Below are 72,089 nucleotides of genomic sequence, written 5' to 3'. Positions count from 1 at the left end.
AGAAAGGTGATTTCTATTAAGAATATTTTTGTGGATTTCTGAGACTCAGCTAGTTTCAGGATCTAAATTTAAAACATAACCAGTCTCAAAATTAGTCAACTGTAGTATCCTTCCAGAGTATGTAGCTACTGGCACACAGTACAGTGCATTCAGCTTTTGATAGCACCTTTTTAAGATAAGAGCTAAGTTGCTGTAATCATTGAGTGTGAGTGGTCTTAAACTATATTATTAGCACATGTCGCAGTTAACCAGTTTTTTGAGCCCCCATTTTTGCCTGTGGCTGGGGCAAACTAGGTGAAAGCAGTCATGCATTCAGTTGGCTGACACAAATAACATGAAAATCACAGAACCATCAGGGTTGGAAGGGACCTCTGGAGATCATCCAGTCCAACCCCCTGCAATGGCAGGGTCGCCAAGGCCAGGATACACAGGAACATCCAGGCTGGTTTTGAATGTCTGCAGAGAGAGAGACACACAACCCCCGTGGGGAGCCTGTTCTAGTGCTCTGGCACCCTCAACATAAAGAAGTTTTCTCATGTTAAGGTGAAACTTCTTGTGTTTTAATATATGGCCACTGCTCCTCATCCTGTCACTGGGCACCACTGAAAGACTTTGGCACCAGCTTCCTATCACCAGCCTTTGAGATATTTGATACATGAATGATATCCCTTTTCAGTGTTATCATCTCTAGACAAGGCAGGCCCAGCTCCCACAGTCTTTCCTCATAAGACAGATGCTTCAAACCCCTGATCAACCCCTCCACTGGACCCTCTCCAGTAGCTCCTTGTCTTTCTTGCACTGAGGAGTCCAGAACTGGACACAGATGTTGCCACTGTACTTCAAAAAGGCTTAATTCAGTATTTGTACCTTTCATCAATTTCTCTACACTAAAGCATTATTCAGATTGATTCTTTCAGCTTATCTCCATCTCTAGTTTCTTCTTAATAATTCTCAGAAGAAGAGGAAAAAAACTATGTGATGAGAAGAAACCATTATTTTCTAAGAGGGAAGCACATTAAGTAAGAAATACATCAATTGCTACCCATAGCATAGTTATCTCTCCACTTGCACATACCTAAAGGGTTTAATGTTGCTGCAGGAGATGTGATCCCTGATTGTGATGCTCCACTCACAGACTGTACAGCAACACTTTGAAAGAAAGTCCTTCATCTTGTTATTCACTACTCTCATGCAACAGCACACTGTCACCTCCTTTGTAAGCTGTGAAAGACCACAGAAGGAGAACAAAACAGTGCCTTGAAAGAATCTCTTCTCACTTCTTTGTGTTTCAAAGGAAACACAGTTTGTCTTGGAAATGAAGAAATGTAACTGCTGCTGCTGACTGTAATACTTCTCTCCTGCTTCCCTCAGGAGAGGAAGAAGTAGCAACTAAAATTTTAGGTATTATTTTTACTGCAGTTTAAAACAGCTACAGTGTAATTAGTCCAAACTCTCACTGTGAGAAAGCACATACATTAGTCAAATAACGTCTGCCATGAAGTATCTAAACCTAAATATGCGGGCCACTGCCAGGAGCCCACACTTTCTCTTCGGGAGTGCTAGTGATCAAAGCAAGCAAACAGGGCGTGACACAGATGCAAGGCCATGGCGTGGCAGTTTGCATAGAAGTTCACATGGAAGGACATGCAGGAAGGGTGCTGAAACCCTCCCACCTCTGTCTGGAAGCAGTGGTATCCTCCCGGCAGAAAGGCATGGCCTCTTCAAGCTCTGCACCCATCAAGCAGCTCCCCAGACAGAGTTCCTGTGGGAATGTGCTGCAGGTTTAGTGGCGGACTTTGCAGCGCTAGGTTAACAGTTAGACTTGATCTTGGAGGTCTTTTCCAACTTAAATGATTCTATGATTCCATGATTCTATGATTCTATTCTGTGAGCTGTGCATCCAAAAGCTCTTCTGGCAATTTCAAAGTAGTGTATTATAACCAGCACAGAAATATATAGACAAAAGCAATAGCAGTGCTGATATTTCTATTCTGGTTACCTACAACCTGTAGACCATGTCCTGCATCTTTGACAATTAGACAACTTTTAGACAGAATAATGGTAAGGTTCATACCATGGCTTAATGTTACACCAGCTGGACATTACTTACCAGTTCAATTTTAATGCACACTAAGGGCATCATATGAAGATTGAAATTTTTGCTGGTTTTCAACTGATTTTGTGTTGCTAATTCACAGAATTATTAATCCTCAATGAATGGAAACAAATATCACTTAGCTACATGAAATTTCCAGTAACTTAAATACATTTCTTTGAAACAGAAAATCATTGAGATGGAGCTAAATAATTATTTTTATTCAGTCTGCATTATTTTCTACATTCCTTTAGAGCATTATAATCCAAGAATAATCAATGAGTGTTTCTCTATATATAAGTTTATGGGAGATATACCTTATGAAATAATCTAGCACCACAATTTTGAAAACCCTCAGTGGAATACAAAGTCTAGAAGATTATGGATCTCCATTGGCTGAAACAGGACCCTCAGAAAACATTTCACCTTAGATATCTGGAAACTGAGATGCCACACTTCTTAATTGTATTTTTAGATCTCATTCATCTACATACAGATAGCTGCCTGTACCATGTGAAGTATGTCACATCATGGTAGTCTAAAGCCACAGTGCAGTGTCTGAGCCCATGTGTACTCCAGCCTTGTTTCACAATACTGAGGCATGTTGAGGAGGGACCATCCCTTCCTTTATGCTTGCACAGCTCCTTGAATGGACCCTGAGTTACTATAGTAGCACAGTCTGTCAGATAGACTGTGACAAACATATTTCTTTCTTGCCCAGGAAATATTCCATGCTGATATCCTCGAAGTCATCAGAGAATGGAACCAGGAAAAATGTCTGTCCCTTCATGATTTTAGGCTCTTTCTGGGATGTCCTAGTGTAGCTGTAGGATGTTACAAATTTGAGATCACAGTTTTGTAGCACAACAAAAATAGCTGTCTAGCTTTTTTCTTGGTGGAATAAGGTGAAGAGGGAGAGGTATTGATTAGCTTACTTCCACTGTATTAATTTTTTTTAATTCCATGCTGAAACACTGCATCTGAAATGAATTGAAGAGCCTATGGAGACTATTCCCAGCACATCACAAATCTGAAATAATCTTTATAGTTTCTTTCATCTTTAAAGCGTGGATGGGTACAGTATTTTTCAGATTCTCTTGGTGGTCTAAGATACATTCTAAATGCATAAGTTTAGAGCAAATTTTGTCTCATATTGAATCCCCCGTTTCTGTCTCAGGTATTGATATAAGTTGGGATTTCTACACCTGTAGTCAGATCTACTGTTTAATGAATGACTAATATATTGTTATGACAACATAGAATTTACCTGATGTATGTTATGCTATTTGTCCACAAAGTTCACATTCCTGTTGCCAGAGGGGAGAGATGCAATGTAAAAGAAAGCACCTTTTATAAATATCTACTCCATGTTTATGTTCTTCATTTTTTTGTATTCTCCAGCTAGGAAGTTGTGAAATGCTTGGCATACTGTACCCTTTTTTTCCCTATAACTTGTGGAAGTGGCTTTACTGCAGAAGTGAGCTGATGCCAGTGCAATAAATTTGATTCGCAACTGCTAACATATTTGTAGCCTAACCCCAATAGCCTTTATTACTTCAGTCTTGGGTGTCTACTGAGTAGAGGCTGTTAATAACACTGAGCATGCAGAAGCTTTGATACATTTTTGGTGTGCATGACTGGAAAAAAAGCATATGGCCACCAAACTAATTTCCCTAGATAAACTTACAGACAGAAATGACAGGCAATTGCATCAAACTACGACTTCCTCTCTGCTGGTTACTATGAGTTCTTCACTGATACTTGTTTTCCCATATATTCTTTGTATATTTTTCTATTCATAATTTACCTGCTATCTCTGATAAATCCTAAAGTCGAATACAAAATAAATATGTCCGTTAAAATAAGTCTTTTGCAAAGTCACCTCAAATTTCCTACTAACCCTCCTCCAAGGGCCACCTGATCACTTCTGTAAGCCAGAAATACGACAGGAACAAAGTCTACAGTCAATCTTAAGGGTTCTTTGGCTTAAGGGTCCTCACAGAAAATTGAATGACTTAGGAGTGAACAAGCCTTTTTCAGCCTCGAGCAATGAGTTAAACAAATGGCTTTAATACCTTCGGAAGAGTTGTGGAAAAGAGTAACCCATCCTTCTGTGGAGCTGTTAGAGAGCAGAAGAGAGAGCTTCCACTTTTCCAAACCACCTCAGCAATAAGATAGTCCTCTTTCTCATGCTGTGAGTGGCTACCAGAGAGAGTTCACTATAGCCCTTTCTCTCTCAAAGGCTATGTTACTAAGGCTAAGCAAAGCAGTGCCAGAGGTGGCCTTCAATGAAATGGCATAGGCTGACTGTACTAATACTCCACAGTAGTTACCCTGAGTCTCCATATCGATGTCCCTGAAAGATACTCCTCTAGTCCACAGACACAAATGCTTCTTCTTGTATGCATGTATTTTGGATTTTTTTCAATTCAAAGTATCTGAAACAATGCTGGAGCCATATGCAGTCCATCAAACTGTTTTATGCTGTTTTTTTTTTCACAGCATGAAACTAGAGATATTTGGATTGCACTGGAGGACTGTGGAGGGACCCAAATCTGTTTTGTCTATACTGCATCAACAGTGGTCCTTGGCATACATTGGCCCTCAAGCTGGGCTCAGGGATTGCCTCAAAATGTGTGAGTTGCTTAGTCTAAGCTATGTCTTTGAGTGTTTGCCATGTCCATAGTATGGGTAACAAACAAGAGGAACTAGAGATGTGTGCACGTCTACGGAGGTATGATATTATAGGCATCGCATAAACATGGTGGGATGGCTCCTATGACTGGAGTGTTGGAATGGAAGGTTACAGACTCTTTAGAAAAGACAGGCCTGGCAGGTGGGAAGGGGGAGTGGCCCCTTATGTTAGGGATAGGCCAGAGAGTATCAAGCTCTGTCTGGGGATGGGTGAGCAGTTAGCAGAGAGTTTGTGGATCAGGGTTAAAGGAAAAACAGCAATGGGAGACATTACTGTGGGGATCTGTTATAGACCTCCTGATCAAGAAGAATCTGCAGATGAAGCACTCTATAGGCAGATAGGAAAAGCCTCACACTCACAGGCCCTCGTTCACATGGGTAACTTCAACCACCCTGACATCTGTTGGAATGACGGTACAGCCTGGCACAAGCAATCCAGGAGGTTCCCTGATTGTGTAGAAGACAACTTCCTTCTGCAAGTAATAGAGGAGCCAACAAGGAGAGGTGCCATACTTGATCTCATGCTCACCAAAAGGGAACAGCTGGCTGGAAATGTGGCACTGCAGGGCAGCCTTGGATGAAGAGATCACTAGATGGTTGACTTTGAGGTCCTTAGGACAGTGAGAAGAGCATGCAGCAAGCTCACTGCCCTAGACATCAAGAGAGCAGGTTTTGGCCTCTTCAGGAACCTGTTTAGTAAGGTTCCATGGCATGTAGCCCCAGAGGGCAGGGGGGCCCAAGACTCTTGCTTGGTCTTCAAGGATCACCTGCTACAAGCTCAGGAGTGTTGTATCCCAACTAGAAGGGAGTGCAGCAGGAGGGCCAGGAGACCTCCTTGGATGGATAAGGAGCTGCTAAGGAAAACTCAAATGAAAAAAGAGTCTTATAGAAAGTGCAATCAAGGACAGGCGGCCTGGGAAAAGTACAGGGATGTTGTCCGGGAAGCTAGGGACCAGGTTAGGAAAGCTAAGGCCCAGTTAGAATTAAACTTGGCTAGGGATATTAAGGATAACAGGAAGGGATTCTACAGGTACATAGCAAATAAAAAACAGACTGGGGAGAACGTAAGCACCCTCAGGAAGCTCTCGGAAGAACTAGCTACACAGGATTTAGAGAAGGCTGAGGTTCTGAATGACTTCTGTGCCTCGGTTTTCACTGGCAAAGGCTCTGACCGCACCACCCAAGTCTTGGAAGGCAGATGCAGGGACTATGAGAATGAAGACCTTGGGCCCACTGTAGGAGAGGATCTGGCTCGAGACCATCTTAAAAACTGCACAAGTCCATGGGTCCTGATGAACGTGCACAAGTCCATGGGTCCTGATGAAATCCATCCGTGGGTCCTGAAGGAGCTGGCAAATGAAGTTGCTAAGCTGCTGGACATCATATTTGAAAAATCATGGCAGTCAGGTGAAGTTCCCGACAACTGGAAAAAGGGAAATATAACCCCACTTTCAAGAAGGGGAAAATGGATGACCCAGGGAATTACAGACCAGTCAGTCTCACCTCTGTGCCTGGCAAAATCTTGGAGCAGATTCTCCTGGAAGGCATGCTAAGGCACATGAAAAACAACAAGGTGCTTGGTGACAGCCAGCATGGCTTCACTAAGGGGAAATCCTGACTGACCAATTTGGTGGCCTTCTATGATGGGGCCACAGAACTGAGGGACAGGAGTAGAGCAGTTGATGTCATCTACCTGGATTTCTGCAAAGCGTTTGACAGTGTCCCACACGACATCCTTGTCTCTAAATTGGAGAGACATCAATTTGATGGATGGACCACTCGGTGGATAAGGAACTGGCTGGAGGGCGCACACAAAGCGTTGTGGTCAATGGCTCAATGCTCGCCTGGAGACCAGTAATGAGTGGTGTCCCTCAGGGATCAGTGTTGGGACCGGTCTTGTTCAACATCTTCGTCGCTGACATGGACAGTGGGATTGAGTGCGCCCTCAGCAAGTTTGCCGATGACAGCAAGCTGTGTGGTTCGGTTGATATGCTGGAGGGAAGGAATGCCATCCAGAGGGACCTTGACACGCTTGTGAGGTGGGCTGATGCCAACCTCATGAAGTTTAACCATGACAAGTGCAAGGTCCTACACCTGGGTCGGGGCAATCCCAGGCACAGCTACAGGCTGGGCAGAGAAGACATTCAGAGCAGCCCTGCAGAGGACTTGGGGGTGTTGGTCAGTGAGAAAATGAACATGAACCGGCTTCAGTGTGCGCTTGAAGCCCAGAAAGCCAACCGTATCCTGGGCTGCAACAAAAGGAATGTGACCAGCAGGTCAAAGGAGGTGATCCTGCCCCTTTATTCTGCTCTTGTGAGACCTCACTTGGAGTATTGTGTGCAGTTCTAGTGTCCTAAACATAAAAAGGACATGGAACTCTTGGAAAAAGTCGAGAGGAGGGCCACAAGGATGATCAGGGGACTGGAGCACCTCCTGTATGAAGATAGGCTGAGAAAGTTGGGGCTGCTCAGCCTGGAGAAGAGAAGGCTGAGTGGAGACCTCATAGCAGCCTTTCAGTATCTGAAGAGGGCATATAGGGATGCTGGGGATGGACTCTTCATTAGGGACTGTAGTGATAGGACAATGGGTAATGGGTTAAAACTTAAACAGGGGAAGTTTAGATCGGATATAAGGAGCAAATTCTTTCCTGCTAGGGTCGTGAAGGAATGGAATGGGTTGCCCAGGGAGGTTGTGAATGCTCCATCCCTGGCAGTGTTTAAGGCCAGGTTGGAGTAGGCCTTGGGTGATATGGTTTAGAGCGAGGTGTCCCTGCCCATGGGAGGGGGGTTGGAACTTGATGATCTTAAGGTCCTTTCCAACCCTAACTATTCTATGATTCTATGAATGGTGTGCACTCAGTTAAGCACTAGGGATGATTAATGATGTGTTCAAGCTTCTTCCAAATCCTGCTTTATTTAGCTTCATAAATGTAGTCACAGAAGTCCAATTGCTGAGTTGTTGCCCCCTTAGTGCAGTCTGTTCCAGAGATATACACACCTATCTTAACATCACCAACATGAGTTTTTCTGCAGAGGTTATACTGAGGTCCCTATGCTAAACTGCTTATGTCTGTGGTTACCCAGTTCCTGCTGACAGTGTGTACCACTCTGTTTGCCATTTCTGATGTCCTGCAGCTGCTTTGGGTGGTTGTTAACTGAGTTTGGTGATACAAGCAGTCTACAGAAAACCCACATATAAAAAATGTATTAAAAAGGTATATTTGGCTATTGCGTTCTTCTCAAAAATCCTGTCTCCCCAGAGTAGGGTCATCCTAGCAAGGCATATTCAAACATTTGTTTAATGTCTAAACATCCCCTTCTTTGTCACAATTCAATCATAATTCTGTCTCTAAATATAGTGGCTAATAGAAATGTAACAGAATGTTATAAAACCTACATTCTCATGACTCTACCATGTCATAAACCCTTAGCTTGAGTCAGCTCCTGTGCTCTCCAGCAGATATGCATAGAGTTCTATTCACCCTCATTCTTCTTCATCTTTCTAAGAGGAGTTTGCTCTCTCTGCCCCTCTTCCTCTCTTGTCTGCATGCTTCTGATTTTTTATATCATACCAATTATTCTTAAAAAATTGCATACCTCACATTTCCTGTGAACACCAATTTGCTCTGAGCATAACACATTTTAGAGTAAGGCATACATTCAGCTGAAGGCTGTATAAATTCCTTTGCCTTTCAAAACTTTGATCAAGTTAAAGAAAAAGATTTACAACATTTTATGTTAATGAAGAGGTGACACATTCCTGATTCATACTTATTCAAAGAGTATTGTATTGTGATTGGGTCTCCTGGCTCCATGAGGATTGCTGGATACTCTTAACAGGTTCTGCTGACAAGTTTTCTTTTATGGCATCTGACTTCTGTGGGAGTGCTTGTGAAATCTGTATTACTCAAACATAAGCATTTGCAAGATCTGCACCCTTAGAATGCCTCTCTGAGTTAGCATGACATCCAAAAACTAAGCGCACCCCAGCTTCTGTTATTCACATTTTCATTTTGTAATAATTATCAAGATTTTTATCCTTGGATCTCAAAGAAAAGAGAGAGGGAAACAGAGGGAATTCCCCCCTCTGAGAACACATCAGTTTCAAGATACCAGCAGAGGCTTGGCATTTTCATGCTCACTGTGTCTTTCACTGATTTTAAAATTTTGAATGGCTCCATGCAGTGCAAAAATTACACCGTGGTCTTGCTCCTATGTTCCAAATTTCAATGAAAACCATGTATGTAGAGCTCATACCACCCTGTCATCAAAGCTGAAAAGGCAAACTCTTCATCACACATGATTTAAAAGACTATTAGAATCTAATTTTGATTGATTTAGAGCAACTTTGTAAATTACTGGTTGAGGTTTAAGAACAGGTTTTCTATTAAATCTGGATTTGTGCAAAATTAAGATCAAAAAGAATGTGATAAAATACCTTATAATTTCACATAATTTAGGAATATTTTAACAGGGTCTCTACTGAACTCTTGTTCTGTATTTTAGGCTCAGAGAGTACTTTGAATTTATTCACAACTAAAATAATTATTTATCATTAAATGTTCATGTTCTAAGTATTATATCTTTGCTTATGTTCTTGTTAGTTGCTGCAGTTTCTTGCTCCTTTTGGCAGGAGTTTTGTTTTATGTTAGGTTAATTGTGTTCATTACTTTTTCAAGGTGAGCTTCTAAAATAAGTCTGCTGTATAACTCTATTGATAAGTGCATTAATTAGGCAAATATATAGTCACCACCTAATGGAGAAATTAGTAAGAATTGTCCTTGTCTTAAACAACTGAAAATGTTAGTGAATCAGGAAGATTTTAAAGGATGAAGGTAGCCTGATAGGAGGTTTACTTTCAGTAAACAAGAGGCAAATAGTTTTTCATTTTTAGTGGGCATCTTTCTTCTTATTTTCATGGTAAAGACAATGTAAAGCCAGTAAAAAGAGATCTGAGAACTGGGAAAGCTAGGATTTTTGATTTTTAGGGATTTTTGGTCAGAGGCTTGAGGATAAGCAAAATCAAGTGCAGCCTTTATTGTACAGATTGTAATTAGGTTAGCATGAGTGCATAAAGAGATATGCCTTCTCCCTGTACCTGTCTGAAAGATGGTCACTGTCTCTTTCCCAACACCCCTAGAGCAAAAGTAGGAAAGAGATCATGGTCAGCAATGCTGCTTGTGCTAATAGATGAAGGCTAGGCTACCACTGCCTTAATTAAGACCAGCTGTTGGATTCAAGCTGTCATCTATTCATCATCCAAAGTATGTAGAAGTTGCCTCTTTCACTTCAACTTTCTGAGTGAGTCAGAGCATACCTGACATACCCCATTGATGGTCAGAGCCTGCGTTATGGCAGACTGTGTGTTGAAGTCCCAGTAAAATCCCATGTAAGTCTTTCACCAGCCACAGCGTCATAGCTTACGTAACACACTTTTAATAAGGATTTTTATTTTCAGACTTATATTAATGCCCACTGAACAAGGTCAACAAAAATCATTGCTCTTCTAGAAAGAGCACTGCTCATTACCACATATTGTAAAAATGAATCATCTGCAAGCTGACTGCACTTACAGCTGTCTTGCTTAACTTATTGGATGGTGCATTGCCTGCTCATGTGTTGTTTAGACGTAGTATAGGGAATAGGTGTCAGAAAAGATGATTTTACCAGGGTAATTTAAATAGAACAACAACTGTTATCTTGTTAGCAATAATTTCCCTTTTCGTGATTGAACAAGAAAGCATTATTCCCCTATGAAGCTTTCCAACCTGCTGGCACCTGCTCCTTGTTTCGGCATCATGGAGTTTAGTTAGTCAGACTCCTGGACTGCTGTTTCTGAGCTGGGGCCCATTCTTGCCAGGGATACCAGAACATCAATAACATGTTTTCATCTTATTCAAAGTGTAATTCTTGCTTTGATATCAAAGACTAGGAAAGTACAGAAGAGGAAATGTATCCTAGCCAGCATTATTTTTTCCTCCTCTGTTTCTTGCTGGAGCTAATCCTCCCAAAAGTACTTCATCTTTTCAGCTGGACAAACTGTTCTGAACTTCTCTTATTAAATCTCCTGGGTCTTTTGTAAGAGCCTCTGGAATGAGATTGCTGAAAAAAGTCTGTGCTTACCTATTTCCTCTGTTTTTAAGCACTGTGAATTGTTATGAGGGATGCACCAAGTGTCTCCTCCCAAAAGGGTCAAAGAATTGCAGGAATGTGACATTAATTATCCCTTCCTGCCCATTTTTATTTTTCTTTTTCAACTAAGTCAGAACTGTAAACATGAAAATAAACAATTCTTGCTCAGCTTCTCATCATAGTGTAACACAGCCCAAAGCACTTCTCAACTCCCACTCAACATTCAGAAAACAGAGCATCTTACACAGAGCACCTGCCATCTTGCAGGGTAGTGCCATATGTGATTATCTAGAAAATGTATGTAGAGATATAACAGCAAATTTAAGACAGAGAAGAATGATTCCTCTTAGTGAGGCCTCTGGCTAACCACCGAACAGAAATTGTGCAAGTATCTCCACGTTCCCCTCCTTGTGTTGCCTGTTTTTTTTAATCATGGAAAAAGAATAAGTAAGATCTGTCAGAAAAAGTAAAACTGTAATAAGGATGAAAATACTTAAGCAGGGATATAGAATGTTGCATATCCATGTTGCATATTTCATGTTTTTCATGAAAACAAACTGATGCTGTTTGTTTTCATCTTCAAAATTCAATCATATGTCTTGCAAATGTAATTTATTTAGGCATTTTAAGCATGTTCTAGTTGCAAATTCAAAATGTGGATTTTTATTTTCTATATCTCAGAAAACATGCTAAAGGATTTTGGCAAATTAGTTTCCATTTCAATTAGTAAATTTGTCCATAAATACTCAGGCATCCCAGTTTATGATCAAAGCTCACCTAACAGAGTAATGCAAACTTTTAAGGAAGATCCAGAGAGAGAGCAGTGTGTATTTGTTTTGTAAAATGCAGGAGTAAATATTGTAAACCATGTTCATTTTAAGAGCCGACTGTGCTCTACGACAGCTCTAGAATCTGTAGAAAGTGTCTCTACAAAATGCAGGAAAATTCATGACTTTTGTTCTTGTAAATCATTGGATTCCTTGTCTTTAAGTTGGGGGGGGGGGGGGGGATACAATTTTTGAGCAGCTGCTGCCACCAAAACTGACTTCTAAGGAGAATTCATTTAAGTTTTTCCTCACATTTATTTTAAAGAAAGTTCAAGAAATAATGATTCTATACTTAGTGGGGATAATAAGAATGAATAGTATAATTCATAATAATATCTATCACGCATTAACATATGGACAATAGACAGCTAATATTTTCAGCTGCTTCCTTTATTCTCTCTCCTTTTTGTGCATGCGATGTGTCATGTTTTGATTTTTTTATATCTCAACCGACTATGATGACTAGCTGAATACTGGTATAAATAATGTGAATTATTTTAGCAGCTCTTGAGGTCAAATGTACCATCTAAGTGGATGGAGCATTCCTTGGAGTGTGGTTGTATAACCTGTAGAAGACTAATTAATTCAAATAATTTAAATAGAAAAGATAGGTACAGCCTTTTCTGTAGTCCCAAAGCTGCAGTAATTTATCAACTGGAACTAGTGTTAACAGAGATCTGAGCTAATTGATTGAAATGAGTAAGACTTGATGTGCATCTTGAAATTTTGGAATAATTCTCTAGTGCTATTCATCTTGGTGACAGAGAAGGACTTCCCTGATAAGTGTGGATGTTAATAAATACTACTTAGCTCAACTAAAGTTATTGTTGATAGAATGTTCAATTTCTGAATTCAAGCAGCTTAAGCGAATGTCCCAAGCAAGAAAGAAGACCTGTTCAAATATATCATGAGAAGTCACAGATGTGCATATGCATGGATTCCATAGAAGGAAGAAAACAGAACAAAAGGGTCCTTGAGAGAATGGAAAAGTAATATGGCTCCTCACTTGCAAACAGAACACTTTTGTTTTTGATGACCATTTTAAGGTCACTACTTTCACTCTATTTTAACAACCCATAAGGGACAAGAGCTCAGGGCTTGTGAAAAAAATAAAATTAACAAAATGGAAATCTATAAACTACATCAGTGCTAAATTGCACTGGTAGGTGGCAACAGGAATCTAGTTTTACGTATTACAGAGGAGGTGAGAAAGGCAGCACACGTTTTTCAATCTCGCGTTTTCTCTTCCTGCTCGCAGGAAGCTCCCAAGTGGCTTTCTCACAAAAAGACATCCAACCCTTACCAACTGGTTTCTATTTTTTTCTCATGAATAAGGCAAGTAGGAGGAAAAAATACAGTGTCATCCTGCGTGGATTGTAATTTTTTCAGCAAAACTGTTTCATCTCTTAAAATGTAGTTTCTTCAAGTCTAAAACCTTTCGTGGAAACGCACCAGTTTTGAGCAAGAGGTGCTCCAGAATCTGCAGTAAGAAAATCCATTTTCAGAGGTCAATTTAGAGATGAATAATCACCCAAAGAGACCAGGAGCAAGTTCGAAAGGGAAATTTATATGTTGCAAAGCTCAGTGCTACAGCTGATGATGGCTGGGTTCCAGCCCTAGGTGTAAAGCAGCTTCAAGAGTGGCATTTACACTTCTGGCTCAAGCACCCATGTTTTCCATGTACTTAACACCAGGAGCTAGGGGTGCCAAAGAGGTGCTTAAGTCACTAAAGATGCTGAGGGAGACACACTTCTGAAGGCATGCAATTTTTCAGGACACAGGTAGCTATCTGGAGTGTCCCATCTTTCTTTCTTTAATGTTAAAGTGTTCAAAATGCTATTTTTCTTAAGCAATTGCACCTCCATGAGGATTCAAGAAGAGTGGAAACACCCACCTTGCCTGTGTTAGACTTCATATAACATACGATTCCAAAGAGCTGATCTGCAGCAATACAAAACTACATCTATGTGTTGACCTTGGCTGGCAGCTATGCATGCATCAAGCCACTCACTCTGTCACTCCCCTTCCTCAGCAGGACAGGGAGGGAAAATATGACAAGAAACTCTGGGTTGAGCCACATGAGGCATATAAACCAAATACAGCCTGCCATGGCAAAACTGGGAAATGAGAGGGGCAGGTGAAAAAAAAAAGCTTTGCATCAAATCTGAGGAAAACAAGAAGCGTTCATTTGATTGTCTGCTCTGGCTGGTGGAAGGCTGAGGGCCTGGAGAGGATGACCAGCTGAAGTTCCTATATGCCAACATAAATCCTTTTGTGTTCCTTCAATCCACTCCACCAGGCTGCAATATTCTTTCTGCTGGCATAGCTGAGGCAAGGAAAGGAGTGAGTCAGCAGTGATGTGCATAGAAAGCGTGCAGTGAAGAGTGGCTATGCTGCAGAATAAATACATCTCCTAGTGCTTCCCACAGACCTACGGACCACAAGACCAGGGCTTGCCTGGGCTTCCTTCCTTAGACGGCTCAGGGAATGTCCTATATCACGTGGTGTTTTGCATTTAGGTGTTGGCTGAGGGCACATTCCTGGGTACCTGGATAGTAGGACACAGGGCATGACCTAACCACTTACCAGACACAACTACTGATGACGTCTGAGAGGGGAAGTGAATGTGGGTAAGGAATTTGTGGTCTCCTGTATGCAGCTTCTACATCAGCAACTTGGCATTAAAAATCCAGTGGTTTAATTGGTGAGTAGCCTGGCAGTGACATTTAAAAAATGCACTGCAGGCACTTTCAGATTCTTGCATTCTTGAAACACTTGTGATTCTTTTCATGTATCTTTTAGCCCATCTCTCTCTTCTTGAATAAAAGAAGTGGGAGGATGAAAAAGAGAACAGCAAGGGTTGGAGAATCTTGTTATAAATACACAGAACATCATCTGTAGGCGGTGATATAAAAATCACAAGAAATGTTCCTCTGTGTTACTGTATATAGATATGCCTGGTTGGTCAAAGTCTGCCACTACCAACGCCAGGAATATAACCACATTGCTGAACGTCATTATCTTGCTTGCTCCAATAGTCTCATTAGTAAGTCTGACTTTGAGTTCTTCTAGCCTTTCTGATTCTTTTTGCCTGCCTCAAGCATTAATTTATCAATCGCTAGTTTTTGCAATCACTTGCTCATGCCAGCTAAAATTGCATTGGAAATTTGTTGCCTGAGTTATTTTATCTGTACTTTCCCATTTCTCTCTGCATGTAAGTCGTATGTCAGTTTGAATTGCAAGCTGTTGTTTGTTTCAAATGCAGCCACCTGGATGGTTTTCGTCTTGTTCTTCTCCCTGGTTTTTCAGACCACTGTGAAATTTCCACATCCTGTTTCTCATTCTCAGGAATTATTATCCTGCTTCTTTCTCTTTTGCCTCACCAGCTTGGAGACCCTTCAGTGACACCCTATTTTCAGGAATAAGTTAGTCAGAAGTACAAACTCAATCCTCCAAGCAGCGTTTTACTAGTACCTCAGGTAAGTATCAGAACAACTCTATTAAAGCATGTTACCAGTCTTGAAATAATAATCTCTCAGTTCAAATGAAAGAAGTTCTTAACCTTTTTCTGTTACTTTCAGAATATCCAAGAGAATATAGGATTGTCTGGAAAGACATTTTGCAATGAGGTATTGATTTTGAGGAAGTTTTTGCAATAGAAAGTTTTATGAAATCCAGGGTACTCCAGTCACTTCTGATGCCAGACAGGAATAGAGATCTGAAATGAGAACCTAATATTATTGATCTTAAAAAGATGGTTTTGATAGCCTGCCATTTTTGAAATAATAAAAAATACGGGTGTTGTTCCAGCGTGAAATACAAAGCAATTTCAAAACCTTCAGAGCTCATAAAATTGCCAGATTGTCTGTTGCTAATGAGCTACATGTCAATAGGGACCCATGTGGCTATGAAGATTAGACTGTTTTTTGCTCATTTTTCACAACAGAATATGCTCTCTGAAGAAGGGAATCCCTGAATGGCAAGAAGGAGTGGTGTCATCTCTGTTACAGTGTTTACATAAAGGAGACAGTGATGCATCATCCTTGTTCTCAGGGCAATGGCACCTTGAAGGCAATGGAAGATTAGTCCATCTACTAAAAGCATTCTAAAGTCTGAGGCTGACTCCAAGCCCAGGCAAAACACACAGCTCCCCAAGAGAACAGGCTCTTGGGGTGGCAGCTTAGCAGAGGCACTGCTGCCTACTTCGCTCATTTCTGAACCCTGGAAAACCAGGCTGGCTTCTATCATAGCCCCTGCAAACATGTGGGTGAGAGTGTGTGCAAAATACATTATCCTTCGAGGATGGTGGGAACAGAGGATGGAAGCACACTCTTCCAGCAGCAGCAGCAACTGCTATGCCTACCTCCCTGCAGCTGTCTGGAAAGAACGGGAGCAGCGAGCTGGATTTCTCCGAGATGTCCCATTCCCTCTGGCTCCCCAGTTTTTCCTGTGTCAGGAGGAGGAGCATCACAGCTCTGTGTTTTAGGGCAAATGAGTTCAACCTTCTGTGCTCTCCTGAGAAGCCATAGGAATCTCCGATAAAGACCTAGTACTTTCGTTAGAGACAAAAATAGTGGCTGAGTTTACCCCGGCTGCTGCTAGGCCTCCAACCAGTTGCTCCCTCAATCCCCCACAGTCGGATAGGGAAGGGAATCATAGGGCTGAAGTGAGAAAAAGCTCATGGATTGAGATAAAACAGTTTGTTAAGTGAAGGAAAGGGGGGGGGGGGGAGGAGGAGGAAAGTGATGCAAAAGCTCACCAGCTCGCACCAGCAGAACAGACCAAGTGCCCGCCAGTCTTGGAGCACTAGCTACTTCTCCCAGGCTCTTATTGCTGACTACAACGTTATCTGGGATGGAAAATCTCTTTGGTCAGTTCAGGTTAGTGTGTCCCCTCTGGACCACTTGTGCACCCCCAGGCTACAATAGCTAAAACACTGATGTGTTATCAGCGCAGCTTTGGTCGCGGATCTAAACCTCAGCACTGTATGGACTGCTACAAAGAAAATTATCTCCATCCCAGCCAGACCCAGCACATGTAGGAACAATGCTGGGAATTTTCAGGGATATATTTATCAAGGCTAGTAAGTAGAAAAAAAAAAAAAGAAAGAAAAAAAAAATGCTGTTTGGGACAAAAGGTAAAAATGGGGTTAATATATAGTTGAAACACTATTTCACACATGGTCTTAGCTTCATGTTTCAATGTGATTTATGTTCTGTATGGCAATCCAGAATGCTTGTTATGGTTCAGAGTATCAAAAAGCATTTTCTTAAAGTTTGTTTCTTTGTAAAGTTTGAATGAACTGAAATGCACTTCTGTTGACAGCTGGGAAATTATGACTAAGAAGGACTAAAATTTATGACCTTAATTTTGTATTCAAAACATTTATGTTTCTATGTTCGCAAACATTCATTTTATTTCCTTTATTGACATAGCAGATTTTATAACCTTTATGTCCTGTTTGTGGTAAAAATGAAAATATTCTCACTGATGGAAGATATATTTGTTCTGATTTTTGCATGTGGTTACTTCCAATATTTCTTTATGCAGTTGAGATCAATATGATAAATCATTTGAGAATTTTTTTTGTCTCACTTCTGGGACTTTTTGATGTATGTTTTTTCTTGGGATCTACATCTTTCTCCAAAAGACTGTAAAATGTAGTCTGGACATGTATCAAATAAATTAACAAATTATTTGCACCAGGCACTTAACATCACAACTCACTTGTCCCTTGACATTCACCTGTAGCATCAGTGACATTGATATTTCACATTTCCCTTTTCCAGAAATTGTCTAAGAAGGGTTTTGAAAAAGTTATGACTTTTCTTACATGAAGGAAAAGTGTTTAAAAAATTCCTGAGCCCTGAAGAGCCATTAGCCCCTTTATTTCAAGCCTGTGTAGGTGGCACTGCTCTCAAAGTAAGGCTTTTATTCTTCAAAAAGTGTTTTAACAGGAGCTGTCTTTGGGGACCATTTTAAGGCAATGAAACCAAGATTTGACAGGGTCTTTGCTAAGTATGGATGGGCACATCCCAGGGACGAGAGCAATTTTTCTGTTCAGCCTATCTTTTGAGGCTCTCCTTCTAATCTTCTGGCAATACGTTATCTGTCTCCTTTGAGTAAAACTTGCAAAGATCATTTCACATAACAGAAATAAAGCCTCATGTTCCTGAGGAGTGGAGAAATGGTATGCAGGTAGGCACCTGGCAGAAGATGGTGTTCTCCTATATTGTGCTGCGCCTCAGTTGAGGGGTGCTGCATGCTCAGGGACTGCCAGTACAACTTCTCCTAGGAGCTTTAAATTGCTTAAGATCTTTTAAAATGCAGTTGCCAAGGCTATTTGTCTTCTGTTTGAGTGTGCAAGCAGAAACAAGCTCAGCTGAAGACAAAGCTAAACTGACTCTTGCCTTCACATTGCAGCAATACTGTGTTGCAGATTTAGTTGAACGGAAATACCACTGGAGATTTTGTAAACATTATATCCTCTTGAAAACTATTGATCTTTCCAAAGAATTCCATAACATAAAGCTTTGCCCCACTAGCCCTCTGCTTTCTCTAGGCCCTGAAATCTCATCCCTTGTAATTTTGTGTCTTACCAGGACATAGCTTTGTAGAAATCCCTTGGGGAAAATCAATCCTACTATCAAGTCTGTAAGGGCCCCTAGAAGATTTCCCTGTTAATTTGATTTTTTTAATTTGCTTCAGCAGAGAAGGTATTTTGCCCCTCTTATATGCAATAAATAACTGTTCTGAAGATTATTAAAGTACTTTGCAAATGAAGTTTCAGCTGCCTTACTTTGATAAGTATTGATAACATTTGTGTTGCTACTTAAAATCTAAGAAATATTTTAATTTTTGCCACAGAGTATTATAAAGTTATTTTTTGTCATTAGAAACGACTTAGCTATGAAAAGAATGTATATTTTTAAAAGTCTGAAGGTATATTATCATAGAAACAAATTGTAACATTTGAAAGCACACTAAGGACATTGTAATGACAGATAACTTTTTTATGCTATAAAACAAAGCCAAGATACTATCCTAACATCTACATTATGGAGCAAAGCATGTTTATTTATTATTTAAATTCTTCAAATTTAAGGTACTTCTTCAAATTGGCTGTTATGGACATCAGAGGAAGGAGATAAGCAAACAGGATCACATTTTTTGTCACCACACTGGAAGAAGACGTGAGAGTTAAAGGCTAATGTTTCAATTTGGAGACATGCCTAAGATGCCCGAATGGTAAAGGAAATAACATATTTGTGAAGGCAGCAATGTTATCTTTGTCCTAATTATTTCTGTGAACATTGGAACATCTAAGAACTGACATACTGGGTTAATTCATCCACCCCCATGTCCAGCCACTAAGCAAAGTTTAGTGAAGGGCATAGGAACAAATCTGTGAACCACCCCTTTCCTGGTTTTGGCCGTCACTGTTTTAACAGTTATGAGACCTAAAAGATTGTCTCCTTTCTATATGTGAAGTAAAGGGCTTCAGAATTACTAGATTCTCTGTAAGTGTTGTTTTTCATATGAAGACAGACAGTTCACTGGAATCACAAGTCTGGTGCTAAAGGATTGCTAAATTAGTTAAAAAAAGAATAAAAAGTTAACTTTCATTTTCTGAGAATGGGCTTTATCAGTGAAGCACTAATAATTATTGTTATGTTCATCATCATACAATGAATTTCTGAACAATTAGCTCCTTTCTTCCTTTTTCTTCTATTTTGTTCACCCTCACCCCCCACTCCCTGTAAATGCTTTCCAGAACTTTCCTAACTAGGGAAGCTGAGAATTTCAAATGTCACTGTGAGCACAGATCTTTCTATATAACATCTAATACAGGCTTGTTTTCTTTCCATTTTTATTCTGATTCTTGTGTTACAATTCTGTTCATGCAGCACATGATGTTATGAAGTACCAAGTGAGACCTGCAACATCAATGAAATGGAATAAACAAAAAAAGTTCTGTTCCTATAGAGAATAACTTTTGACAACAAAGCATCAGATCCCTGAAGACTGTATGAATATACGTGAGCTAGTTTGGGATGGTAGTTGTGCATATTCAGTACAATTACCACATCCACTTGTCATGTTTCTTCCATTGCTACTAGGTTTCACCATTCAGATTGTGGCAGTGCTTAGTTTGCAGAGGCATTCTGCAAAAAGCAAGCAGAGTAAAACCTTCAAAACTTTTTAAAACATGAGGGAGAAACAAGCAGTTGTCTTCTAAATAGACTGACACATAGCAAATGTAATCTGGAACAACACTAATTTAGTTGAAAAACAAAGCAACAATCCATGTCTGAAACATGAATTTCACCCCAGCTATTCCAGTTTCCACTTGGTATGACTTGAGAGCAACTTGGTATTCAAATGAATATTTTATCATGTTATTATCCATATACCTGTAGGACCTGCTTAGCATATCTTCTTTAAAATATTACTTGCTGTGTCTTCTTTTATAGGTCTCTGGTTGGTTTGTCAGTTTACTCAACCATTAGTGCTCTTGATGCTGTAAGAATAGCTGTGTCTCCCACTTCTGCAAAGCAGACTTGGGAGTGTGACCATAGGCATTTAGGCATATCTAGCCAGCAGCCTTATCAGCCTTCAGTCTGCAGGAATATGGGTGATGCTGGTGTTGCTTTCTAAAGTCACAATCTTCTTTACCTTATTCAAGTTAGCATCCTGAGCTGCACAGTGATTTTGCTTTAATTTCATAATTTACAGACAAACAAGCACTTTCATATTTCAAGCAACATTGTATTATCCCTTAGATTAATTTTTCCCCCATAACAACTAGATTTTATTTCCCTAAATTCTTCTCCAAATCTTCATATCATAATCGTGAAAATTACAGGCCCCTAACTACAGCATCACCACCAGACACTAGATACTGACTTACTGAAGCCTCACAAAGTGACTTTTTCTGAAGCTTTTACAATACACTAAAGTTTTAGTGGCTTGCAAAGAATTATCGGATCTGGAACTTGATTCATTTGTATTACAATAATGAAAGACTTAGAGAAGAAAAGAAAAGTTTATTGGGTAGAAGATTCAACATTGTGTGGGGTTTTTAAATTGTTTTGATTATGGAATGGGGAATAATATTTTTCAAGATCCCCATATTTATCTGAAGAATTACGTAAGTTTAACACCTATTAAGAATTTTAAAAATGTGATTTCTCTTCAGGTACAGCAAGATCTTTTCTATCTGATTTTCAGGTTTCTAGTTATTATCGTAATATTATTCACAGAATAAGCATATCATTAATGGAATAATATTTTTGGAAATATTACTTATGGGATAGGAACAACTGGTGTGCAACTGGTTTTGCTTATTCAAGGAAAAGTTCCTTTCTGATTGGATCCTGAACCACATCACTTGTCTTTGCATCAAGATGCATTACGTGGCCACATTAGAGACTTGCTGAAAGCATCCAGAAGGCAGTGTCTTATTTGCTCTAATATTTGGCTTAGTGGCAGGCTTACCATTTTAAGACTAAGCCAAAGATACGCATGCAAATATTCTTTGATTCTCAACTCACTTGCCAAACAATCCTTTCCCCATCTTGCTCTAAGTCTGCTAAAGTTGTGTAGAAAAAAGCTAAGGATCCTTCTTTGTAACAAGCTGACTATATGCCAGGAATGCGCCCTTGCAGCAAGGAAGGTCAACAGCATCCTGGGCTTCATGAAGAGGGATGCATTGCCAGCAGGTTAATGGAGGTGATCCTTTCTCTCCACTCAGCACCGGTGAGACACATCTGGTGTGCTGGGTCTGGGTCTGGCCTCTCCAGTAAAGAGACATACTCAACATACAGGAGTAAGTCCAGAGAAGGACCACTAAAATGATGAAGGGTTTGGAGCTGGAGGAAGCTGAGAGGGCTGGAAGTGTTCAACTTCTGTGACACTGTGACTCTCTCAGTTTATAGAGAATGGACCTGTTTGGGTGCAATAGGGAACTGTGCCCTTACACTGACGCTTCATTTCACACACCTCCCCTCCTTTCTTTTCATCCTTCTGATCTGCCTACAAATAGGGTCATATTCAGTGAAGCAACAAAAATTAATGAGTGTGGGTGAAGAAATATTTTAATAGAGATGTTCCATCTCCTTTCTTGAGTATTGTATCCAAAAAACACATGATCTCCCATTCACTTCTCTGGGATTAGAAGCTGTCTTCTTCCATCATGAAAATGCTTTTTTGCATAGAATATCACCTTCATTGTGTCTCTGTCCCGATATCTTTTCCATCTTTTAGAGATTTATTTATATAAGTTATTGTATAGCACTCCTTTTGAATTCTGCTTGATGAACACACTGTCAATGGTCTCTAGCCCTAATGCCAAGTTATAGGCTAGATGTGTCACATTTGTCTCCAGGACTCTTCTTGGGCCCTTCCAGATCTATGATGTAAGATCTGACCTTCCCAGGTGTGAAAAGAGTTATTTGGTTTACTTTGTTTTAATCTCACAGTCACAGAAATGATGTTAGAATTCTGTTGCAGACATTTGGAATAAAGTTGGGTATTGTATTTCCCCAGGCCATGGCTGAAGTGCACATGGATATTTGGTACTGCTGGAGGACTGTGTATGGTGGAAGAAGCCAAACCCAGTGCAGTTTCTGGTGCATACTGGAAACAATTTCTGATCCTTTGTGGCCCCCAAACTATTCCCAGTATTGCCCAGAGATTGTTTTTTGGCCTGGACTAAAACTGCCACCATGCAGGAGAGCAAGCTTTCTGGAAAATCAGAAATGTGGAGTCTAAACTCACTCTCTCACCTTATTTTTACTGTCAGCATAAAAGCGATCTCAAAAAATAGAGCTTGTATCACAGTATTAGGAAAGGAAATTTTTTTAAAAGCAGTTCTTCAATGGTCTCCTTTATTAAAAGGGACTAGAGACTTTTCTTGCTGCTTCTTAAAGACCCTTCAGATTTGGGAATGACATGTAAATCTTATGAACTTCAGATTAATTTCCTATTCAAGCTGGAAACTTAAACAGTCTTAGGCTGCGCTCAAGGGGTCCAGGTAGATCATGATGTTGGCTACTGTTGCAATTATTTTTTTTTGTTATAATTTATCAGCACATGTTTTATAGCAGTATACATATCAACATAAAGAAATCACAGAAAAGTAATTACGTCTGAATAAAAGTATTAAAACAAAAAAAACCCTAAAAAATCAGAATGCCAAAATTAGTAGTTCAAGCTATTTCTAATTTAAAGGGTACTGACCGTACTCTGTATTTTAGCTGAATTTTATTTTCCTCTTTAAATTGCTCTGCTGAGTTTATAGATTAACTTTAGACCAAAACCTGAAACCATGTCCACACATCTTACTTTAATAGATTTTCCTTTCAACTTGTTGTCTCTGGGCAGATTCAGTTCTTGATTGTTTGATGGACAAGCTTTGCTTCTAATTTTTTGCAAGCTATTTTCGTTTCCTTTATAACATTTGAAATGTCATCTGATGTATTTACTTCGATGAAAAAGAAAAAATTAGTTGTCAACCAAGACTGATTTAAATAAAAAGGAAAAGAAAAATAAGCATTTAGCTAGCACACCTAGCTAAGCTAAATTGCTTCATCATGATGATTAGCTTATTTGAAATTCACAGAGGAAAGTACTGAAGAAATTTCATGGTTTATGTTTACAATGACAGCTTCATTTTGAAACACAAAGGATCAAATTTGTATCTCTTTTATTCATGTCTTCAAAATGAGTGGACTGCCTTTTTAGTAAAATAGTTATGGTTATATTCTGACACTCCTGGGCAAAAAGCTCTGCTCTTGGAATTCTACGTCAGACTATACCTTCCTACAAATAAATCAATCCTTGCACTGGAAATAGGGTAATTATAACTGTGATCACCTCATTACTGTGTGTAAATGTTAGGTTCTTTTCTTGCAAAGAGATGTATCTGCTCACCCTGCAGTTTCAGTAATAGTTGAGTGGAAAGCTCGGACTGCTGAGTCTCAGCAGCACTGTCCAAATACTGAACTTGGCAGATGTTCCTCCTCTGCTTAGAGTTCTGGCAAGCAGTCAAATCACCTACAGTAAAATCACATCCCAGACTTCTGTTGTTGCATAAGGGGGTGAGTTCAGATAAGAGTAAGGGAATAGGAGATAAGAAAAAAAGGATAAGAATGCTACAGGTTTTAATTTCCTTTCAACTTTTTTTTCTTGTCTAAGCTGTTGCTAAATTTAATATTCATTAAAAGCCAACCTAGGCAAGAGACTGGTAGATTTTCCTACATCATACTGCTTGAGTCTTTAAAAGTGATCTGGACCAATCACTCTAGTAAAGAAGTATAGTTTACATTGCTAGAGGGATGATTAAGGATACGTGTCCTGAAGAAAGGCCAAATCCTTAGCAGCTCTCATGTAAAAACAAAAAATGAAAACAAAAAAAAAAAAGAAAGAGTGCTAGATTGATATTTACTTTAGAAGCAGACAAGTGAAGTAGGGGAGAAATTTTAGGCTCAGTCTTTGTGACTGTGTTTAAGTTGCTGTGTTATAGCCAGACTGACAGATAATACCTAACTTGTCAAAATCTGTTCACCTCCACTTGCCAGTGTTCAGGAAAGCTGAATTCAGACCAAGACAGATACAGAGACAGGTTATTATGATGATTGGGTAAATAAGGTGTCTAAGGGAGAAGAGTAGAAGCGCTTGGATTATACACTCAAGGAAAAGAAAGACTGAAAGCATATGCTTGCTGACCATAAACACACTGAGGGAAATAGATACCAGGAAAGGAAAACAGTTACTTAAGGATACTTAAGGATAGCTTTGGCACAGGTACAAACATATATATGTTTAAATGAGCCATGACTAATTTTCAGTAGGAAGTTCAATTGGCATTCCTAATTATCAGAGTATTGCAATGCAGGAACAACCTTTCACTTGGAGAAGCTGGGCAAAAAGCCTAACCAGTTTTAGAGTAAAGTTCGATCAGTTTATAAAAGGGATTATGCAATGAGGTTGCCTGCAGAGCTGGCTTTATGCACTGACAACAGTAAGCAGTTAGTTAGCTTACCAGAATTATTGACAGGGGATAGGAAGAAAATTTGCCTCCAGACCTTATGTGGTACTAAACCCTTTATGTGTCTTGTCTTTTTTGGCTTTTCATGGCCTTAAACACTATAAGCTTCCTGACAAGCAGAAACAACAAACTAGTGCCTTAAATACTTATCACCAGTTTTCATCTGGATGTCTGACAAAGCTACCAGGGTGGAGCAATGTCATATAACAGCATCTACAACCTATGTCCCAGCCTCATCTTCTCTCACTGCCATGATTTCAACATGCAATTCAAAAGTGTACACAGTCTTTCTTCTACAGCCCTTAGAAGAGACTACTGTGATCAGTGACTATCTGAGGGTGTATAAAAAAACCCTTTCTGCATATGTGCCTGTACCTTTCCTTGGGGTTCTCTCTGTGTCATGTCAAGTGTAAAGGCATCCTACTTGAGGAGTGATAGCTCTTCATTTCAGCAAAACAGGGCTATCAGCCTGTGCAACACAATCATGGGATCCAGTGAGGGCCAACTTGAGCTGTAGCTGCTAGTGTGAATGCCCACACAGAGATATTGTGAAACAAGATCCGATTAATTTAGCAAATTAGGAGACTGCTGGCAAAGACTGAAGATATTCCTGTCCCCATCCCAGATCATATGTATTTTCCATTACTCCAACCCAGTACCATGCTGGGTAGCATCTCAGGCATCACCTCAAGGATATGGCTATCATCACAACTTGATAACATGTTTTTAACTTTTTTTTTCCTGACCTTGATTTTTAAATAGTTAAGAAAAAACTTTATTCCCTGTGAGTTTCTCTTCAAAACCTTGGTTCTTGATCGCTAACATTTTTTCACATCCTGCTTCTGTTTACACTGGTCTTGTCTTTGGGAGGCTGCACAGTGAGTCAAACAGAGGGCTGAGCAGGGTTTGAAAGAACATGACAAAATGTAATTGTGTGTGCTGAGCTGTTTCACTCTGTGGCTGCACAAAATCTGGAGTAGAAATAAGTGAAGGAAGGGGACGGAAAAATAGCTGCCTAAATGAGACTGCTGCTGGAACAAATACTTATTAAGCTACAACTCGAGGTGTAATTGAACTGTTTGGAAGGAAAATTAGCCAGGGGCTGAGGGAGCAGTAGAGCAGGACAGTCTGCAGAAAAATCTTTATGGGGAAAAGGGTGTAATAGAGGTTAGTTAAGACCTAGTTTGGCAGCAAATGAAACAAAATGTCGCTCTACAGAGTGAGTAAAGGAGATGCTAATGAAATATTATATCATTGCCAGAAAATAGGATACATCAATGTACACAATATTTATGACACAGATAAATTATATGTCCATCTAGAAAATAGAATGAAAAAGTAGCAGTTGAAAGAGATGTCTTGAGGATTCCGGATACAGATAGTATCAGCAGAAATTGGATAGTTTCTTGTGTATGGATTATTAGCATCAGTGCATTTCACACAGAAGTACATTTTCTGTTAATCATATAATGAATGTCTCTGGCATTCAATTTTAGCTATTTCTTCATTTGCTTAAGAATTATTTACAAAGTACAGGCTTGTATTTCATCCAGAGGCTAAAGATGACACGAATTTTAGTAGTGGACTCAGTATGAACAAGGCACAAGATCTTTTTAAAACACCTATTCAAAGAGCCAGGAAACCATTATCAGATTCACTGTCCCTAGGAAAGAAGAATTTTGTGAATAATGCTTAAAATAATCCTTTATAAAACAGACACTTCTTTTGTGTAAACAGGTCTGTGAGCCTAACTGTGTTCACTTAACCAGTAGATACAATTAAAACCATACATCCCACAATCACTTTCTAAGAAAGAAATAAAATCATATTAGAAATGAAGTGCAATTACAGCATCTTAAAGCCCCTTTCTGAAATTATGACCCTCTGGTCTGTACATTACAGGAGTTTAACAGTCCAGGATATAACTTTTTGAAAAATTATTTCTAAGTGTCTGCTTTATATAAATTACACCCCCTTCTGGGCTGAGTTGCTTTGACACATTTTGTCACCCTGAGTAGGTTGGAGTTTGTTAGTTTTCTTTGCTTAAACTAGAGGATGGAGGTTTTGACGAGTACTGCAATAGTACATTAGGCTTTTTTTTTTTTCTGCTCATTTTAAAATTACTCTTCATAGCAAACACAGAAGTAAGGTAGGTCTCTTGTAACTGTGCAAGGACTCCTCAGGACTAGTAAATATTGTCAAATAGCTTCTGACAATCTGGTACATTCTCAATAATAAAGAAGCAGCAAGCACCAGCACCCTACATTTGGGCCTAATAGTTCAGAGTATTTAGAGGCATTAACTAGTTTGGTGCTATGAGGCTCAATTCATGCCACCCGTTTTGGCAATGAGCAGTGAGGAGTACTTTAAATGTATACATCCTAAGGCAATCAGCACTTGAGACAGTGAAAACCTTAAGCTAGGTAGCCAGGTACGTCCCTTTTTCTGAAGTGCTAAGCTTGTGGGTTATTTCTTTGAAAGTGATTTGTAGCTCGCTGGTAATAGGGAGAGCCTTGAAAAGCACAAATTAGGAGTTAACAAGGAGAAGTTAACCCTTACGAATTGTGTCGTTTTCTAAGACCTTCTTAACCAGTCTTCCCAGAGAGATGTTTTGGAGCTCTACTCCACTAGACATTGAAGAGCTAGACTCCTAGTAAAGATGTAATAGGGAGAAAGATGTCATGTCCTGTATATTACAATAAAGTCTGTGGAAAGACCAGTCTATAAATGGAATCCCGAAATCTTTACTCCAACTAACACTTAGAGTGTTTAGTGGTGGTGAGTCAGAGATGACCAGCTCATATGATGTTCCTCAAGAATTTGACCTGTCTCTGTAATAAATTATGCATATTCCACACAGAATTCTTGAGAGAAAACCTAAGAAACGTTAAACAGTTTATTTTTACAGTAGCCAATGTTAACTTGTATTTACAGTCCTACAGATCTTACTGAACTTCATTATAACATTGTTACAGGGACAGAGTTCAAAACCAGACATTCTGTGAAAGCCAAAAGCCCTCTGCTGTCACACTATAACAAATGAATCTATAATGCTGAAAAAGATTATTGTATTTAGAAAAGAGAGACCGGATCATTTGAAGAGTTTATGTGTTTATCTATGTCTTCATATATTTAAATTTTGCTGCTGATCAAAATTAAGTCTCAGAGTAGCATGAGTTTCTGTAACAGACCAAATCTTGAACTCAGTGAGGTGGGTGCTCATGCATTATGTTAGAATGAAATCCAGACTGATACATTTGACTACCCAAAGAAAAGCTGTATCTGGAAGATGGCCATTCAGACTTCTCTGCAGTGTGCCCCAGAGATAAATTTCCTTTCGTTGCTTTCACTGAATTACTGCCTTATTAGACAAGTTCAGATGCCTTCTGGTGATGAATACCTTAATGGCTTTAATTTACGTATACTAAGAATGGAGATAATTAATGAATATCATATAGCTTTCAAAAAGGAGACTGTTCTGGTATCTGCATAAATTCTATATGTGATTGACAGATAAAAATACATCTTCCAGTACATTCATCTCCTTATGAACATGTGTTACAAGTTGTTTATCGAACAAAGGTTTTTGTATTGCTATGCTTCAGCTATTTAGGAGGACAACACTTCTGAAATTGACATAGCATCTGTGGGGTTGTGCAAAACCCTACATACTTTTATTTCTGTCACAGAGCTGCCTGCAAAATGTTGATCTTATTTGCATATAAAAACATGAGTATTGTTTCATGAAGTGGTGGTGTTTTTGATGTTGGTTTGTATTGTTCTGCCTGTGTGCATTTTTTTTTTTTGTGTGTGAACAAGTTACTGAAGACATGCTAAATTAAAAGATACATATACTAAAACTATATACCTAAAAATCATAAAAACATAACAGCTGTGGCCAGGTCTGATAGGACAAAGCACTCTTCTGTTTTGACTAAGATGGAAGCTGGCATATTTTTTGGTACCTTTGCTATAGAAGCATCCAGCAACAATGCATTCCGAGGCATCCAAACAGTGAGGTCACTTTAACAAGCTGAGAGCAAATTTCTGTGAGACATGTCAGCAGCACGTATCTTTGGTATGTTTGCTCTGCTCGCTAGCTGTCCAACACAAGTAAGAGAGTTCAAAGAAAGTGATGCATTGGAAATAATAAATTGCAGCAAGCAGCCATAACACACTCTGAATCTTGGCTTCACAGGGAGCCTCTTACAACTAATCAGGTACTTCAAATGTCTTGAGTGTGGAAAGATATAATTTAATTCTAGAACATTTGATTTCTTTCTGCTTACTATATTTTTAATGTAATTGCTAGTATCAAGGTGCATAAAATGTTCACTGAATCTTCTGAGACTATTTTAGCAATATTTATATTTCAAATTTATCTCCAAAGAAAATAATTCAATCCAGTATGCTAGATTTTGGGTTTTTTTTCTGATAGTTTGGAAAGATACATTAAGATTTGTGAGCAGCAGTTTCAAGCTATGAAAAATCACTGGTTTAGAGAAGACTATATTTAAATTTTGCCAGACATAAGTATTGAAATATTATCAACATTACGTAATCACATTTATTTGTAATGTATTATTTTAAAATCAGTGTTGTCAAAGAATACAGAACAGTTATTTGCTTTCCAAAACACTAAAGTTTAAAAAACTGTGCCTGGAAGGCTTTTTTCTGTACTTACCTTTATTTCTTTAGGAATTAAAAGAATTCCCAAATTTACATTTCAGAGAAAGTGATTGGTAGCAGTTTATCATGCACAATATTGAAAATAATGCTACTTCTAAAAAAGTATGTAAAATCCAACAAACATGTAATATTTGGAAGCAGCTATAACACGTATTTCTTCTGGTACACAGATTGGTGATATTCCAGTATTCCAAAATGGAAGGTGATTCCCTTCTCAGCTTTTGGAGACTGAGCTTTGCAGAGTGGTTCCTCTCCAAAGATACTTGAAGGGAAATGAAATCTCTCAGTCTCCCTGAGTCACTGGCTGTTTGTCAAGTCAATAACCTCCCTTTCCATCAGTGCTAAGGATCATCATGTGACATTAAGTGCTCTAACTGTGATACTGATCTGCAAGTCTGATTTGCACAGTCTAGATCTGATTTCAGTCTCAGTGTGATTTTGTGCTGTTGGATCTCTTCACTCTTGATGTTACTGGAATGAGTCCCAGATTACTCCTGATTATGCCAGTAAGTGAAATCAAATGCTTGGTCATCTTCTGTTCACCGTGATAGTGTTGTGAATCTAGGATTTATCTAGTATAACCCTCTTTTGATTTACAAGTGTTCTGGTCATTAATGTGTCTGTTTCATACATGTACATAGGAGAGACATTTAACAGTGTTGTAGTTGATTTTCTATCCTGCTTATTTTCCGTTATTATTCTTTCACCAGTTGAAGATTGCTGACCTGTAGGTATTGTTGTCAATTCGTTAATCGCCTTTGTACAACATTAATACTCTTTGAATCTTTGAGATTTATCTGGTACTCTTCGATTTATTATAAATTCACATCAGAGACCTTTTCAGGTTACCAGATGGTCCAACACTTTCAAGGATTTGGGGCTGGTTTTATAAAGTTTACATCCAGAAGATGTTTCACATTGCTCTTGCTAGAAAATATTCCATCAGTCTCAGCGTGAAGAAGAATTTAATGCATGTCACCGCTGAAAACCTGAACAACGGGTGTCAAAATTTGGCATGAGAATTGAATATGTTTGTGAAGCTGGTTGTAAGGAGTTCTGTTCAGGTGCTGCATATTGGCTGCAGACAGGCTGGGTTCTGCTTAGGTTGAATGGGTGAAGACTGTCCAGGAACCTGAATGGTGGTTTTTTTCCACATATGTTAAGTACAACTGAGTTCTACCAGATATTCTTGCTTTCCTGTGTGTCTTTTAGAACTACATGTTTGCTATTCCTGAGAAGTCTCAGTCTGTCTTTCTGTAATCAGGCTTATTTTTCTGTTTCTGGGATGTCTGAATATAAGTCGCATGGGGAACAAGCAAGTAAAAGTAGCAGCAGAAACGCATTTCAAAGTTACTACTTAACAGACCTAATGAAGACCTGATGGGATGATTTATCTACCAGGGACATTACTATAAGCAGTATAACTCGTTAAGGACATGTAGACACAGGAAAGTATGCAGGTGTTACCATATGTGTTACCTTACGTGCAGGCATCACTTGCTACCAGAGGGACATAGGCTGCTTCCTAGTTCCTGAGTAATTTTTAAATAATAAAAAGTGCTGATAGGAGTCAATAGTGGTCCATTGATCAAAAAAAAAATCATATGATGAGTGTTTTGTAAGGAGAATTATTCAAAACCCAGTATTCAGTGACAGCAACATACTTGCTTACAAAAATTTCCATGCTGGGAAAGGAATAAAGATGTCCTCAGGCAATCTGGCTTATTTCTGAAAAGTCATAGTGGAAATTTTGTATAGAAATTGGAGAAAGCAAAGAAAGATGACATTTTCCAGATTTGATCCTCATAATTTTGTAGAGCCTAGAGGAAAAAGTAACAGTTAAAAACAACTTGCACTTCATGAGTGATCATGAAGCAGCAGAATTCCTGAGAAACAGGAAGAGCTGCAATTTGCTTCAGCAGAGCAGGTTATAGAAATTCGAAGAACTAGTAAGTGATATCCCGTGGGAGACAATTTTGAGAGAGTTAAGCAGAGTAGACAGTTCTTTAAGGGAACTATGTTAAATGCAAGTTTATGCAAACCTATGCAAAAGAAACTATGCAAAATTGCAAGTTATGACAGTGCGGAGGAAGGGTAGGAGCTGTAGATCACTCACCAAGGAAAAGACTTTTAAGAAAGATGAACAGATAGATGAACATTTGAGGCCAGAGAAAGTCAAAAGCAGAGAATGAAACCATGTGATGCATAGCTGACGTTTCCTTCCCAGCATGTTAGTGCACTGGCAGGTAGAGAAAGCTGAGGAAAAATGATCCATTTCTCTGCAGAGTGAAGGTTATTGGCAAACAATTCCTAGAAAGTTAGTAGACTGAGTTCCTTTTTCGTTTCACTCAAAAGTTCAGTTGTGAGCTGGTGGTATCTTGAAATGAAGACAAAAAGGGCAAGAACTTGAAAGGGGAAAGAAAACATTTGAAGTTTTGCGAGTAAATTAGTTATTTTATGATCAGCAAGCCCAAATTAACATTCTAAATATCTACAAAAGGGTAGGAAGGGTGCCCATCTTTAAAAGGAAATAAGAGAGAGAAGTTAAAATTATATGCCAGACAGTTCATTTCAATTTCTATAAAAACAGTGGGAAAATAATTTACATACCAGTTGAGAATACTTAGACAATAGTATATAAAGAGAAAATAGTGGTCAATAAAAATTATATTGAGCCAAAATAATTCCATTTTGTCATCGGATATCACTACATGTGGCTACAGAAAAACAGTTGATATCTTGATTTTAGTGAGTCTCTGGACACAGCCTCCCAGAACAATCTCCCAAGTAAGCTAGGAACATATGGTCTAGATTAAATGCTGCAAGGGAAAGGAATCACAAAGGGAAAGGAAGCCACAGTGATACGTTGAGTGGGGTTTTTTTTCCAGGAATATGTCCCTATTCCAGAATTAGTTGATATTTTCTTCAGTGACTTGACTAATGGAAAAATGATGATGCTTATATTTGCAAATCATACCTCTCTCAGAGAAAATGCAGGTAGAGGATTAAAAATACTCCTGAGAATTTAAATATCTGAGACAAACCAGGATGTAATTCAGTAAGAAAAAAAATGTGTGGCTCTGTAGTCAGACAGCAACCATCTACCCATGCACAGGCACAAGAGTGCCCACGTAGCTGTTTGTGTTGGGTATTTGGGAAGGTTTTTGTTTGTTTGCTTTTCAGAAAGGAGTAAGAACCTTATAGATCATGAGATGAATAGGCATTGGTAAGGCCATACAGCTGTGAAAAAGCATGTGCCATCCTGCATTATGATGATAAGCCTGGAGGAAAAGAAATCTGTTTCTACCTCCCTGGGCTCCCTGCCTGCCCTGGTATGACTCAACTTCCTGCTGTCCCGTGCAGCTTGGTACTGGGCACTGGTGAGCTCCTCCTGTGACACCTCAAACTACAGGTATCCTCGTGAGTGACCTGTACATTTAGTTCCTTTTGCTTCTGATCTACTAAAGTCCTGTTTGCTTGGGTTTTGGTTTTTTTTCACTTTAGAACTGTTAAATCAATGACAAATATGTCATCCTATATTTATGCAATAGCTTACTCCTGTGTAGGAGCTGTAGCATCTGTAACTGTCCTACTGAGTAGCAACACCATTACCATGTGTGACAAAACATCTGTATGACAAACAGGGCTTTAGAACTGGATTGAGATTTGCTGAAAAGCATACATGTCATCTTTGTAAAAGTGTGTACTTTCACTTTTAGAACTACCTAAAACTTTTCATAGGGAGTTTACTGTTTTTCTGTGTAAGACTTATCCTTGAGCAGTTTATTACCCTCACTCCCCATAGCCATATTCATTATCCAGAACTGCGCATTAGGTAGTTTCTGGAACCAGTTCCCAGCTTGAAGATTATTCCCAGGTATTTCAGCCCTCAAAACATCGCTGTGGTTGAATGTCATTTTCAGGGAGACTGTCGAAGAAACGATAATAGGAGTGTTACAGAGCAATTCAATAACAGATAGCCAGGCTGTCACTAGGGCAGACTTCTCCAAACTCCAGCAAAAAACTTTCACCAGGTAGATACACTTAAAAAATATGAAAGATTTTGAAGGATTCTGCCACTGTCATTTCCCAACCATACCACAGGAAGAGAAGAGAGATAAGCTTTCACAATATTGCTGATATCTGGAGGCTTATTCTACCACACCAGACTGGCACGTGTTCTGTTTGTGAAATCCAATGTGCCGTAAATGTTTTCAGAAATATTTTAGATATATTTATTAATTACCTTGGAACTATTTTGGATTTCCTTTATTTCTCTCAAAAGGATGGTTTTGTGGCAGCACACAAAGTTGATTGCTGAAGGGGGAATATGAAAGTGTTGTAATGATAGAAGGCACTCTGACATGTGACCAAGTCACTGTATAACACGTTACCTTACCCATCTCCAAACTTAAAAGGCAGTGGTAAGGCCTACTACAGAAATGGGTCTGGTTTCTAATACTGAAGAACTAAGATCTTACAAACGGATTTTGCATGAATAAATCATATTAAATCCTCCATTTCAAGGCTTCAAGATTATGTCTTACCTTTGGGAAAAATGTATATTTGATAAGAAAATGAGAAATATGTTTCTGGCAAGCTACTCATCTATGTTTGTCTTATTATTATAATTTTAAATCTGGAAGCATTTGAAAACTGCGTAAGAGGTTGGAATGTTAGATTAATCAGAGATGACAGATTAGTGGGCAGATGAGATCAAGTGCTATCATAAATTCTTGTCATGTGACCTTGAAATTTAAGGTAATGTCAAATCATGTAGTCAGTATATCTAAAAGACATTTATAAACCAGTATTTCTAAAGGAAGAAGATGATGTAACACCATCTTCTTGATTTTCGTGCTCTGTTTATAAAAGGAAATTGGAAATGTTCAGTAACTGTATGAAAGTCTGACAAAATTTATCAATTTTTCATGACTGTGAAAATTCACATTGTTTCAGCAGGTGCTTGGAAACAGCACACCTATCAAAACTTTCCTGTCCTCCAACAATCTGCAACCTGAGAGGCTGGTCACTCTAAGGTGGAGTCCTGGTAATGAACCTGACACCTAGGGCCAACACAGATTTGTGCAACAGGCTTGCATCCCAGTGTGTTTCTATGCATATCTCCAACTAGAAGGATAATTAACAACTGAATATAGCATATGGGACTGAATATACTTGCTCAAGGGAAAAACTACAGTGAGATTATTTTACATTTTTGAGACAGGTTACCCATAGCCAAAACCAATAAAAAGTAATATGTTGTTATTCCAGTGATGATGAAAGTTACAATAACAATCACATTTGTCAAGGGAGGTCTGATTATTTTTGTCCCTTATATAAAGATTAATAAGAACTTGACTTACACATTTTATTAAATAGGGAAACATAATTGTTTTGTTCTCTGGCTTATGAGGACAGAGTGTAAAACAGGGCAGGTGAAGGAGGCTTGAACACAAATATATAGTAATATTCATTACAATAACTTAGAAGTCAGAGTTCCAGCCTGTAAGTACAAGCCATATCACAGCTGTGTGGCACATATGAACTACATACTGGATATAAAATAGCAATTAAATGTCAGGAAAGCAGCTGCTCGTTATCTATAAGACATCTGGCTTTTTCCTTAGCTCAGAAAGAACTTGCTGCTACAGCCAACTGTTGTGTTTCAGGGACCTGTTTTATCTTCCAGCATAAAATGTAAGTGCAATGTGACACAAAGCAATTTCCCTTTTTAAATTTTTAGGTTCCTCTTGTTGTTTTTTTTTTTTTTTCTTTTTTGATCTCTACTGCGGAAACCTCTGCTTCTTCTGCCACCCTTTTCTGCTACCCTTCACATTTGTGACCAGCTCAGGCTGGTTTGATCATTATACTTGGCATAGATTCCCTGCCTTTAAAAGGCCCACTACTTTGTCTTAATGGTACTTTTATTATTTAGCACAGGTCAGGGAATGATCATGTTAAACGTTGTTTTATGAGCCAAATATAACCATCTGAATGCTGTGGAGTCAGGAGACTGTAGCCAGTGTTGCACATATTGCACTGCTTGTCGGTGCTGTCTCCTGGTGCCCTCTCCTAGACTCCAGGGATAGGGCAGTGTTCTTTATATCCTTGCTGATTTCTCACCCTCCTGAGGAATGCTGAAGTGTCAAGAAAGACAATGTGGAGGCGTTCATTTGTCTGAGGGACACACAGTACTACAAAGCTATAGCTCACAAGCTAAAATTCTTTTTTTCTTAAGGTATATAGGAAATAGGATTTTATTATTAATATGGGATGAATGGAATTCACTTCTATTCTTCTGAAAACCACTGAGATAGATAAAAAGTCAAAAAGCTTTCCATTTCTAATTTCCTTTTCCTGTTTTCAAATGTTTCATGAGGCACCCACTGACAAAAAATGAAGCTGAACCTAGCTGTCACTCTTTAACACATGTTCTTTCCGGGCTGGTTGGTATATATAAGTTTTCTGGTGAGACTAAACACCCATATATTTTTCTTGTAACTTTTTAGGAGCTAGCTGACACATAATCTGGAATTCTTTTTATACATGTCAAAATCAAACAAGTTTTTTAATATGTTCAGGGTTGGGTTTTTTTATTTCTTTCAGAACAGATTATGGAAAAAAGTATTGTTATATACAATACTGGTAACACAGAATGTGCCATTTTGGAGTGGTGTAAGTAATTGACCAACAGATAAATAAATAGCCATTGACCAACAGATAAATAAATATATGTGTGAATATGCATGTGCACTTATAGAAGTGGAAACTCAATCATTGTCATCTATTGATTATATTTTACCCTAAGACAAGATCCTTAACATGGTCTTTTACACTTACTGTCTACTGCTAGTTTACAAGATTTGATTTAGCTACAACATGGATAAGCAGCTATGCACTTGCAAAGCCATACCCTAATGACGTATCTCAGAACATGCACCAAATTCACTTTTAGCAATGCTAAATTCACTCCTAAGTTATCACTTTATATTTCCCATTAAGTTATAATAGCAAATGAATTCACAGACTGAGATAACAGATTATATAAGGAGTTATTCAACTGTGTTATATTAGTCTTTAAGAGTTCCTTCATAGTGAGAGAAAAGCTGTAGTTATAGCAGAAAAAAGTTTTTCCTTCCCAGGATTTAGTCTGAAGCATGTTCACTTTAGAAACTCTCTCCTTAACTGTGATGCAATAGGAGGAGTTTTCAAGATGGGCAATTAATTTTAATCAAAGCCATCACCCATTTTAGCTATGAAATACATATGCTCAAGTAATTTTGAAACAAATGTATATGCCTTTGTCCTTTAAAAGTACATAATCTGATTTGGCAGGGGTATTTGTGGCGTTTCTGTGGTAGATTTTCTATTAAATTTATTTAAATACTCCCATTCTTGAGAAAATAAGCTCAATGAGCTGGTTTGAGACATTCATTAAAGCCTCCTCCAAAGCATGTTTTATATGAAAAATGGCTTTGCTACTGAGAATGATTGGTATGTCAAGAATTTCATTTCAGGCAACATTTTGTTATTAGAACAAGCTTCTGTTGTCTACACAGGGGTTTTGTTCAGAAAGATATAATGCAAGATAGGAAAAAGGCATCCTTCCAATGTTCTTATCTACTATGCAATACTTCTATTGTAAGCATAGATAATAGCAATTCTAATATTTTTTTCATTTCCTTGGATGCTGCTTCTTACTCTCATCTTATAACAGTCCTCATGATTTTACTGCTGCTTCTCTGGGGGCTAGAAAAATAATCAAAGAGCTTGTTTTTCAGTGATCAGTGTACTTGTTTATTGAAACCTTAGAATTGGATGCCTTAAAGGTGATCTTTTAAATCCCTTTTTGCCTTTTTATAAAATACAAAGAGTATCACACTCAAACATGTTTTTCTCATTGATTTTTGCATCATTAAATCTTGATAGGACCATTTCTCTCCTGTTTTCTTTAGAAAGAATATCAGTTTCTGAAGACAAAAAAAGGCAGGACGGCAGATTGGAGAAGGTCACAGCCTTTGGGGTCATCACTGTGTCAGTCGTCTCAAACTAGCCCAAGACCTAAATCATCCATAAATGGGGAGGAAAATGAGAATCTGATTAAAACCAACAGAAACAAAACAGACTAATAGTTTTTCAGTAGGCTTCTGTGGTTTCTGTTTTGGTTTGTTCTTTTTTATATCCCATCCCACCCCACCCTTGCCCTTCTGGAAACATTATTATTTCTCTCTTTTGTAGACTAGTAAGGAAGTTTAAAATTCTCTCAAATCAATAAAACTCTGCAGCAATCAACTGTGTAGAACAGTAAGTTTCTCTGGGTAACAGATAACACATTTCTCTCCATCTTGGAAGACAATTACCATACTTTACTGCTACAGTGACTATTTTTGCACAACCGTTGCTTCCTGAACAGCAACCACATTTCCAGAGACTGTTTGCATATGACAGCAGCAGATAACATATTAAGCAGCTAAAGAAGCAGAAGAATGGGGGTAATGCACTGGATAGGTCTTGTGCTCTCATTTCTATTTTTCCTTGCTTTTAAAAAAGTTGTCTTATCCAACTGAACCAGAAGATGAACGTGTGTGATACGTGCTGGAAGATAAAACACCTGATTACTATATGCTGACTCTGGCAATGGGCTGAAGGAACAGTGATCATCAAAAGATCATAACAGCTATTGGAAGTGAAGCACCACACTTCGTCATCTGATCACATGAGCTCTCAGGATCTACTGTGAAACCATTACATGGTAGCCAACAGGAATGAGCAATTTTCTTAATGCATTTTTTTGCCTTGTCTCGTGTAGTGTGTACAAAGTACAGTGCAGTCAATAGCAGGCAAAATACCTGGAGTTTCTTGAAACCCAGCAATTGTTTGTATACCATTAGGCAAAGCATCCTGGAAGCAAAGGAAGAAAAAGAGTGATGAAAGGGGAAGCTGGGATGACCTTGCCACCCAGTGTCTCCTCTCAAGTTAATGTTAAACACAGCAGGGAAGGGAAGGGAATAGAGGCCACTTAACAGTCCTCTGTACGCCAGCTGAGTGAGCTGGATACTGTGTCACAGAGGGAGTCCAGGGGCATGTTTTAAATACTCCTCTACCCTATCTCTAACCAACAGGATCCTATAATTTCCAACCACTTCCCTGCTTTTCTGTCTCTGAATGTCAACAGTAAGTAAAGTCGACACATACAGCGGTTGAAGCATTTAAAGGATCAGCAATAATTCACTGGAAGAAGTTTATTGTCATCTGTAGTTGTGCTTAATAATTTAAAGGTTGCCTCTCTTCTGAACATAATCAATTTTCCTTGTTTTCATTTTTACTTTAACATCTGCCAAACTAAAATTATAAATGAGAAATTAATTATGGGGGAAACAATGACCTTCATGCACCAACGATCACAGAATAACTGAATGGTTGAGGTCAGAAGAGACCTCTGAAGATCATCCAGTCCAGCTCCCTGCTCAAGCAGGCTCACGTAAAGCAGGTTGCCCAGGGCCATGACTAGCGTTTTTCTAAATATTTCCAAGGATGGAGACTCCACAGCCTCTCTAGGCAATCTTTGACAGTGCTCAGTCACCCTCACAGCGAAAAAATGTTTCCAGATATTTAGATTAAATCTTCTGTGTTTCAGTTTGTGCCCATTACCTCTGGTCTTGTTAGTTAAAGGGGATGTAAATAATCCTGCAGCGAACCAAGTAGATGGAAGCTAATTCGTGCATTTCATTATAGTGCCCAACTGAAGTGTGTAACACATGACAGTGCCTGGCAAAATCGTTGGTTCATTTCTGGGAAAGAAATTAAATTGCATGATGAAACCTCCTCAGCACTGTCAACCACTCATGGATCAGGGTTTGGCACTGGACTTGTCTTCAGTTTGGAAGACGTGAAATATTACCTTCAGACAACTCAACAAGCATTTTGCTCCAAACCCACAAATCTCGGTTATAAGTACCACATAAATCTTTAAAACTGAGCAGCAGGTAAAACGTGCTGCTTTTCACTCTCTTACAGCCTTTGCTGAGCTGCTGTCCTTTAAATTGTTGCTACACCTACTTAGTTTTCCTCCCCAACATTACCAGTTGTTCATGCTTTATTATAATTACTAATCACCTATTTTTTCTTCTCACCTGAATGGTGGAATATCCACACTTGTGATGTCATGGCTGTGTCACTGCAGGAAAAATGCTGTGGAGGCCATGTCACAGGATGGGTGGAAAAAGAGCTGCAACAACCTGGGTTGGCAGGCAAACATCTGCATGAGCAAAGGCTGAGAGGAGAGGGCAGGAGTTGCTGTCCATGGCGATAGGGAGTGACTGGTCTTCCTTTGTCGCTTCTCCTGTCTATTACAGCTGGATCCCTCAGACAGGGATGTGAGCAGAACATGGCATGCTCCTGTCAATCGTAGAATCGTAGAATAGTTTGGCTTAGAAGGGACCTTCAAAGTCCGACCCCCTTACAATGAGCAGGGACATCTTCAACTAGATCTGGTCTTCAAGAGCCACATCCAGTTTGGTCTTGAACATCTCCATGGATGGTGCAACAACCACATCTCTGGGCAACCTGTGCCAGTGTTTTACCAACCTCATTGTAAATTTTTTTTTCCTCATGTCCAGCCTGAACCTCCCTTCTTTTAGTTTATAACCATTCCCCATTTTCTTATTGAAACAGCCCCTGATAAAACATCTCTCCCCATCTTTCTTATAGGCTCCTTTTAAGAACTGAAAGGCCATCATAAAGTCTCTCTGGAGTCTCCTCCAGACTGAACAAGCCCAAATCTCTCAGCCTGTCTTCATAGGAGAGATGCTCAAGCCCTCCAATCATTTCTGTGGCCCTCCCCTGGACTCTTGCCCACAGATCCATATTTTTCCTGTACTGAAGATTTTACAGCTGAATGCAGTACTGCAGGTGGGGTCTCACCAGAGTGGAGTAGAGAGGCAGAATGACCTCCCTTGTCCTGCTGGTCACACACCTTTTGATGCAGCCCAAGATACAATTGGCCTTCCAGGCTGCAAGCACACACTGCCGGCTCATGCCCATGACCAGTGTTTTTCATCCACCAGTACCCCAAAGTCCTTGTCCTCAGGGGTACTCTCAATTCCTTTGTCTTCCAGCCTGTATTGATGCCAGGGGTTGCCCTGACCCAGGTGCAGGACGTTGCACTTGTCCTCATTGAAATTCACGTGTTTCACGTTGGTCCAGTTCTCAAGCTTGTCCAAGTCCCTCTGGATGCCATCCCTTCCCTTAGGCATGTCAGCTGCTCCACTCACCTTGGTGGCATATGCAAACTTGTTGATGGTGCACTCAATCCCACTGTCTACATCGTCTCCCTCCTCCACCATTCAGATGGAGAATGTTGCAAATTTCTGCAAGGACATTGACCTAAGGACAAGAAAACCCACACAGCCCCTTTCTATACATTATCATGGTCCTACAGGAACCTGGAAAGTCCTTACAACCCTGGACAAATTGTGCTTCACACCACCCTTTCAGACTGTACCCATGATCTTACAAGTTGCTGGAGGGTCCCCAGAGCCATGGATAAATGGAGCTTCTCACCACCCACCTTCTCTGAATGAAATTTATTTCAGTATAAAATTTCTGATTCATGAACCCACTGGCTTCTTCTGGTTTGTGCTGTCATTTTATGGGAAACCTTTTGGTATTTTGCATAAAGATTGTATTAGCCTAAATTTTTTAGGAAAAAATCCCCCAGTGTCAGACTTTTCCATATAGATCAGCTCCTTGAGGGCAAGGACTCACTTTCCAATATCTTTCATCCCAACTCAAATTCTCCTTTTGTGTCACAAAATTAGGTAGGGTCTCTGGCCTACCTAATTTGAGGATAATTTTGGTAAATAAATCTGCCTAAAGATAGGAAATGGGCAGGATGTTTTGATCTTCTTGCATGATTTCAGACCAAAAAAAATTTTTACATGAGAAAGCACTGGAGTAGAACTGGAAATAACTTAGAATATAGGTGTTTCATGTGGGGGGTTTTCCCCCTTTTAAAAAGGGGGTTTTGATAAAGAGCATAAGGTAGGCAAAATAACTGAAAACAGATGGTGTAACAGGCAGGGCTCTGAGATTTCCCTGGGGACATAAAATATGGTCCACTGACTTGACCCAATGGTTGTTGTAGTTTTATCATCCCTATTTGTTTTTATAACTATTACAATGGTATCTGGAGGTTCCAGCCAAGGTTAGGTTTTCATCAATTTTTATACTACAAAAAGGTTCCTTTCTCTCTCATTGCAAATTTAAATGGTAGTTAAACACAGCACTGATAATGTAACAGAAAGGTGTTCACAGTGGTCCTTAAAACCACCCCCTACCATGGCACACTGCAGTTTTAATTGTGGTAGGTGGCTTTCAAGAATAAACAGTGCTTTTACAAGCTTATCGTTGAATTAGACTACTCAAGATTCCTTGCTGTAAACACAGGTCTTGGCCTGCTTCTTCCTTTTGCAAGCTACCAATAGAAGTAACACATAGTTCAAGATATAGAATCAGAAAAAACATATCAATCCAAATATTTAAAATGTAAGTCTTCCATTTCACCTGCTAATACTGTTGATTCCTTCTGCCTTTATTTCTTTATACAAAGATAGGTTTATAATAAGAAATTATTTGGTGTTAGGAATATAATAATTACCTTTTTAGGAAGGAACAGTATTAACGTTAATTTAGGTAGACTAAAGCTCCTGTCATCTTTTGTTCTTGTAGTCCTGCTTCTTTGAAGCCAGAGAAACCAAAATCTACACACAAAGGAAAAGAAAAAATATCTGCAAAGGAAGAAAATATAGCCCATATTTTCCAATGTCTCAGAAAGAATATCTGTATTGAAAAAATTCTCATGCTACCTCTAAGCAGTCAGCACAGAATGCTGTAAGTGCTCTAATTGTGGTAGCATGGTACTCCCCTATGTCTATTCGCCCGGCTGCGGAGTACCATTAGCCCAGAGAAAGCACCTTATTAATACAATTGTAACTCTCCAGTGCCTGAGTAGCCTTCTCACATCTAGTTCACTGTCATGGCTTAGGCACAACTGGTAACTCAGCATCATGCTGCCATTCACTCACCCCCCTAAATTTCTCCCCTCCAAGTGGGATGGGGAGGAGAATCAAAAGAATGTAAACCTCAAGTTTTGAGATAAGAATAGTTTAATAACTAAAATATGATATAATATAATATAATAATAATAATGAATAATAATAATGATGGAAATAACAAGGGGAGAGAATATAAAAGGGGGAAGGGTTTTAATATTGGTTTTAAATCTTGAATTTGGATAGTACTATATGTGTGCCCTTAATTTCTATTGAGTTTGACAATTTTATGTATCAAGCTGTGTTATGGTCTAAGTTGTCTATGACAACAAAGTCTAAGCCTCTGTTTAACAGTATTTACTGCTCCCTACCCTCACTCCTGTTCTGGTGTCCTCAACATAAAAAGGACATGGTTATGGATGGATCTCTTGCCCTTTGATGAGAGTTTGAAGGGTTTGGGCTTGGTCAGCCTGGGGAAGACATGACTTATCTAACAGCATCTTCTGCTGCCTACGAGGACATCAAAGGGACAAAGTCAGGATTTTCACAGTGATGCATGGTAGAGTAGGAGGATTAACAACCACATGCATAAGCTGAAAGAAGAAAGGTTCAGGCAACATAAAAAATATCTTTTCCCCTTGAGGCTAGCCAAGCAGTAAAGAAGCTTGTCTAGTTAGGTTGTGTAGTCTCTATTCTCAACATTTAAAAGACCCAAAAGCATTAAGCCTGGTCTGAGCACAGAACTGGCTTTACTGTGAGCAGAACATTGGAATAGATGACTTCCAAAGGTCCCTTCCAACGTGAATTATCCTATGATTTTATATTTACATGAAAAAGCAATATATATATTTCTGTCAAAGTCATCACTTCAGAACTGAATTTCTTGAAAGTCAAAAGACAGATGTTTCTAGTCAACTCAGTTTAAAATTAAATGGACCCCTTTCCTGAAGATTTCCAGAAGAATGGAAAATATTAGTCAAGTGCCAGCTATGTCACCTTTTTCAGACACTTACTTTTCTACTAGGTGTGTGTCAGTGTTTTTCACAGGAGATGTCAAAATACAGATTCCAGATCTGTGGAAGTCCTCCATGCAACAAATATTTAGGATCATCTGAATGAACACGGTAGGAAATTTTAGCCTATGTTTTTTCTCATCCTCTCGCTCTGCAAAATACATATTAAAATATTCGCGTGAACAAGAACTGTTAGCAGCATACCTCATACTTCTGAAAGGTGAGGGCATGGGGTGCACTGTAAGTAAATCACATGCAGGAGATGCCTGGTCTTCAGAGGTTCCTGGATTGCATGGGATGGGAGTGGATGAAGCTGAAACCACAAAGACTAGCATCATCATAGCTTAATGGCCCTTAATTTCTCTCAGTGAAGGGTTTAGATTTTACAGATGTCACATTTCATCCCAGGCCTCATGCTGCTCATGAGAGACACAGGAGACACTCTTGAACTGCTTGCGAGTTACTGGTTTGACACTGCTGTCTTTGGCAATAGGAATTTTATTATCTGAGTTATTATTTTATTACAATGAAGTTAAACTCTGTGAAGGGGGTTTGCATAAGGAATGACAATTCTGTACAGAGGAGGGCAGGAACTTTATCTGCTTGGGGGAGCAGGGCTCACACAGGTTGGGTTTTGCATGCTGTAAGCTGGAAGGTGTCGCAAAAGAATGTCTTTTTAATGACTTCTGAACTTTTTTAAAATCCTGATAGTCAATAGCCCTGGATTTGGAGAAGGCTGAGGTTCTGAATGAATTCTGTGCCTCGGTCTTCTCTGGCAAATGCTCTGACCGCACCACCCAAGTCTTGGAAGGCAGATGCAGGGAATGTGAGAATGAAGACCCTAGGCCCACTGTAGGAGAGGATCTGGTTAGAGACCATCTTAAAAATCTGAACGTGCACAAGTCCATGAGGCCTGATGAAGTCCATCTGAAGGTCCTGAAGGAGCTGGCAAATGAAGTTGCTAAGGCACTGTACATCATATTTGAAAAATCATGGCAGTCAGGTGAAGTGCCCAAAGACTGGAAAAAGAGAAATATAACCCCCATTTTCAAGAAGGGGAAAATGGATGACCCAGGGAATTACAGACCAGTCAGTCTCACCTCTGTGCCTGGCAAAATCTTGGAGCACATTCTCCTGGAAGGCATGCTAAGGCACATGAAAAACAACAAGGTGCTTGGTGACAGCCAGCATGGCTTCACTAAGGGGAAATCCTGCCTGACCAATTTGGTGGCCTTCTATAATGGGGCTACAGAACTGATGGAAAGGAGTAGAGCAGCTGATGTAATCTACCTGGACTTGTGTAAAGCATTCAACACTGTTTCACACAACATCCTTGTCTCTAAACTGGCGAGACATCAATTTGATGGATGGACCACTCGGTGGATAATGAACTGGCTGGAGGGCCGCACACAAAGATTTGTGTTCAATGGCTCAGTGCTCGTCTGGAGACCAATAACGAGTGGTGTCCCTCAGGGATCAGTGCTGGGACCGGTCTTGTTCAGCATCGTTGTCGCTGACATGGACAGTGGGATTGAGTGCACCCTCAGCAAGTTTGCCGATGACAGCAAGCTGTGTGGTTCGGTTGATAACACTGGAGGGAAGGAATGCCATCCAGAGGGACCTTGACATGCTTGTGATATGGGCTGATAGCAACCTCATGAAGTTTAACCATGCCAAGTGCAAGGTCCTACACCTGGGTCGGAGCAATCCCAGGCACAGCTACAGGCTGCGCAGAGAAGAGATTCAGAGGAACCCTATGGAGAAGGACTTGGGGGTGCTGGCTGATGAGAAAAGGAGCATGACCAGCAGGTCAAAGGAGGTGATCCTGCTCCTTTATTCTGCTCTCGTGAGACCTCACTTGGAGTACTGTGTGTAGTTCTGGTGTCCTCAACATAAAAAGGACATGGAACTGTTGGAACAAGTCCAGAGGAGGGCCACGAGGATGATCAGGGAACTGGAGCACCTCCTATATGAAGATCGGCTGAGAAAGTTGGGGCTGTTCAGCCTGGAGAAGGGAAGGCTGAGTGGAGACCTCATAGCAGCCTTCCAGTATCTGAAGAGGGCCTATAGGGATGCTGGGGAGGGGCTCTTCATCTGGGACTGTAGTGACAGGACAAGGGGTAATGGGTTAAAACTTAAACAGGGGAAGTTTAGATTGGATATAAGAAGGAAGTTCTTCACTGTAAGGGTGGTGAGACACTGGAATGAGTTGCCCAGGGAGGTTGTGAATGTTCTATCCCTGGCAGTGTTTAAGGCCAGGTTGGACGAAGCCTTGGGTTAGTGTGAGGTGTCCCTGCTCATGGGAGAGGGAGTTGGAAGCAGATGATATTAAGGTCTTTTCCAACCATAACTATTCTATGATTCTATGATAGAAATGATCTATCCATCTGAATGTGAGCCTCTGAATCAGAAATCTGGCTGTAGTCAGTAGTCAACCAGAAATTGGGAAAATGGGTCTCAACACTTCCTTTGCTCGAGTGACTAAGTAGAGCAACAAGGTATCATTCAAAAAATTGGTTGCCTATTAACTTGCACTCCATTCCACTTGCACTTCAGTCAGAGCAAATCTGGTCAGTTGTTAATCTTTAATTTGCTTTTATTTCTTGCTTTTGATAATCCTGTCTAAATTCAGATATTTACTTCTTAGCTTGGATATAGTTTTATGATAGCTTCGTCATGGCTAACTTCATAGGAGAATAATGCTTCTCTTAACAAATTGGTTTATACATATTTGATGCCAAAATATTGACAAAACACAATGAAATACCTGCAGTATATTGAAATAGCCTTTGAAATGCTGACATTTTTCAAAATATGCAAATATACAGTGGGGTGCTCTTTCCCATATATTTTTATCAGGGACATACTCATGATGTCAGTTTAAAAAAAACACATGCAAGATAGCAGAGAACTCCCTTTATCTGTATGCCAAATGTATATGACAGCACTAATGTTACTTTTTCCTCATTTATTTTAGCCCTGACCTGAAAGAACAAGAAGGTTACAGTCTTCACGGAACTGGCATTTTGGCTGAGGAGTCCCATCTGGATTCTCCCTAGACCTTTCATTTTTTCTGTCACATGACACTAGTTGTGGATGATGCCCACTGAGATTAAAATTACCTTTACTTGTATAGCAAATCACTTACTTAGTATCTCTATCCAACATACAGAATTGCCATTAAAGAATATTAACCATGCAATATCCCTATGCAAAATTTCAGAAGATAATGTACCTCCTGCAAATTCTAAAAATGAAAATTTGATTCTTCTGCTTCCACTGTTTTACTAATCTATATCAGTAAAGCTACTTAGAAGCTATGTATGGTAGAAATCATACCTGAAGAGATATACAGAAGCATTTTCTTTGTAGTTGCCCTTCAAAGGTAACCCTAGACAAAAAGGGTGAGATTTATTAGCTGACATTATGTTTAACATAAAGACATCCAGATCATCTTCCCTATCACCTTGATCCAGAAGGACAGAAGTCTCCCATAGGTCCTATATTATCTGGTAAACCATGTACAGGTGTCTCAGATACTCCAGTATGTCTAAAATGCCACTAAAGGCCTATGAATTCAACTCCAAGTGCTTCTTGTACACTTGGTATTATACTACAACACGATGAACTTTTAATTAAAGTTAAAATAATGTTATTGTTTATATTTTATTTTTTGTCTTTATTTTCCCATATTTTATTGTGTTAAACTTCTTGAGATCTTGTATTTTTGAGAAAAAAAAAGGTTAATGTGTACATCTCATACACTGGCGAGGTCAAAGAGACTGGTGTGTGAAGCCCACAGAGTTAGGAGTTAACACTAGCAGTACTTTCAGCAGACCATGCATTTGAATTCCTAGCTTCTTGCAGCAACCACTGTTGAACTTTTTGTTCAACAAATTTACAACAGCAGGATATATTTTAAAAGACCTATTGCATAGTTTTTCAAGAAGCTTAAAACATTTTTAATCATACCTTTTGAGATTTGTTCCTTAAGCTGAACTGCTTGTGTTTTTTCCAGGCAGGTAAATGATGACATAGGATTTTACTTGCTTATGGTGTACCCAATCTACTGACTTGGACTCATTTTCTTTACATAATGAAGTTGATACAAAGTAGTGAAGTCTTAACAACAAGCCCCAGGACTTCTGTTCATTCATTCAAATCAGCAAGCAGTTACCTTTCCTTGACTTGCCCATAGTGGATCAGTGTTTGGAGGAAGAGGTGATACCCAGCTGCTCAGAATTCCTTTAACTTTCTTTGTTGAGCAGCTTCCTGTGTTCCGATGATCCTTGAGGAAGAATGACACTAGACATCTAATTGCAAAGTAGATATCTCTTTCTGTGGGCTATCATAAATTAGACAGGAAAGAACAATGTCAAATCATCTGGAGAACTTAAAGGAACACAAGAGTAGGAACAATTATCTGACTCAGAGAGTAATCAGTAAGAGCTTGCTGAATGAAGAATATATTACCTTAAATCAATTTCAACACTCCTGTCCATGGACAGAAGTTTAGGTAATACTGAGTGCATATAGTCACAAAACAGTAATTTTCAAATTAATTTCAGTCATAGTATCTGAGGTTTTGTACAAACTGCCAAGAAAAGACCACTTTCCTACAGGATTTTAAGTTGCCTCTGAAGTGTGGATAAGCTCTAGTGTATGCATTTAAGTGCATATAAATTAGCAATTACGTCTAAAAGCAGTTTAATGAAATGGGACTTTTTAAAAAGTGATATTTGTTTTATCATGGAAGTGCTATCAATTATTAGTAAGTTCATATTTTTACTAATAATTTTGCTGGTTTTCTCATACTTTTATGCAAAGGCAAATTGAAATATGAGTTCCTTCCATACAGCCGTGATGGATCCATTTTAAATAATACAAAGCCAAGAGCATAAAACTTCTACTAAATCTTCTTTCTATTTTATTGACCACTGTGCATTCCAAGATGTCCCAGATGTATCAAAATAAGTACGAAGACAGTTAAGCTGCAATGTGATTATTGCCAGGTAATGGTGAGCTACTCCCAGGAAATAAGATGCAGCTTTCTGCTTTCACATCTAGCTAGTTTTTTGTGCATTTTGTGTTTCCCTAGACAAATAAAGAAGCAGAGTGCTGGAACTAAACAGATGAAAATGGAGAACAAACTCACAACTGTGGCTTCATTACTGGCTCATTTGGCACATGTTGTTGATACAGTCAAAGCGCTTATCTACATGGGTAGACGTGGACAGATCCTGAGCTCAAAGCTGGCTTGTCTAGTGCACCCTTATATGAAAACCTGTGTGTCTGCATTTACTGCTGTGTCTTCTGCTAGCACCTCATAGATGTGTGTATCACTTGGACAAAGCTCACAATAGCCAAGCTAGCAGAGTGGTAGTAAAGTATGAAGCTCTGGCTTAAGAAAAGTTAGGTCACTGGAGAGAAAGATTATCTATGGCTCTTGGCTTCTTCACAAGGCTCAGGAGAAAAAAAACCCAGGCATGCCATGAGCAGACAGTGCAGGCAACTTGAACTAATGTAGATTGAGTAACAAGTGACACACATGGTTTAGCAGGCCATTCAGACTTCCTGAATATCACCCTGCTAAGCACATAGCAAATCACAAACATGCCCAGAACGTGGCATGCAGGAATTACAAAAGGGTGAATAAAAGGGCTACATGTACATGTCTTCTCTTCTATGTTTACAGTTCTGTATTTTACAAGCTGTCCCTTTCTATGGTAATCCATTTTTAGTTCATATGCAAGCACTATTTGATCAAGCAGAAGCTGCAGTTAAGCATGTAAATCTATTCATATTTCAGTATCATTTTAGAACATCAAAGGAAATAATATTTAATGAGTAAAGTTTTTCATGGTTTAAAATAGGAAAAAAACCTCTACTATAAGATTTCCAGTTTGATTGTTTTGCTTTCAATAGTCAGAATGCACAAGTTTTTCAACTTGTAGAGCAGTGTCTTAAAATTAATGTGCCATGAAAGTAAAATTACTCTCTTACACTTTGCATGCTCTTCTTCTTTATCCAAGAGTCCTGTGACAGCCACCTAATACCAGCTACGTTTTCAAGTGTCCCTTCTCTTTATTGAAGATAATTGGAAGCATCAGCTCCATTCTTGGAATGTGCACTCCCATGCTTATAGCTGAAAACTGTGATCACAGCATATCCAAACATCTCTTCATCTTCCCAGTTTCAACATAATTTTATAGCTCTGATCATGTACTGGAATAAGGAGTTGGTTATTTTAAGTAGTCATGCCTTGATTTGTGTCAACTTGAAAAAATTGCAGAACTGCTGTAATTTTCAAGTTAGTTCTTTCACTGCATGCCACCTGTGAACTAAAAAATGTTCTTTCCAAAAAAGACTCAGTGACTGGTGCTCAGTGATAGGTTCCTCATCCATTCCTGAATTTTTTTAAGTGTTGTAACTTGGCTAATATGCCAGCAGCAGTTCTGTGGTACAAAAGATGCTGAGTGTCAGAGGTCTAGTTACGGAAACTACCAGTCTGGGCTTGCCGTTTGCTTTGGTTTGTGAGGATCCTCTCAGGCTGACTGCCCTACATACAGTCAAAGACAAGAGATTCCTATACATTGAAAGGACCCAGCAGGCTTATTCCCAGCACTTCGTTTTGCAGCTCTTGCAGGTTAAAAAGGCAAAGAGTCTGACAGTGGGGATTATCTTCATGAGTATGTTCAACTTGTGACAGCTTTGAGTGTCACAGGTAAGAGTGAAATGGGGTCTGTAGTTCTGCAGCAGAGGGTATTCTGTCTGTGGAGAAGTCTGTATTTGCCTATAGATGGTAGTTTCTATTCAGAGGACTTCAGACACAAAATATGCAGGTTACTGGTTCATGGCAGCACTGAACAAAGAAGGCAGAGTTAAAGAAACTTGGAGACTAACTTAACTCTTGCTTTCCTGATTTTGATAAGCTTTGCAGATGTTCTATCAGCTTCCAACATCTTCCAAGAAATAGATATATTGAGTATGACTTGAAAATGCATTTTTTACACTGAAAATTATCAAGATGTTTATGTCTACAGGCAAATTAGGTGTCCCGTGTCCTGTACAAACCAAGTCTCCTACAAAACCAATGAGTCTAGTAAGTGTCTCAGCTTACTCTGGAGTTGAGACTTACTCCTTGGGCTCTCCACTGACTCTGAAGAGAGCTCAGATAGCTGTCTCTGAAATAATAACACCTATAAGCTGATAACTAGAACTGGTCATCCACAGTTGCAAACTGAACACCTCCCTGACTCTCCTCTTATTGCTCCTGCTTTTGTAGGAGTTAATTAATGGTGCTCTACACAAGTTCTTGGGGTACTATTTTGCAAAGTAGGGTACATTGTGGAATTTCTAAATCCTGGTTTCTGATTTCTAAATTCTTCCCATCCCTGGACACTTATTTATGAAGCAAAGAAGGTGAAAACATCTTTTCCTTTCTCTTTGCCATGATTCTGTTACAGCACATAATCTTTTCTACCATCCTTCCTTTCTCTTTATATCATTATAATTTCAAAACTACTAGGACATAAAGAGTTGTTTTTCCTTGTCTGCTTTCAGACTTGTGTGTTCCAAGTAGCAGTTTAAAGGGCAGCTGAAAACACAATGATATTCTAGTCTGAACACCAAGCAGGCCCCTTTTTGTCAAGCATCGAAGCCTGGCCCCCCATCCCTCTGCATTCCTGGAGGGCCTCACTGCTTCCTCCATTGTTTTTGTGCTATCTCTTTTTAACTTCTTCCTTCATCTCACTTCCACACTTCCCTTTATGAGTACCCCAACCTTTTGAATCCCCTACCCCTTAAAATCCTTCCCCTGTAGCCAGCATTTGCTGACACAATTCTTTTTCTTCAGTATGGCCCCTTTGTGAACTTCTTCCTGCAGAGAACATTTCTGTAAAATAATATTTGTTAAAAGCTTCAACCAGCTGACAGATTGCAGCACGTAGCTTCTTTCTCTGGAGATTTTTACAGACAGTCGTGCTCAAGTGCCTGGGGCTGGGCAAGGCTGGCTCAATGACTGCAGTACATACGCAAGAACTGCCCAGTTCATATAAATCAGGCAGGGCTAAAAGGTTTCTGGAGAGGAAGGGTAAGTCCACAGAGGCAAATGCCTACAGGTGCCTTTTTTATTTGGGTCTGAAAGCTTTGTACTTTGTCTGATATGTTCTGCTGCTTAGGAAAGCCAGACATTGTATCAGCTTGGCTATCTGACGTCTACTAAAGGAAGGGGTTTCAGCAAAATAAAATAAATCAGTCTACACAATGAATAAAAAAATACGTTCATATTAGTATTAGTTTTATTTCAGATTCTTTCTGTATCACCCAGCTGTCCTGTTGTTCATCTCTAGCTCTTGCTTTCCTTGTTGGGCATTCAATCAGATTTTCCGTTCTGAAATTTCTCTGCTTTTGGATGGTGTTGTTTTTTGTCAAAAACATAAGGAGGTCTAGCAACCACTCTTCTGAGATGTAAGCTAGCACTCAATTAAAATTCTTTAAACTTCAGTGCACCAGACTCTCTAATGGCCTCACAGTTTGAATACAGAAGCAGTTAAGATACCAGGCACCTGGGACCCGGTGTCAGATCTGTTCAAAGGTGATGGAGAAAAAGTGATGTTAGAATATCCAAAATTGCAATCCTTACCTACCCCCAAGCCTGCTAATCATTCCCGATTTCCTTTTTTCCACAGCTCCTGTCTTCATTAGTGGTTAGAAAGATCAGACCACAGGTCATCAACTTAACGTGAAGAAAATGTCAGCATTACACAAGCAGAGCATTTAATAGCTAAATGGCTTTTCTTGAGTAACAACTCATACTTGTAAATTAATCATGCTGCAACAGTCTAGTGTCACTCTAGGCTAACTCAACATACTAATTTAACTCATTTTCCGTGTTCTGAATGTGGAAACATTAAATCTAGGTCAATATTTTCAGTAAATTCAATAAATTATTCACCAAGTCAATTATTTTCTTGAGATCTTTGGTACCACAAATTTTCTACCTCGTGCCATGGCACCATTTTAGCATTCAAGGAAAGAAACATTTTTACCTGCAAAGGAACTGTGCAGACATGCATCTTAATTCAGAATTTAACATCTCTAGGTATAGCATAGCAGGAGGTAAGCAAATTTCATCTCACCGCACATTTGATTATCTTCAGACTGAGAACTACTTGTGTCTATAGCAGCTTATTCACAAAGTCGAGAAAGTGAAAATCCTACATTAACGCCATAAAATCTGTATATTCCTAGAAGCAAGTTGTTAAGCAGTTTGTCTAGCATTGGCTGAAACTGTAATATAGATTCAGATCACTTGCCTAATTTTGTAAATCAAAATGTGCTCATTATAATTTAGCAAATTTATTTATTTGTTTATTTATTTATTTATTTCCTTTTTTATTTTTGCCGCTTGCATGTAGGATTATCAAAATCACACCAAGGCAAAAATTGCAAGTAAATGTTAGAAGTAAAAGCTAGATAATAATTTCATGTCTTTGTTAGATTTATTGTTTTTTGACAGAAGTAAACTGTACGAAAATGTTGAATGATATAAATGGACATCTGACATGCAAAGTTGAGTAAGCAGTTCCAAATATAAAAGCTGGGCAGATGAGAGAAATGAAGAATACAAGCAGGACACAAAGAGACAATTTGGAGGACACACTGGGAGGCCTGCCAACACAGGGAAGGGCAGATTTAGACATTGTCATAAAATATTCACAGGGCTCAACCACAGTAGATCAAAAGTTAAAAGGAAATCGTCCAGTAAAATCCCTTCAAAACTGACATGCTCAACATGCTGTTGTTTACAATGCCAATCCCAGCAGCCTGCACTGGTAATGAATGGCTTGAACTGAGATGCTGCTGTAGAAGTTTCTGCTGTATTGGCCAGCTGATGTTCATTGCCTGTGGCAGGTGCTGTTGAAATTGGCAAAGGCATCCCGCTCTGCCTGTCAAATTTACCTTCCTTTCCCCCTTAAGTGCTCCTTTTGCTTGTCATCACTGTCACGGGCATCCTCAGAAACAGGGCTTTTTCCTCAGTTGCACTTATAGTGAAAACTTGAGTATCAGGCATGCAGGATCACGCAATCAGAACCTCTGCTCCCACTGACATCCAAAAATTAACCTTTTCCTTTTTTGTAGCCTTGATCAGCTAGTGATAGGAGGAGTAAACTGTTAGTGCTACTTCACTAAGTTTGTATTTGAAATGTTTAGCACACCATTAATTAACATTATAATTATTAATAGATTTTTTTAAAGGCATTGGTGTCATGATTTTTTTTATTTATTTTCACAGATTTAGTTCTGATTACTAAGAAAACACCAGAAAGGAGAAACTGTTCTCACAGCGTCATACTTGGATGTGTTTAGTCATAAATTTTTATCTTTGACTTGAGCAAACCATTCTGAAGAGCCCTGCTTTTAATGGGTTTTCCAGTTATATTGACTAATGTACAGAGAAAAGAGGTCAAGTAACAACGATGTCCAAATAAAATTAGACACTACTAAAATCAGAATTTATGGCTTTCTTAGCTCTGTCTTCTTCTCCAGCCATTTACTCCCAAGCCATTCAGGGTTTTTCTAATTACATAGTATTTTTCACAGTAAATGCAAGCATTGTGCTTTGTTGGCATATCTTACATTTCTCTTAGAAGCTGCTAATTAGACCATATTTTTCATGTACAGGATGAATATCTGATCCCAGATACATGGTGTTGAATGTTATGGTGATTATCAGCAGTTCAATGTACAATTATGCATTTTGGGTTTGAACTTCACTGGTAACAAGATTAATGATGTACAATGTTTTCCATTAACCCAGTGAGGTTCTGGGACAGTAAACCATTAACTCAGAGGTATTTCCTTTCTGAAGAACTAAGACAATGAATATACAGACTGATCCTAGTGCGGCCTCATTCTTGACAGTCACCCAAGTGCTTCCATAATGCACCTATTAATCTCTGAAACAAGTCATCAGATGCATCACATCATAGCAATTTTTTTCTGAAACATGGACACATCATGAGCAACATGGCAAGTACTTAATAGAGTTTCAAATACATTTGCAAAGCAGGCTGTTAGAAGAAGTTTGCTGCATTTAAATGGCATATAAGGTTGAGTTTATTCTAAGCTCTATATTATGTTTGAAATTTTGGAATACAAAACAACAGAAGAACAAATAGAAGATAGCTCTGGTATCTATTTTTAGCTGGAAGAAGTACTTAAACACATTGCATCTTTCATGACATGGCCATTTCCTGTTGCAGAACACTCCCATCAATAGAGAGAGAGATACTGGGAAAGCCAGGGATGAGAAATTAAATCCATGAAACACTTATCTTTGAGAGCAGGACAGGAAGTGGTGAGAACAGACATTTATTCTTATTCTGAGTGTCTCAGGTCTAGGGAAATGAGTTGTATTGACAAGCAGTGAGCCATTGATCCATTTTCTTCATAGAAGTATGGAAAAAGTATCCCTCAGGAAGTAAATAAATTGTTGAATGCAAAGCTTTATCCTTAGCTGGGGCAAAAGCTCTGTTGTTGCACCTGACCACGTAAACTACTGTAAAAATTATTAATTTAAATATGTAATGGAAAAGAAATAGTCAAGGAATGAGAGCTAATCAACTCCATTTTCCAAATAGCCCCTTTTACTTTATCTTTGTGGTGCCTGAGTTGGTGTTATTACCGAAGACAGTATATGGTCTCCTAATTGCACAGACTCATTAAAATGAGTCCTGCAAGTATTTGCTGAATACTTCATCCTTTAGAAACATAAAAAAGCTATTGGCATGGTTTCCTGATGGCATAACTTGCATCTAAATATCTCTCTTTATGTGTTTTTCTTGCCATTACTTGAATCCCCTATAGAACGCTACTATCCTGAAGTGTTTCTTACTCAAGGAGCTCAAATGTGGGCCTGCTAATGACAAGTTTATGTCCAAAAGAGGGGATATCAAGACCCAACCTGCTCCCTAGTGTTGTGAGATTGCACAAGGACTCTACTGAGGGAGACAGACTACTGCACTTGATGTTTCCCTGAGAACCAGGGAAAGGTGAATACCAAACTGCACCACTGACTCTCCCTCACCTCCTCTTGGAACTGAATTGCACCCCTTCCTCCAGGTAGTTGAGAAGGGGCTGTGCTAGTTCTGTTACCACATCCTGGGGTCCCACTAGCATCTCATTAATCTTATTTGTAGTCTTGGTATTTTTCTATGTGATTTCACATCTGTCCAAGCAATGCAGGATTCAGAATTTGGCATGGGGGTTGTTTCTTCCTCAAAAAAGTGTATAATGTTTCTGCTTGAGCCTTCCTTTAGTACAGAAAAAATAGTGGGAAAGTAACAAGAAACAGGCAAAGAAAAACATACCCTGGAGAGAGAGATAGGGGAAGAGCAGAGGAGGAAAGGGAAATGTCAATATAATCAGTGCTGCAAAGATGGAGCTGTTCCAAGCCTGTATCAGGGCAATTGGTCATTCAGCTTGATCTTGGATCTGTCAGGAGCACAGAACATAACCCATTGTTCACAGAGAATACACTATTCCTTCTCCATTGATTGCATTTTTAGAACAGTCAGCATTTTCCTTGAGAAAACTTTTACAGATGCTCTTGGGTATTGAAGAATACGAGACTTGCCAAAAGAGGAGCCTTAGGTTTCTTGCTATTCCTAGCCTCTGACTCCTCAGAGCAACAGCTGTCATCTTTCAAATCGGGGTTTTTTTGTCAGAATGTGACTTTTTGGTTAAGTTTTTTTCCCCTTCTGTACATTCTCTTTTACATTTTTCTCCTTCTTATTGTAACAAAAAGTTTTCTCTTGTTTCAGCACAGCTTCCTTTATATTTCACTTTCTATTTCAGCAGTGTGTTGTATTTAATAGGAGACATTTCCAAAAGGGCTGAGGGTCAGACTTTCAAGTTTGCAGCACTTAACAGCTGCATATGTTTGAACTGAACATCCATTCAGACAGCTATAAAGGTTGCCTGTTTCACGGCATTTAAGCAGACTAAGCATGGCCATGCAACACAATGCATTGCTGACTTACAGAATCCCGAAGAACATCCTGGTGAGCAGGACCAGTCATTAAAGCTGAAAATCGTGATTTCTGTGGCAGTGTCTGGGCAACATGACCTTGCCCTTCCAAAAGCAATTCAGGTTAGTATTGCACTGGCTCAGTGGCATTGTCCCTTCCAAGTGGGGAGCTTGAATTATGTCTCGATTTAAGGCTGAGGTGGAAGAGGCACTTTTCCTTCTCAGCTTGATGATCATTTTGAGACAATGTAACTTTTGTAACAGCATTCACTTTCCAGTCTTGGAAGTTGCACAGCAGCTTTGTCTTTAAACACGCCTGATCAGCAGTTCAAGCACAATCTCTCTTATATATGACTGTAGTATCTGTTAAGGTCACTGTACTTCACCAGCAGCCTAACTCTTAATGCCCCATTCATAGTTCTTGACCACTTTAATTATTATTTTGCTTAAGACTGAAAGTAAAAGATTCTATTGCCAGATCAGGATCAAAGTCATTACCTCTAAAACAGAAAGAGATTTTGGGTCCCAAATTCAATGCCTGAATTAAGTTCAGCTTCAGGGAGTTTTCTTTGCCATTCCTTGAAAAGTACGGCAACTATTTTGTATGTTTTGTAGTGGACTCTGTCCCTGACAGAGTTATTATCACATATTCTGAAGTACTTCTCTGCATTTTTGCAGCTACTCATGTAAAATGATCAATTTATTTTGCATAATATGTCCACAAATACAAGCAAAACCTAAACATTTTATAAATCATCTGACATTCCAACAGTATGCCGTTTACTGGCTTCAGATGACTCATTGTCATATTCATTTCTTAGCTTGTTCATCTATTAAATGTAACATGCTCTACAACAAGTGACCCATTTAATTTTCAATTCTAATTGTGATTTTTTGGAGCCTCCTAATCCATTTTTTTTCTAATCTGAGCATCAAAGGTTAATATTTTAAAATTAGACATCTAAACAGAAGTGGGTCATAGTGACTGCTAAATAAGCAAAGCAATTACAATTGTGTAGCATTTAGCATTTCTTCTACTAACTTTCCATAAATAAAAACTTTCCTCAAAGGTTTCAACAGTTTAATTCTGAGCTAACACTAGCTATAAAAGTTATTCCCAAATTCAAATAATTCTGTAGTTATGAGTAGCAAGACAATTATCATAGACCTCTATAGAAATGTAAATTTTTTAGATACTTCACTGAAATTATAACACTTTCTAATTACACACAGACACAGAACAAAAGCCCAAAGGACATTCTTATATCTGATATTCTTGCTGATTATTGCATCTTGATTAGCACATATTGATGGAATGTGATCACTGATGTCATTACAAAGTATACACTTTAATACTGTTCAAGATTGTTCATGTCTGGCAAGCTCTACAACAGCTTTAATATTTTATAGTAATAGTATTGCATTGATTTCTTCTAGGTACTTTTTTCCTTCTTATTGAGCTTGTAGATCTACTACAGGTTCTTTGCTATTTGTGTATAATGCCTTTAAGGATCAGTGTGCCTTTCCTCTCATTTTACACATTTTTCAGCTCTTCCCCCTCTCTTTCAAGAAAGCCAGTGTAAATAAATGGTTTCTGAGGCCATAAAGCCTGTGTGAAATGTCTGAATGACAAAGTAATGAACATTGTTTGTGGCTGGAGTCAACACAAGTATTTATTGCTAAGCAACAAAGACTGATGTCAGTGAGTTTTGCCAAATGCAGATGGTGAGTAGGTTTGTTGAAAAAAAAATAAAAATCAAATCACTCTAACATAACTCTTTACAGTGGATTCTAATATAATAGAAATAAAATGCACTCAACTGGTCAGAGTGAAGGGCTCCACAGAGAGGAATAAGGTTAATTTAATAAGAGTATCTGCTGCCTTGGCCTATATTTTAGGGAGTCACTCATATGTAAGAGTATTCCTAATCTTTCTCAGCAAGACTTAAGGAAAGAAAGATATCTGCAAAGTTTTCCAGAAGCGCCTGCCTGCTCAAAAGCTGCTGTTCAGAGTGTTATTGCAAACAAAGGAAGGACACAGTGCATCCTACCTGGTTGGCAAGGAAGTAGCATATGGAATATGCAGTACAACCTAACTGGTCACTTTAGTCTCCTACAGCATAAACAGGTTTTAGTCCTGTTCAGCAAATGCCTTTGTGTTCTCTCTCTGAACAACTCACCAGGTGTGGGGACTGGGGACTGGTGGACTAAGATTGATGATTATGTTACTGCAAAGTTGAACGTGTGTCCTACTGGGGGTGTCCACCAAACTCCTTTTGTTTGAAACGAGACCTGCCACACACCAGAACATACTCATTTATCTCCTTTGAGCATGCTGATGAAAACACGGTAATCTTAATGCATATCCTTTAGGCAGAGATCTGTCAAAATCAGATGCAACTTTTCCTTATTCCCATACAGAGCAGACAAAAGCAAACTTTGGTCCCAATCTGTGAGAAGTCCTGACTCTCTGCAGGGACAGTATCACAGTATCACAGTATGTTAGAGATTGGAAGGGACCTCAAAAGATCATCTAGTCCAATCCCCCTGCCGGAGCAGGAACACCTAGATAAGGTTACACAGGAACGTGTCCAGGCGGGTCTTGAATGTCTCCAGAGAAGGAGACTCCACAACCTCCCTGGGCAGCCTGTTCCAGTGTTCCGTCACCCTCACTGAGAAGAAGTTTCTTCTCAAGTTTAAGTGGAACCTCTTGTGTTCCAGTTTGTACCCATTTCCCCTTGTCCTATCATTGTTTGCCACCGAGAAGAGCCTGGCTCCATCCTCGTGACACTCCCCCTTTATATATTTATATACACTAATAAGGTCACCCCTCAGTCTCCTCCAAACTATAGAGACCCAGCTCCCTCAGTCTTTCCTCATAAGGGAGATGCTCCACTCCCTTAATCATCTTAGTTGCCCTGCGCTGGACTCTCTCCAGCAGGTCCCTGTCCTTCTTAAACTGAGGGGCCCAGAACTGGACACAATATTCCAGATGAGGTCTCACCAGGGCTGAGTAGAGGGGAAGGAGAACCTCTCTTGACCTACTAACCACCCCCCTTCTAATACAACCCAGGATGCCATTGGCCTTCTTGGCCACAAGGGCACAGTGTCGGCTCATGGTCACCCTGTCGTCCACCAGGACCCCCAGGTCCCTCTTCCCTACACTGCTCTCTAACAGGTCGTTCCCCAGTCTATACTGGAACCTGGAGTTGTTCCTGCCCAGATGCAGGACTCTACACTTTCCCTTGTTATATTTCATCAAGTTATTCCCCGCCCAGCTCTCCAGCCTGTCCAGGTCTCGCTGGATGGCAGCACAGCCTTCTGGCGTGTCGGCCACTCCTCCCAGCTTAGTGTCATCAGCAAACTTGCTGACAGTACACTCAATTCCCTCATCTAAATCGTTGATGAATATATTAAATAATACTGGTCCCAGTACCGACCCTTGAGGCACTCCACTAAATACAGGCCTCCAACTAGACTCCGCCCCATAGACTACAACTCTCTGGCTTCTCTCCTTCAGCCAGTTCACAGTCCACCTCACTACCCGATCATCCAGAACACACTTCCTCAATTTAGCCGCAAGGATGCTGTGGGAGACTGTGTCAAATGCTTTGCTGAACTCAAGGTAGACCACATCCACCGCTCTGCCATCATCCATCCACAGTGTTATTTCCTCATAAAAGGCTACGAGATTGGTCAAGCATGACTTCCCCTTGGTGAAGCCATGTTGACTGCTCCTCATAACCCTCTTATCCTTGATATGCCTTCAGATGGCACCAAGGATAAGGTGTTCCATCACTTTCCCAGGAATGGAGGTGAGGCTGACTGGTCTATAGTTACCCGGGTCCTCCTTCTTGCCCTTTTTGAAGACGGGAGTGACATTTGCTTTCCTCCAGTCCTCAGGCACCTCTCCTGTTTCCCAAGACTTGGTAAAGATGATGGAGAGCGGTCTAGCAATGACCTCCGCCAGTTCCCTCAGCACCCGTGGGTGCATCCCATCTGGACCCATGGATTTATGGATGTCCAGATTGCTCATCTGGTCTTTAACCCATTCCTCATCGACTAAGGCAGACCGCTCCGTTGACCTGTCTTCAGTATGCTTGGTTTGAAAAACATACAACCAAACTGTTGTTGTTTAGAACTAAAAGACTGTGATGGAGACAACCCTTGCTGGCCTGTACCAACAGTTATGTTGGTGCAGGGCCTGGAATAGGAGCCTGAGTAGGATAAGTACATGAAATGGTGTGATGATGGCAATAAAGTAAACACACACACACAGAGCAAACCAACCCTACATCTTGTAGAAGGTGGTTTAATTTTCTTCAAAGTAAAGATGTTGCACCTCAGGCAACTCATTAAACAATTTCTTGTGTCTGAATAAAAATGTAATGTGTATGAAAATTACTGTCTGAACTTGAGAGAAAGAAAGATCAGCCAGCACCCATGTGGGGCTCAGCTGGGAAAATATATTTTACTTGAAGCTATTTTTATTTCTCTTAGTTGTGTTAGGCAACCAGCCATATTGTATCACACTGTCACAGCAAACAAAAAAAACAAAACACTGCTGCCTAGAAAAAAATTGCTGCCTAGAATTAGGTATACTGACTAGTAAAAGCATTAATCCGTTTTGAATAGTGATTGCATTTGGAAAATATTTTAGGAAAGATTGTATTTTTTGCCTCTTGTTTCACTGCTTTGATGTATTCTCAGTGTTTTGGGCTTTTGAGGGGTTCAGATCTAGTCCTTCGAGTTCAGTTTTGCTGTTTGTAAATTTTCATAAGATAGTGAGAATAAATGATTTTTCATAGCTTGAGTCATTCATAGATTGTTCACTTTTGCAGCTCATTACTGGACATTTGCCCACATGGCATGTTTCTAGTGTCTGATCAGGCAAACAAAAATCTTACATGGCAAAAATGGTGAACTTGTGAAAATGGCTCTGACAAAAGCATACTAACTAATACAATCTGAGAACTGATTTCTTGTGGTTTTTCTGATTTGAAGATATTTTCAGGAACACTCAGCCATTCAATTATTTAAGATACAGTGAGAAATATCAGCTGGATGATACAAAATTAATTAGAATTTGAGCTGATTAATTACAAACTTTTTTATGAATATGTTTGGACTGAGGGGAGAGTCCTGATTTTTAAACAGTCCTATTCACTTTGCCTTTCCTCCTGATAAGCAGACATGTACACAAAGCCACAGAATTCTGTTTTCTCCATGTCTGTTACACTGCTGAGATATCTAGCACTCATGTCATTTAGTTTTAAAAGCTATTAATGCACTTGGTAAAGATGAAAAACAAAATATGAAATCTTGTCAAGCCCACTGAAAGCTGTAGTCAGTCTTTTTTTAGCAAATGTTTTTCAGAAACGCAATTTTGTCTGTGATAAATGCACTTTTCCAAGTGTAGCACTGTAGATTTAGTACTTAGAAAAATCTGTTGACAGCCACTGGATTCTGAACTCTTTATTTATCTGCAAACTTCTGGAGTTGACACAGAGACAACATAAACTTTTCAACCCCGTCAGAGTTGTTTGTCCTTGAACTAGTCAGACAGTTTGTAGATTTGAGAGTACACTTCCTTTTCGACATCCACTCAACTGTCAGCCTTTCTGCTGAGCGCAGCGACAAGGGCTTGAAAGCGTGTCAAGCTATGATTGGGTATTAAATATTTAGCACTGTGGGCTTGGATCTTTAGTTCCCATATGGCAACTGCGTGTTTAGGCTATAGAGTGTTCTTTGACCCAAAAAGCAGGTGCTGGTTGTTCTTAATAAAAGGAATGATTCTACCAAGTTAAGTCTGGAAACACTGACCTCACAACCACCAGCAGCCCTGGGCATCCCCACTGGTTTCTCACCCAGCATGTCCAGTGTGATCTCTGATTTCAGCTCCTGACAGTGAGAGTGCTGCAGCCAAAAGAGACACCCAGCATTTGGCAAAATCTTTGCAACCAAAGACTTGCAAAGTCTGGTGTCACACAGGATACCTCATAATGTCCCACTGAGTACAGTTCTTCTCTAATATAAGTTTATCACAGCAACTGTGGTGTATCTTACTCTATCTTTCTTCCCAGTCATATTCTCCCATAATTTGAAGACTGCACCTCATGCATCCCGTTTGTAAGGAACATAAAATTCATACTCACACTTAGGAGAACATTATCTAAGTTTTCCCTTAATTTTAATTTGAGTAAGCTTTAATTCAACTATGAAAGGACCTTAACAGCTTTATGGAATATAGAAATTTGTTGTTATTGGGCTTTGAATTACAACATAATGAATTTCATTTTGTTTTTACAATGAGATTTTTAAAAGGCAAGCCCTTCGATCCTTGGGAAAAACTCCAAATTTCAATTGTTATATTATTATTATTGTTATTTGAAATAGACTTTAGTAATCAAGAGGCCAGTTGAGAAGAATAACAAGTCTCAATTTGCTAGGTTTCCTATGGTTACTCAAACCAAACACAGAATCAAGACCTTTTACATTGCAACTTTTAAAAATATTAGTTGCAATTCAAACTGTGCCGTAAGTTAGGCAGCACTTGTCTAATCAGATCTCTCTGTATTTGTGATAATATTGCCCCACAGCTATTGATCCCTAAGCAGATACTACAACTCCCTTTAAACCAAAAGCACACATTGCAAAGGCCTTTTGAAAATCAAGGCTTCCCCTCAGAATAAGGTTGAGTCCGAAAAATTCCACATAAGCAAACAGCAGGGAGTATCTTTCTCATATGTTAATTGAGAACAATGTTAGTATGTTATAGTACTCTTATAATAATGCAATATACTCAAATTATTAAAATATTATGAACTATTAAAGCCCTGACACTGACTTTGTGTATGTATCCTTTGTCTGCCAGCCGGTATTGTTGAAATGCTGTGAAACGGTCACATTATTATGTGATAATAGAAAAGTTTGAAAGCCTTGTTACATCCTGATTCTTTTTGTCCAGGATGTGTATTACCTACTATCACATTAATAAGGAGGGGTAATACAGTGCAATATACACTGTAGTGTTATGAAATGTGAATACATCTCCCTTGGAGAAAACGGGGAAGATCATTTGCAAACACAACCGTTTCTGGGGTCACTGCTCCTGGCTATGGCCCCAGAAGCCTTCTGGTAAATCTGGCTTCAGAATTCAAACTTTCAGCTATGTCAAGAGGTATCAAATGAAAGTGCATTTATTTGGCTCCTTGGATGTGCTGTATATTCCATTGTCTGATAACTCACTAACAAATTCAGATCTTGTATTTTTAGAGAGATGGAGGAAAATAACAGGCCTCAAAGGAGCTACCTTTCAGAACAAGCATGTTTTTCTCAGTGTTTTCTTGGAGAAGGAAACAAGGAAATTAAAATAGAAGCAGATGGCATTTTATTTCAGAAAATCGTCTCAGAATAATGTCATCTAAAAACCCAATAACTCAGGTAACTTGCCTGCTGCAGACTTTATGTTTGCTGTTAGGCTCATGTGCTCCTCTGCATTTCTCTGTGAAAGGTTTGAGAGAAAGGAAGTCTAATAATCAGTTGCAACAAATATTTTTCTGCTGTTTCTCATTTAAATCTTGTTGACAGAGATCTAGAGATCTTCTTTGACACTCCAGACAGCTTCTGGAGGAAATAAAATACCATAAACAGAGATGGATGGTAGTATTGATCGTTATGGTGATGAAAATTAGGATACTGAAATGCCAGATATACTGAAATGCCAAAATTTTGATTGACTTTAAAAAAACAAATTCCGGGGCTTTAAAACTTTTCAACTCAATCACATAAAAAGGTCAACAGAATTTAGCTGCTCTTTAAAGAAAGACAAAGGACAAAAAATATCAATGGGTTTTTTATACCTCCACAAGATTCAGCCTTTAAAAATACACATCTTGCTTAATATTAGGCAGTGATATCATACTTTTGTAAGCTGTTTGACATGCACAACTGGATTTAAAGTTGATCTTTGCGTGTGTGATTTTTCTATGTGTCATCTCTACCTTCTATTCACCCATAACCTGGTCCCTCTAAAGCTGGGGCATGGGGCTGCCCCTCACTGCAAGAAGCAGAGAGGGAGGAGAAGGGCTGCTGCAGGAAGGAGGTCCCATAAAATCACCACCAGCACTTCCCTTATGGCAACAGCCAGTTGGTTTTGCAGAGCTTAAGGATAGATGAAAGGGGCAGATGGTCCGTGGCTGTTTGGCTACACTAGGACTACCTACTCTGCCTATAGTTGGAGTCGTCCATGCTAGTAAATGGGGAGTCCAGATAGTTTGCTGCATGGTTCTGCTAGTTCATGCATACATCACCTCAATACTTTGTGAAAAACAAATATTCCACTTTCTTTAAGGTTTCTATTGTTGTGCTGCTTACACTGCAGAAGCTGTTGAGACTATAGAGAAACAAGCTAAGAAACTTCAGCTCAGGAAACAACCAGAACAACCTGAGGTAATAGTAATTTGTTATCCAAAACCAGCACTGGTGAATACTGATGTGCTAAGGTACACAGTTTTTTAAGACAAGATCTATTTTGCCTATTAACATTAGAAAAAATCTGGAGGAAAAAAAAAAAAACAACTACAACAAAACCCCAACAACAAAAAAAACCAAGAGAATCTTAATATTCCTTTAATAATCTGTACTTCCCTATGACAATAATACACAGATAGAAACAGCACATCAATGATGGTAAAAAAACCCTTAACATTGTCATTAAACATCCAGTGCAAACTAAAACCCAGCAAATTTATTAACAATAAGCCCTATTCAGTGTGATAGTTCCAGTAACATATTTAGTGAATTGTATGTCTGATAATTCTGAAAAACACCTCCATATGAGACAAGAATAAAAGACTTGACAGAAAGTACACAGTTTACAGCAAAGCTTTTACAGAAGAATAGATGCTTTTATACTTGCCTGGAATTGTCTCAGCAGCAAACCTTGCTAAAATGCTATAATGCTGTTTGCTAAGACTGGGTGTGGTTTACATAATGATATAACCTAATTTCTGGATTTCCCACTCTGCTTATGGTGCCATAACAATAGCCAATTGTCTGCCTTCACAGTCACTGAAGTATCAAAATTTCTCGAATCTATCACTGCTCTTTATCCTCCTTGGGTGTAACTGTGCAATGGAAGACTGCCTCACATGCTTAGTAGAATCTTGCTGGGGTCCCATCACCCCAAAGTGATTAATCACCATTGTGTGTGCATTCAGTCAAGAGCCCATTTATCATGGTTAGGTATTTGTAATGACATGTTTTACATATACCTAGTGTTAGAGACTATAAAATAAGTTTAAGATACATTTCACCACATCAGAGTCAAAAAAAGAGAAGAAATGGGAGACTTTTCCGAACTCATAGAAGCAAGGAGTTATTAATTAGCTAGTCAAGGACTTTGCTCTAGCAAGAGACATTTGCATCTCCAAGGAGCTGAATGAAAAACACTTATTTTAATTGAGAAGAATGATCAGATGTTCTCTTAAATAATGAAGCAAAAGAATAAATTTCAGGAAGAAAGATTATATCTGTCTGGGGTCCTTAGAATATTTCAAAGGAGAAATTTCTTAGAAGAGATAAAACTTGGTCCCAAGGGAGGAAAAAGTAAGTATATGCCATAGGACTAACTCAGTCCTCAGGGTATGCTGCAGGCCGGCTTTCCTGGGTATGCTGTGGCCATGTTACAGTTCTGTGTTAGGAGACTCAGGTACCAGCCTGCTCCCCTTTGGAGCTGTGGGGATGATTAAGTACTTTCTAGGGGCAGGCCAAAGAAAAGGCAATAGCATCACAGGCATTAGCATTTACATGTCTACGATCATGTAAAATCACCAGGCATCAGCCTCTTCTGAGCAAATGAATCATTTGTGTGATAATAAATACCGCCAGGGTGAGAAAAAGCCTCCTTCCAGAACAGTAGTCATCAGCCCCATTCCTCCTGTCCCCACAAGCAGGAGAAGCAGCATGCCCAAACCCCAGATCTGTCTTGCTGTTGCTGCTCAGGCTATACCTGACTTCCACAGAGGAAGAAATCAGGCTCTGTTCGCTCAGCCTTGGGATGTCAAAATTAACGTCTGCCTGCTCAACTAATGAGCCTTGGGCTGATGATTTGAAATGTATCAAGCATCCCTAGTTTCTCATTAAAAAGTCTGCTTTTGCAGATCTCAAACCATTTATGCAGCGCTTGTCTGAATTTCCTTCAGTTTTTCACTGTGCTTTTGAAGCACAAGCAGTGTTCCAGTAGCAGCATCACTAATTCTGACGACAGGGTCATTACTGCCCCTCTGTCTGTCCTCTGCCCATATAACCAAAGAGATTTTGCCTTCATCTTAAAAGAGGATTAACACCATTTTTTTGGTATCAGACGGCAATCATGCTTATTTTGCTAATTTATTGATGCATCACTTTCTCAAGGGATGTATCCCACCTCAATCTGGGATAAGGCTGTATACTATTTAAGAAGTCCTTTGTATTTGTTTTGTTCTTTGGGGGAAGCTAATTCTGCAAATCCCTTCTACCAGAAAGACAGAGAAGCTGCTCGCAGAGGGAAGACCAAAGCAGTGTAAAGGCTTAGCATCTTCAAAGTGGGACTGATTAGTTCCACAACACCTATATCTGTTACAGATATTGTTAGAGAGTCCAATAGAACAGCATCTCAGCCACTCTAGTGCTGCTTGCTGACTGCAATATGGTCAAATTGCATCCCACCTAAGTAAAAATACAACCATACATAGTGGGGGCAAAAGCAAGAGCTGTGACAGGAAATCTCTTTATTTGAAACTAAATAGCTAAGAGAGAGGATACCAGGACTTAGAGCTTGAGAATATGTAGATTGGTTCTTCAGGTTAAGATCAATAAAGCAGGTACACAGAAAACAGTGTTGCCTGTGGAGATCTTGGTATCAGTTCCAGTGCTTCCTCTGAAAGGTGAAAGGCTGCTCAGAATATCTCAGGAGTCAAAAGCAAAGAAAAGTTAACAAAGCAGGGGAGAGGACAGAGATAGTTAAAAGCAATTAGGATCTTCCCCACTATTCAGGAACTCAACAGAAGTTTCTTGGAACACAGCAAAACTCCCAGCAGGAACTTCTCTTTTCTGCCTGAGAACAGATTTCTAACAACTTGAATAGTTCTCTAAAGGTGGCTTCACAAGGTCAGAGGAATAGAAGATAACTCTAAGTAGAGCCCTGATGTTATGTCTTACCTTTACTTACTGTACTTTGTGCTCAGGCATTGTCTTCCCAAAATGTTGCATGACGACCCCAGAAGAGCAGCCTTGAAGACTCTAGGAGGGACGCGTATTTGGAGCTCTTCTGACACATGCTGAATTCAGCATCTGTAGATAGCATTTTTTTTTCCCCAGCTAATTATCCATGGATTCCAAATTTAATCACCAGCAAATATTTTCAGATTCTGATTAGCTTTTCTTCAAAACAATTTAATTTAGAAATGAGCCTAAGCACATGCCCCTGGGGCCTGGGTAGGTATTCTCCTACAGAACTGGTTTAAGAATAACCTCACCTCATTGGTGATTTAAGCTGACCCAGATGGCTTTCTGCTGAAATAAGTGGCATCTTGACTTTAGGGGAGTCAACTTTAGCACAGGGCAGTATATCCTACATTGCTTAAAAAAATCTCCAAGTAAATGCTTCACTGAGTGCTCTGACACCAGCCATAGCCTTTTCACAGTCAGCCACTCTTAAAAGGAAAAATCAAAGTAAAAAAAAAAAAGAAAGAAAAAAAGAAAAGAAACAAAACCATTAAAAAAACAAACAAACAAAAAACAATCCACATCACTGAAAAGTCTGATGTCTGGATCCAGAAACAAAGGACTTGAGGATCAGAAGAACACACAGGATCAGATAATTCAGTAATTGAAAATCCCTACTTGTAAAATATTTGGCCTGAAAAGTGGGTTCCTCAAAACCGTATTTTAATCTCTCTAAATCTGGTTTATATCTCCACTGCCTTTATTAATGATGCTATAAATATTACCAACTTAAGCTATAAACTTGGTTTGTTCCAGGGAAACTGACACACAAAAGCTCCCGCTTCTTTAAATCAGAAAGAGGATTGGGCCATTTATATCTCTGTAGACATAATTCTATAGAGATGTGTATGGAATTAGCTAGGTAAAAGGGGAACAGATTGATTTAGGATGCCAGTTGCTCTTCATAGTTTACGTTAAGTGAGAGTTAACATAGCAAATGGAGTTGACATCACATTTCCAGTTCACTTCATTGCTCTTCCTTACACACTTGCAGAAGATTTGTATGTCAGACAGGATGCCAGAAATAGTGGTTAAAAGGGTGTATAAGGAATCTCACTCTCTCCCCCACAAACAGTCAAACAAAACAGCAGTCCAGGTTGTAGTCCTACAAGGGACTTTCTAGGAATAGGCACTATGTGATGCCCTTTTACCTTTCTTGAGTCCCCTGATGCTGTGGTCCAAATGATCATGAAGGTTTGTGTTGCCCACCCCAGTATATGCACTTGGGAGGCAATGTAAGTCATCCCCAAAGAGAAAGCATAACTATTCATTCACCTCCTCTGTAGGTGAAAGAGGAACACCACCTCTTTGTATAGGCTGTTCAGCCTCCAAGCCGTAGATGCCTATAGCTGTGGTGATTATTTCTAAGGGTTTCACAAAAAGATACTTGGGAAAGACAAGCTTGTTGCCATTAGGTTTAAACTCAGTATACACAAGCAGAAAAGTATACACACTCAAAAAAAGAAACCCCAAACAGAAAACCTGAACTAGGACTCCTCTCAGGGCAGAAAAGCATTTCATGCTTTCATCACTTCAATACAAAAAGAAGAAAAACGTACTGCAGCTTTCCTAACACTATTGAACTTTCTGAACAAGTGATCAATAGGCTTTCAGTCAGTTTCCCTGCCAATCTCATCTCACTGGGGAAGAAGGAGGAACTACTGTTCCCACAGGCCTTTGACTCCACACTGAAGGTCATGAGCAGGAGGATTGAGTCTGCTTTTCTCATCCCCATAGAATTTCCTGTCACAGCATAAGCTGCTCCCCTTCTGCTCACTGCTCCTTGGCAGTGCCTCCGGCTCTCTGCAGAGCAGAGGTAGGTGCACTATCAGGGAGCAAAGGGAAAAATGGCCAGTTTGCAGCATTAGCTCATAAGCCTTGTGGTGCGGAGAGGCCTTGCAGATACTGCTGATCTAGCTCTCACAGGGTAGGATACTGGCAACCATGAAAAAGTTCTGATTGTGCAGCACAGGGCAGAAGGCTCTCATTGCAGATACCAAAATCCAATAACATTTCCTGGCATTGTTTGAAGTTCCATGCCTTTGATACCATGGTGCTACAACATTATGTCCATTACCCATCATTAAGGCCACATCTCGAAGATGTCACTAGTGAAATGACGTAACAGAACTTGAGAGCTTAAATATTTATTTTGAAAAAACAGCAAAATGTCTTTGTAGTTTTTTAATTTTGTGGCTACTCTATGCAGATGACAGCACATATGGATATAAGGCATACAGTTCCTTGTATGTAACGGATTTTTGGTAGCCTTACTACTAAGTGAATTAAGAGCATCATCTAAGAGACATACATGCTTATGGAAATAAACCTTTGCCAATTGAACATGTGCAACAGACAGATAAAAGTGTTGCTGCCTCCATGTTTTAATCTCTTTTATCTTAGGGAAACTCACTTTTTAGTCCAAAATTTTCATCACTAGTGCTCCATCTTCCAGTGCCATCTACAATATCTAGATGAGATTTCTCTTCCCTACAACTTAATACATGCCTTTTGTGCTGCCCTCAAAATCCTCTCAAGACAGCCTTTAATAATGTTCTTGGTCAAATGGCAAAACTAATATTTAACCCATCCTATTACTGCCTTCTCATCAGCACCAAAGTATTCTTGCTTGGTGTCTGTAACTTGATTTTCTCCCAGTTAACCTCCTTCCTCTGCAATTGCTCCTGTAGTATAGGTCCGAAGGTACTTATCTTCTCCATGACCCAGCACTCAGCAGGAACTTTGCAGAATTACTCCTTCTATGCTGTTTGCCTTTAAATAAGCCATATAGGTAAATAATCATCTATCCTCTCTAGGTCAGCGACCAGCAGATTTATTTCCCATCCGTAGACATCTCTCATTTAACTCAAACTAAACTAACAGTCTGTTGCACTGATGTTTCTTCTTAGTGCTCTGACTTAAGACTTTAAGCTTAAGTGGAACATGTCCAAAGCAAAATGCTTTCTTCCAATTACCTTTAGCTTTACCACAGTGGGAAACGTGACAAAGATCAGGAATCATCTTAGACTTGACCTCCTTATCATTGTGTATTTTGCAGTTCTCTCTAACTAACACCTTCACAGCTGAAACTTAGAACCACATCACTCACAACCTCATTACTTGCTTCCCTCAATATTCTTTTCTCTGGCTTTGACAAATGCCATCTTGCATTGCTTCTAGCCTGTCAGTTCCAAAGTTAGTTTTCTTAGCTCCGTGTTTTGACTATGCCATTCTTCTCCTTGTATTCTATATCAACAAACATAAGCTGCTCAGAGTACTTTCAACGCTTTGTGACTAATCTATCCTTTCATTTACTGTATTTTCACGTTTAAAGGCCACATCCATGTAAATGACCTTAGGTCAGAATTCCCTCTCCACACCCTACCTAAATATATCAATTTCAGTTATCCATCAATATCTGCAGACAGCTTGCTAGCAACTGAACATCAAAACCCATCTTGCTTGTTTGATCTCTTCTGCAGGCAGAAGTGTGGAATCACGCTCTCCACCTCAACTGCGATGCATGTGATATCAGACTGGCCAAGCCAAAGGCTGTCATGAGGATTACTAATGAATGATATGAATGCTTCAATAGGGCAGTGGTAGTATAAATTTTCTGATCCAATTAAAAAAAAAGCAAAACAAAACATGCCCAAACCAAACAACCATACTCCTGAAATCTCCTGCTGTGGTATGTATTTTCTTGTTGATGCCCAAAGAAGAGTCAGACATATTATTACCTGAGGAGCCTGATTTTTACCATGCAAGTGCGTGAGAGTTTCACCACTGACCTCAACTGGACTATTATGGACTGATCTATTTAAAGTTTAGTTTGGGATTAAAATCTAGAACACTATGCAAAGAGTGGCAGCCTTTTCTGCTAGAATTGTGACTTCTTGCCAGCAGCAAGTCTTCTCTGGGTCACACCTTTACTGATATTTTCTATTGTGTGACACATAATAACTGTCATATTCAACTCATTGGGAAATATTGTTCCAGACCTCTTCCAGGGCCAGTAATATCAGATTGTCCCACACTTTCAGTCTTCTCTTATTAGTTTTCTTCGTTGGAATAAACTCATGCCAATCGCCAGAACTCCATTCCCCTCCACCAGCTACCAGTTTCCAGCACACTGTCTTTCCAGTGATACAAATCAAGCCTTCCATTGGATCAATAGGAGTAGCTGTTCAGCTAATAACTACAAAAACAAATGATAAACACAAACATTAGACA

At 39.3% G+C, this 72,089-nt stretch overlaps 1 long non-coding RNA gene across 1 annotated transcript; it reads left to right on the top strand.

Annotated features, from left to right (window-relative positions):
* The first annotated feature begins 55,446 nt into the window (after positions 1–55,446).
* LOC133214954 (uncharacterized) lies at positions 55,447–64,242 on the top strand. Its single transcript, XR_009726281.1, has 3 exons — positions 55,447–55,611; positions 58,138–58,313; positions 63,864–64,242. It is a non-coding gene; the product is annotated as an uncharacterized LOC133214954 (long non-coding RNA).
* Positions 64,243–72,089: the final 7,847 nt, after the last annotated feature.

Source organism: Neopsephotus bourkii, unplaced genomic scaffold (assembly GCF_033783945.1).
Source record: "Neopsephotus bourkii isolate Nb327-2 ecotype Australia unplaced genomic scaffold, CSIRO-AGI_Nbou_v1 NB_941, whole genome shotgun sequence".
NCBI classification, from domain to species: Eukaryota; Metazoa; Chordata; class Aves; order Psittaciformes; family Psittacidae; genus Neopsephotus; species Neopsephotus bourkii.
The sequence above is the reverse complement of the archived record's forward strand: the minus strand, read 5'-3'. Positions and strand labels throughout refer to the sequence as shown.